The sequence below is a fragment of the Pithys albifrons genome, chromosome 2 (genome assembly GCF_047495875.1).
Source record: "Pithys albifrons albifrons isolate INPA30051 chromosome 2, PitAlb_v1, whole genome shotgun sequence".
Taxonomy (NCBI): Eukaryota; Metazoa; Chordata; class Aves; order Passeriformes; family Thamnophilidae; genus Pithys; species Pithys albifrons.
Genome location: NC_092459.1, coordinates 73,058,811 through 73,130,899, shown reverse-complemented (window position 1 = coordinate 73,130,899; position 72,089 = coordinate 73,058,811). Strand labels below are relative to the sequence as shown.

Sequence of the window (72,089 nt, the reverse complement as noted above, 5' to 3'; positions counted from 1 at the left end):
CTGCCTACCTTGCACAGCACCTATTTGAGAGGTGGAAGGTGAAGAAACACCCTCTTAAAAGAATTTCCTTCAGACAAACTCTTTTTTTTGGTGTGGGCAGACATGAAATGTGTGTAGAAATTACACAGATATTTGTCCTTTCCTCTAGGAAGTGCTATCTCTCAAGTAAAAGAATTACAGTTAAAACTACACACTTCTAAGTGGAGCACAGGGGTTTGAGAATAATTATGATATTGCTGTTAAAGGTGCTTAGCTAAGTGCTTGACATATGTTAAATTTCATGTACATGTGTAGCCCTGTTGAAAACAATAAATTTAGTCAGTCAGTTATTTATTGGTTTATGTGCTTTCCTGAAATGGAATATCAGGTGGGAGGGAAAAAGGGGTAAAAAATGGAGATGTAGTGTAATTAAACTAAGAGAAACTCATCACTCAATGTCTCAAAGTTACTGTAGTCTATCATGTCACTTAATTACTAATTTCATAGCCATGAACATGAAATACTCTTCATATTGGGGCATCTTCACTCCATATATTGTTAACATGCAACTCTGGTGTGGAGTATTGCAGTCATATTGAAGAGTGACTTGGAATTAGAGAGAACAAAAGAAAATGATCCACTACAATGATGAAGGAGGGAGGATGAAATCAGTTGTGCTCCAGAGCTCTGCTCTTGCTTTGAATAATGGACGTATCTGTACACAAGGGCACACAGTACATCTGGTGTTTCTCCCTTCTGTAATTAAGTACTAAAAAATAAAAAGTACTGGAGAAATTTTTAAGCAGATCTTCATGAACAGCAAGAAAGAAAAGTGTAAACTCTACTTCCCAGGCTCTGTGTTTGTTACCATTTCTTCATCTCTGGAACGCAGATGGACTGGAAAGATGTGAGGTCTGAGGCTTGTCTGTAGGGTATGGAGGGTGAAAAAATTTGTGATGATCATGCTCCACAGATATTCTGGAAGAGTTATACCAAAAAAAAAAAAAAAAAGGCATCTTTAACATGGATGCAGGCAGATTTTACAGACAGAGAAGAAGTATGGAATAAAAAGATTCATCAAACTCCCATCTGGTCTTATACACAGGACAAATGTGTTATTGATGATGGCAGCATGCTCCCATTTTGCACTTTATTTAAAGGCAAACTCACAGTAAGGGGGTGAGGAGTTTCCTCAGTGCAGCTTAGAGTGAAAAAACCCAAACAAATCAAAGACAAAAACCAACTTGAATTGTAAAGCAATTCCATTACTTAGACCTATGCGATTTAGGAAATTGGTTTGCCCTCTGAAGATTCTCAGAGATTAGGTTTCTCTTCAAAACCAAGTGCTGACTGCAGGGCAGTTTGCGGAGAAGACACATTCCTTCTGTAGGAAAACTCAGGAGATTTAATATGCAGCCAGAGCTGGACAAAGCAAAAGCAGGTGCTCTTTGCTAGAGGAACAAAGTGGGGGAGATGATGATTTATGTTTAGAAAGGCTAAATGTTTTTTTCCAGACTTAGGAATGTTCTTTTTTATGATTATTATTATTACTTTTAGTAAAAGGTTTCTGAGAGGAAAAAACCTGTGGTTTCAAGAGAATTTTTTCCCCAAGACATATTACAGTTGTGCAAGAAATCTTTATTTTTTTTCTCTCCAAAATTTAGTTCTTATAACTGGAAATACTTGCTTTTTATTTCTTCACTTTACACACTTTGTGACACCATTCGTGTTCCTCCTATTTCTTGTGAGAGACATGAGGGAAGCCACAAGCACTGTCTTGCCGACTTGATCACTTTAACAATGTGTAGTGGCCCTGATCTATAGGGGTCTGTGTGGCCATTGCCGTGAAAACCTGCATCTAATTAGTTTTTTCCCTCAAGCATAAGGACTTTTTTTAAAAATTTTTTCTTATTGTAACAATAAGAAATTCCACAATTTCTTCTATACACATGCATACATACACAAAAATCCTATCCCTCCTGCTCTGCCTCATTTTCAGGCTAGGCTAACAATTTTAAGGAAAATATTTTATAAAAGACTAAGTCATTTATAAAGACAGACACTTGCACTCTGCATTATTGCCACTTAGTATAATCTAGCATAGTTGTGGGGGAGAGTCTTTCATCCCTGTTAAACATTTTATTTATTCTATTGAGTTGTTTCATTTATAGATCCATGTAAAATACAGAAATGCTCTCAGAAAGAATTCCCATTGAAGTTGTTATGTTCTATTCCCTCAGAAGCCACTGAAAAACAGCATGGAAAGAAGAAACTCTCTTCCCCAGCCTCAGAAACTCAATCACTTAATAAAGAAAAACCCTGAACTAATAAGTTACTTTGATCTGTGGTGAAATTTAAGTTGGCATATAATGACCATTCCATTTGCTTGAACAACTGTTTTTGTTCTAGGGGCATTTCCTATTATGACAGTAAAGACTGTGTCTGTCTGTCATACCTAGAACTGGAGAACCTCTGTAAATCCACCTTTCTAGATCTAAGTGGAATGACTGACCTATGTTTTGCCTCTGTCCTTTCCACTGCTACCATGTAATCACTAAAATACCAGACTATGTTCTTCAACTGGTAGAATGCATCTTTTGTAGCACAGTAATGTCACCAGCACTGCACTGAGAGACTCTGCTGATAATTCCTCAAAATAGGATACAATTACTTATTTCACTGTCTTCCACTGAATCCTTTTCTCTATTTTATCACTGTTTGGTATTTGTGGCTTATTTGGATTATACTGTCAGACAGTACAGCAAATGGGCCGTGAGGAGATTGGCTTCTGTTGAGAGTCTGGTCTGTGAAATAATACCATTTTAGCTGAATGTTTATCTGGATGAGATGGTAAGATACAGGGAGGCTTATTCCATTCAGCAAAAATATGACTAGAAAGAATGGCTTTTGTGATTTCCTTTCCATGTCTACATAAATGAAATCTTCCTTTTTTCACATAGCATTTATCAAAATATGGGGCTATAGTACATACCAGCTTGACTCAGGTAGGACATCACTGCCATCCAAAAACGGTTTTACTAGTAGGTCAGAGAAATATTTCTTGAGTAATGCATAGCAAAAGAAATCTCTTTATAGCACTTATTTTGCTAATGGTTTTTTTCCACTTTTAGTGGCTTACTTCTTCTCTCCTCTCTGCGTTTTTTTTATCTCCATCCCCCTAGCCTTTCCCTTTCTGCCTATTTTGCTTTTTTTTCCCCTTTCTGCGGTAAATCATCACTCCAAGGAAACATCACATGCTCTTTGTGCTGAATTCAATCTGAACAGATGACCTCATGGCTTTTGTGCTGGAAATCTTACAATCATATAAACATAAAAATTTCTGTACCCCACCTTACCTTTCAGTCACCTTTTACCGTTGAAGAATTCCAGTCCCAGACTTTCCAGTTGGCTGGGAAGGAAACTACTAGGTCACAACCAGCTGAATCACAGGACTGAAGCAACCAGAACAACTTCCTCAGGAAAGCAGCAGGGAAAATTCTGCTCCTAGTGAAGAATGACCTAGAGTCTGTACCTTTCTCACATCTATAGCCTCCTCATAACCTGGGTCCTTCCTTCTCTCCTGCATATTCCTCTCTCTTTGCAAACTTCTGAAAACTGATACAATTCTCAGCATGTTTCTTTAATTCCTCTTCAAATAACAGCCCCAAACATTTTATTTTGTTTTCCTTTGTTGTGTTTGGAGAAGATAGGATTTAGGTGTAAATCATGTGCAAGGCAATGTGGTAACTACAGATAGAAGAACTAAGAACAAATGAAGGAAGGAAAATAGAGAAAAGTATTGCAATGGTCTTTTCACCAGTGCATAGTCAGGGAAGGTACTCAAGGAGATGTTACTTTCCTAATGTACTTTCCGCAGCTCTGTAAAGCCTTTAAAAATATTCTATGCACAAAACTTGGACAAAGAACTGGAAATACAGAAGTAACTGTATCCAGTATCACAGAAAGCACTACATTTACTCTAGGCCCTGCACCTACAGCATGCTGGTTCATATATCAATAACTGTTGGTTCCTGTTCATATCCCAGAGGGGTCTCAATATTCACTATGCAAGTGCATGCCAGTATCATGGATTCGATTTCATTTCGGTGTCTGACCCAAAAAGAAAGTAAGATGAGTTTTGGACATGTCTAAATCTTCAGTCTTTCAAAAGCCAGGAAACCTTTTGTTAAAGGACAAAACTACCCCTGAATCTGGTCAGGGAATGGAGAAAATCTGCCCTCTGAAGACCATGTTTGTGGGCTAACTCTCAAAATGGGCTCAGCTGGATGTGTAAAATAAATATTTAGATCATCCTAAGTGGAATATGGAGATACAGTGTTGTCTTAATTCAAACTGTGTAGTGCTTTGTAAGAAAGAAATCTATACTCTTTCTGTAATAAACACCAGGTTCATTCCTGTTGCAATCAATCAACACAGCCTTGACACAGTCACTAGGGGAAAGCCAAAATAAGTTGTACTGAAGGTTTTAAATGGGAAGATTTACCTTCCCCTAGCTGTTTGCAAATTCAGTGACTAGAGCAAAAAATGCAAAATATAGCATTTGAATGTGCATCTGTCCCATTTGACATATAAGTCATAGACAGTCTTAGCTGAACTCATCCAGAGCACAAATTGTGCTTTTTCTCTACAGCCTTCAGGTCATCTAGTAGATGGCAGTCACATATCTTGCACTGGCTGTACCAAAGAGTGCCTTTTCATTTGCTAGATTCAAGCAGCACAGGTGGTTGAGGGTTTTTTCCTTTGATTTTTTCTTGGAAAGGGTATCCAGGGTTTAAATATAATCAGTCCCTCCTCAATTGATTTCAAATGTTGAGATTCAAAGTAACATGAATTGAACCACTGAACTGTACTTCACCCACTACAGATTTTCTTTGTAGTCCTATATTTTTTCATCCCCTAAGGCTATGGGATACAGAACTGATGTGATCCTGCACTCCTGGCATAGTAGTGTGCACTGAAGTGAAACATGTTTTATGGGTCATGTAAAGCGGAAGTTCTTATTTCCTTTGGAGACAGTGACATCTGGAAACCCTGTCCCTCATGTTACTGTGAGAAGGATCTCATCTGAGGAGAGCTAAGAAGCTGTGTTCCAACTATGCAGGTCCAAAAGCATTATTTTATTTCATGGCAGGCACACTCCTCTCATTTCAAAAATTTAATTACATCTACCACCATTACATGGAGAACTGAGAAAAGAAAAGGACCAATCAAAAAATATAACTAGTAAGAGAAGGCAAGGAAATAACACACAATCTATGAGGACTCTGTGCTGTTCTGGAAACCATTGAGCCAACCTCAGATGATTTCTTTTGCTAGGTTGGAGTGCTAGAGAGAAGACTTTCTTAAGATAAATCAGGTGCAAAGTAACTTGGCAACTGCAAGGAGCAATTCAGCGAGGGAACAAAAGAACAGAGTCATTACAGTCATCAACTCTCAGAGAGAATAAAAAGTGATGGGAGTTTTATTGTCGTCATGTACAGCATCAATCACTGCATGCCAGTAAAGACTTCTTTGTGCCAAATCCAAAAAGCTAGTCAATGAAAAAATTTGCTTGTACTATGCACTTTCTGCTTCATTGGCCAAAGAACTCCTATATCCTATGGAGAATGCTGCACATCTTTAATTCTTTCCCCAGTCAATTTTTCAGATATGCTTTTTTTTTTCTGTAAAATTGTCAAGATTTTGTCCAAGATATCTGACACAAGCCAACAAACATTTGACTAGATGAGTACTCCCTGCTCAACTTATTCTCCACCACTTTCTTGGACTGGGGAAATAGTCCTAATGGAATATGTAAAAAAGTAGTTTCATATTTCTTGCCTAAAATATTCCAGAAGGCTTTTTGCAAACCATGACAGAGAAGGAAATAGCTGATGGAGATATTTTTCACAGTTGGCTAACCACAATATATAAACATACAGTTATGATAAATACCATTTTTTCTCAATTAAAATATGCATTGCATAACCAGGGGACTGATGTATTCACACTATTTGCAGACTTTTAACTTTCTATGGTTTGCAATTTTTAAATTACATGGACTTGAAAGAGCCATGGGAGTTCTTCAGTGACTGTCTGACTGGTTAGAACTCAGAAACAAATTCATATGTTTTCTTGAAATGTCTTAGAATATCAATTTTCCTTCAAGACACTTCTAAAAAAGCTTGTAGTTAAAATTTTATGATCCTAACTGTATTTTAATGAAAATTCTCTGAACTTCGTTATTATAGAGTTTAGGACACAAAAGCTACTAGTAAGTGTAATACAAACTTCACACTCTGAAAACATGGAAATGCAACTAATGCAACTATTCTCTTCTGTCTCTGCAGAACCCTCTTGCATTGTCTATCTAAGAAAACATGAAGAAGAAAGCATCTAAGAAGCATCTGGAAGAGCTATGAAGAGCTTATTCTACAGGACCTGTATCATGTATCCCTTGTTCATACCACCTAGTGACTTGTTCTGCCTTGTTTATTTGTCAGGAAGCATACCACTATAATCCTAGCTAGTACATCAGCATTAATTTCCCTGGAAAGCATTCCTAAAATAAATCTGGAATCTTTATACAGATTTTCAAACAGCTTGAAATAGTATTTTGCATCCAAAACTATTCATTTTATATGTGTTGGGTTACAGCTACACCATGACATCTTTGTACATTCCAAGCTCTCAGCTTGCCATGCACATACAGACTGTACAAATATTAACCAGGGGAAGTGTTTCATTCTGCACCTGGGATGGGGCAACCCTGGATGTATATATAGGTTGCAGAATGAGAGGCTGGAAAGCAGTGCCGTGGAAAGGGCCCTGGGGTTCCTTGGTCAAAGGCAAGTTGAGTATGAGTCAGCAGTGCCCTGGCAGCCAGGAGGGCCAACCATATCCTGGGATGCATCAGGCACAGAATCACTAGCTGGGAGAGGGAGGGGATTGTGCTCCTCTGCTCTGCACTGGGGTGGCCTCCCCTTGAATATTGTGGGATATTAAGATATTAAGGAGAGTGTCTAAAAGAGAGCAATGAAGATGATGAAGGGCCTTGAAGGGAAGCCGTAGGAGGAGCAGCTGGGGTCACTTGGTCTGTTCAGCCTGGAGAAGAGAAGACTGAGGGCAGACCTCATTGCAGTCTACAGCTTCCTTGTGAGAGGAAGGGGAAAGACAGGCATTGATCTCTTGTCTGTGGTGAATCAAGGGAATGGCCTGAAGTTGTGTCAGGGGAGGTTTAGATTGGATATTAGAAAAAGATTTTTCATGCAGATGGCAATTTGGCACTGGAACAGGCTCTCTAGGGCAGTGGTCACAGCACCAAGACTACCAGGACAGTGTTCTCAGGCACATGATGTGACTTTTGGGGGTGGTCCTGTCCAGGACCACGACCCGGACTTTGACAATCCTTGGCCCTTCCTTATGACCTCCTGTATTTCCATTTTCTCATTTTCTTGGAAGAAAAACCCATGTTGCAGGTAGAAAATAAGCAGAGCACATTTCTGTCATTGTTCAGACCACACAACCCCTGGCTCAGGACCCAGATGTACACACATTCTGTACCATCATACAAGCCCATGTGAAACTTCCCAGAAAACAGCCATTAGGCAGGAGGCAGGAATACCGCAGGTTCTCCAGAAGTGATAAATGTGAAGTTTAGCTTCCCATCACTGTGAGGAACATGTCTCTTTGAGGCTCCCAGCCACTGACTTAGTGCATGCATGGAGCTAATTTTCACCTCAACAGACACTAAGCCTCAAGATTCCTGTGATGCTTCTTTCAGCTCATTTTCCTGGCAGACTTTGAGTTTCTAACTTAAACCTTGAGAAAGTTTTTATGCAAACCCCTTCCCACTATCAGTTTGCCTAAAAGGCCATGGCTGTTATATGCTTAAGACATATCCACAAGGTCTTGGTTCATTTTGAGAAAGGTTGAGACAAGTTTTGAGCCTTAGTTGTACATAGAAAATGAAGGATCAAGTGGGTTTGTGTTCTGTTCCATGGGTACGTGAAGGGGACACTTTGGAATTAATTGCTTAAATAACCTTGAACCTGGGACACTAATGCTACTTTGCAGCCTCGGGAGACCAGCGACTTTCCAAAATGTCAGGGTTATATGTGAATTTTGAAGTATTTGGAATACTCATCTCTGAAACAGCAAACTACTGTCAATCCCAGCTATAACTCAGTCTGTATTCTGGCACTGTTCCTCTTTCATTCTGTGACATTTTTGAGTAAAGAATGATTAAAAACTGCATAGGGACATCACAATTTATTCCATATACTATAATGCTGAGACACTGCATGCTGCTGTCAGCTCCAGAAATACATGTTTTCCTGGCACGACTTCCCAGTTTGATGTATAGTTTAGTGACCTCTTCACACTCCCTGCCAAATGCCGCTGTAATGAGGAGTTACTTATGGCCATTCATTTAAGTTGAGAAGTTCCTTTCATGCCTGTCTCTAGGATACAATTTAGTAGTTGCCACTTGAGATTTCCAAAGTTTCATGTGTGAAAGAACCAACAAAAAAAATCTTATATATTTGTGGTGGGAGAACAATCAGACCTTTCCCCTATAGATTTTACTCTTAGCTGAGCATTTTTATGCAAAATGATTACACAGAACTGACATGAAAATATGTCAGGCATGCAAAATTTTCATGAAAAATATCAACTACATTTTGTGAACAGTTTTTTTATTACTTTGCGAGAAGTATATGACACTTTTCTGAGAGACATAAGTTTTCCTGCAAGACTCCTTTCTACTTTCAGAGGTTTACACAGTAAGGATGACTTTTATTTTCATTTTGCCTGCTCGAGATATGAACTATTGAGAATTATTTTTCACACTTTAAGCTTTAGAAAACTGTATTGATGTCAGTTCAGTTTGTGTCTGTTCATAAAGTCCAAATTAATATTTAAATCAGTACAGGATTCAAGGGATTATTTTGTTAGGTTGTTTGGTTTGTTGTTTTTTGTGGTTTGGTGTTTTTCTTTTGGTTTTTTTTTTTTGTTTGCTTGTTTTGTTTTTTAACCACACTTCCATCTTTTGGACTAGGCAGAGATTTAGAGATAAATGCCTTATTAGGATAATCACTCAACAGATCATGGTCTGACTAGGAAAAGTTCCTTCATCCTCCCTTGCTAGGAACATTCCTACATATAGTCAACTTCTATTTCCTGCTTACATAAATCTTGTCTGTTTGCTGAATGTTTGGTAGTGTAGATAATCTGATTCTTGTGGATTATCCCAAGGCATCCACTAACAACTGCTATATATGTGATAGAAATGACTCAGAGCAGATAACATTTCTGCACTCTGGGTATTTGATTCTTTGTTTATTAGCTTATAAGTTTTTCCCATGCTAATACTGTCAACTAAAATTTTCTGGGTTTCAGGCTGTCACAGAGATAATTTTTTAAGAATTTTCAGAAAAAAAAATTTGGTAAGGTTGTTTCTAAAGTTGGAATAAGCACATCTTACATCTGATATCCTCAACTCAAACCAAAATAAAAGCAATTTAGAAGCAGCTTTGTGTCTTCATTTTTGAAATAAAATTTCAAAATACAATTAAAAGAAAAGTAGCCTGACTTGGAAATGTCAAAAAAGTAGTTTGGGAGTGACTTTGAAGAGCAGATCAGGGGAGTCAGAAGTGAGGGAAAGTAGTGTTGGTCAGGAGATAACAGAAGGAGATTAGATTTGGGAACAAGAAAAGAAAGATAAGGGCTGGAAGGACATTTTGTGATTGGTGTCTCACACAGGAGATAGATAACGGCACTTTCTTAAGAGAAAGACATTGGAGTATAGCAGCAATAGAATTATGTCCAAGAGAGGTACTGACTTGTTAGAGAATTCTTACAGACACCCTCACTGCAGAATTAAACTTTTAAATGCCTGAGTTAATGACTCCCAAGATGAATGTGTGAAACCTGCAGGAAAAGGTAGTACCACCCTTGTCCAGAGGATGCATCATTACTCAGCCACTGCTTTTCCCACTCTTTAGTATCTGCAATTTTTGGCAGAAGTCCACACTGATGATCCAACCTGTGGGAATATGTGGTTTGACATGACGGAATTCCTGGGTGTTTCCATAGGGTCTTGCATCACTTTTTGAACCTCTAAATAATGAGGTGTGGTACAAGAGCTGAAATAATTTATACTTTTTTACCCTACCAGCCTGACAGAGTCAGGGATTTCTTTTGCTCTTACAGAGCTTAGGTCAATGGGAAATTAATTCCCCTTCAGAATCTGAGTCCAGCATTGACTTAAACACACAGATCTGTACTGAATTCAGCACATTCTACTTTCCCTGCTTCTGTGTGACAGGCTCAATGCCTCATTCCTTTACTCTGGGATTTTAAGTACTCATTCTTCTTTGTCTTCTCTGTTAATTTTCAGTATCTGCATTTTTCACATTTCTTTTTTTAGCTATATGTTGAATTGTAAGGGTAGATAAGAATTTGCCAGTCAAAGAATAAATTAGTAACTCAGAAAGACTAAGCAAGAAAGACTCAAAGGACCTTCAAAAGGTTAAATAGGTGGCAACACATAAGGGGAAAAATATGTTCAAGCTTATCAGAACAATGTGTGAACTCTGACAACTCAGTCATTTGCCATTACTGTAACTTTTAAAGTCATGTTTTGTTCATTTTCATCTTTGGTAAGCACTTTGGATCTTGTCAATTTTAGACTTGCTTTTAAGAGGGGAGGAGTGATCCTCTGGAAATGCCTGTGTCTCTCTGCTGACCACAGAAAGACTAGCTAAGAGCTGTATAACCTCCTTCTGAGTTAAGTGAACAAAACAAACTTATATTAGGCCAGCTCTCAACATATCTCAATTGGAATTTTCCTAAATCTCAATTTCCTACTTGACACTTTTTCTTTCTTAGCAAGTATAATCCCATTTGTTTTAAAACTTTCATTTTGGACCTTCTCCTTGTCCCCATGGAAATAAGAGAAAAAAGAAAAAACTCATTATCATCATCAATCAGCAGCATTAGCTATTATTATTATTATTATTATTATTATTATTATTATTATTATTATTATTATTATTATTATTATTATTATTTACTATTTACCCGGATAAGGATGTTCTCTGACATCTTTATAAGTTGTCATGAAGCTGTAGAATGGATCTGAGTCTCAACAGGGAATATTAATGAGATGACACTGTTTCATGATCCTGTGCCATGACCTGCTTACCGCTTTTACAATGTGCAGACGTACACCAAATCTGCTTTCTATCATGAAGACAGATGACTAAATGCAGTTGTGAAATAGATTGCCTATAAAGCAATCCAGTAAAAATCAAAGAAGATCTCGGGCTGGCCTTGTGTTATGAATGTTCTAAAACACATTTCCTTTTGGCTGTCTGTTCAACCTCATACAGACTTCAATAATGCAGAAGTCTGATGACGTTTTAATTATATCTGGGACTGAATTTCTAAGAAAATCAGCATTCTAACCAGGCCAAGTCTCAGAAAAGAGCTTCCATTGTCTTTTTTCCAATGATAATTTAGAAAATTTTCTTTTGTGTTCTTCCATAGATTTGACTTTTAGAGGCCATATGAGTAAGGCACTTGGAAGCTACTGACTTTCCTGGCAGAACTAATTAATACAGATTTATAAGATAAAGTCATACCATGTCTACCAGGAACAGAAGTCACTATTGTATGTTTAAAGGATGACAGACACCCCCTTAACTGAGGTAACAGCAATGATCAATGAGCAACCTATGGCTACACTACTCACATCATTCGCCAGATGTCTCTCAGGATTGTTTGAACTACAGCTCGGTAAGTTTGTTACTGTTTCTCTGTGACATTTTAAAGCTGTCAGTGTACTGATGATCTCATAGGAGTCTTTTAAGAGACAACAGCAGAGACACATACATAACTCAAATTTACATCCTATTCACAGTGAAGTGATGAATACCTCTGAGGAGGAAGCAGGGTGGAAAGACAAGTTCACACTTTAGCATAAAAAAGCAACCCTCTAAGACCCAATTAGGACAGGTGGTGCAAATAGCCTCATCCTCTGGTTAGGTGTCAACCATTATCTCCCTTCAGAAGGTGGCTTAAGACACTAGTAGCACTATTTGGCTGAATATAGCCTACTCCATAGTCCAAATATTCCTACAAGGAACACTAGGCTGGCTAAATAGATTGCACCACTTCAATTTAGAGTGAAAGGCACTCTTTTAGAGGTAGTGTCTAGCTTTACTTTTCAACCCAGGAGACTGAAATAGTAATTCTGAACAAAGGTCAGGCAGTTAGGTTTTCATTAATTACTAAAAACATGATTTCCAACAAAGAACCTCAATCTAATTTTGGCACACAAAATGTAGATGCAATTATTCATGCTTCAACTATTCCACTAATTTACTTCTACTGGAAATGAATCTGTGAAAATTATAACAATAAGAGAGCACTGAAGAATTAATAAAGGACACAAATCAGGACTTGGCTAACCACATGTGATGTGAAAAATAACCAATTTTTAAATATCTATTAACCTCTCACTGAATTTGAAAACCCTAAGTTTATTATTTTGAAAATGGCTCCTCATTCCACATAATGTGGTCTCAAGGGTGCTCATGTGGGTATAACTTAATGAAAGTTATAGCTACAGTTCTTAGTCAAAGAGGTCAATGTAGGGAATACACCTTACTGCATATTTTATGTCTGAAGAGAAATGCATTGCAGTTGTTCAGGAATGTCTCCTTAAGATCAAATCTGAACAGGACTATAGACTATCTATTAACATCTTCTTAACACATAGTAATATCATGCAAACCATAGAGGAAATGGAAATTTTAAACAATATCTAAAGGTCTTTAAGAGGAGCTACTTCAAACAGCCACACTATTTTTCACTTAGTATCCAAAATTCAGTGGCAGGAATGTCACTTTCCCTCCTAAGTTCTATAAAGAATTTGCAAAACAACTCCACATAGAAGCCTACTTCTAATGTATAACAGGATTACATGTCCACACACTTATACTATAGGAACTAGTCACTCTGGTGGGGTGTTGAGCTGCTTAAAAAATAGAGGCTCAGTTACTAGTTGCTTTTGAAGCCAAAGGCATTTTAGTGTGATTTTGGATGTCTGATTCTGAAGAGTTAGTAATGTAGAGAGGTCCTCTAAGGGGTTCTCAATGCAGCCATGTTCAATAATTGTATGTACTTGAAACAAAATACCCACATTGCTGAGGTTTTCAGATTACCTAAAAATTGAAGGTGGCCTCCCTTAAGAACACATCCTTTAATTGAGTGAAATATGAGAACATAGGAAGAAGTGATTCTAATCAAGATTTGTAAAGGGTCATAATGTTATAATTAATTGAACAATTCATCCAGCACTATGATAGGATTATGAAAAAGCACATAAATCTTGGACACACATACATGCACTGACTAGAACAGGGAAAATATTTTTATCTCTTCTTTGACTGGAAAGCTCTATTCATTTCCAGTGTTCATATTTCAAGAATAATTACATTGATTTTGAATACAAGAAAAATAAAAGAAAAAAAAAGGGAAGGAAAAATTTTTAAAAATATAAAGAAGGAATAAAGAGTATTGAAAAATGCAGCATCTGAGATGGAAGAAAAGCCCAGACTCCCAGACTCAGACATGCTCAAAATTCACATCAACAAATAATTTCTGCACCAGGACTCTGAAGGAACTCACACAGGAGGTTCCAAATCCAGAAGCAAGTAATTTGAGTGAATCTGTCTCATCTGGAACAGTTTCATGGGAAATGGGTAAAATTAACATATATTGCAAAAAGAAGGAAGCACACCAGATCTCAGGGAAGCACAATGAATTTAAATACTGAAACAAAGCGCAAATGAAGATAGGGACAAAAACTTGATAAAAACAAGATCTATTTACCAAAGGAAGCTCATGGTACCTTTTGCGCTAAGACAGATCACAAAAAGAAGGAAAATGCAAACTATCTAATTCTGTAAATTCAGTGCTAAATGGAAAATAATTAGTTTAATTTTAGGAAGTGAAGAACTAGGCTTTTGAATGAAGAGTCATCCAGGTTGGCAGGTAAGTAGCTAGCAAACTGTGTTGGCCACAAATTTTTCTGATGCTTGTTATTGAGCTGGTTTCTAGATGGCTTTTGGATAGAGTTTTATAAATATGCAAATGGTTAGACCTGTAAGTGGATTAGAAAAATGAGGAATAACAGTAGTGTTATTTAAATTAAGGGAATCATTGGTTTGTTTGCTATTTTATTTTTGAGAAAAAATGTATTAAATTCAAACTAAAGGCAAATGAAAGGCATTCTGCATTATTTGAACACGTGGTGTTTGATGACAAGATTAACATGTAAAATATATTTAACCAAACCAAAGAGACATAAGTTACATATTTTTATCCAAACTAGGTCTGAATTTCAGCATCTTCAATGTAGCATAACACAAGTAGCTTACAGGGATAATGCAATGAAGGACACATTTTTCACAGTCACACACTTGTGCTAACACAAGTGCATTAACAGAACACCATGCCAACCTCACCAACATGTAGGAGTCCACCACCAGTGACATGCACACAGGCTCATTCCCACCTCTGCAAAAACATTCATGCAATTGCAAAAAAAGCCACAATCATCAGCTCTTTCTCTTTTCCTTCATGTTCTGAACCATACAAATTGTCATGCAAATTTAAGATGCAGTAAGTGGTTAGCCGAGAGAAAAATTAGAAGCTTTATGCTCAGCAGAGCTTTTCTTGAAGTATAACCAGCTTTGTTCTTCTGTGGTTTTGTAGAAGTGAAAATTGTCATAAAATAAACTAAGTAAGTAAATGCAAGAAGATAATGAATACAAATGTCTCTCTTCATTTGACTGAGTATTGGCCTATTCCTGTGCTCCTGTTTCCAACACAAGTAAGTGTTCAAAGAAAGGAAAGTGATTGGGAGAAATGCAGTTAATTGCTGAAAGGTAAGTAAGTAAACAAGTAGAAATACTAATATCAGTAAACCATGCATAGGTTGAATTCTATTGCTGTTGTTCAGCTTATAATTTTTTTATTACCAGAGAACCAGTATAGAAAGAAGAATCAATGTTTTGTAGGAAGGGGAACAAATTGCAGTCTCCTTATAGTCACTGATGTGAAGCCAATTGCTTCTTGAATAGTGCAAAACATTGAACTAAACATAAACGAATAAATTAATTATTAAAAGCAAGAAGTGGCAAGTCTGTGTGTGAAGATGTGTGGTTTTGTTTCTGGTGTATGCTGTAGGAAATATTTTTCCAGCATTTCCTTATATGACTATATAGAATTGAGTAGTCTGTGGTTACCATCAGAGCAAATTTCACTGTGTTCGCTTCCCATGAGTACCAGGGACAATGACAGTGGAACACAGAATGTGACAGCAAAAATTATTTTCTTCACCTTTCAACCATTTCAGTGAAGGGGTTGAAATTATTTAATTCTATATGTATGATGTCTTTCAGAGACATTTCAGAGCAAAATGGATATTTCTAAGAACAAGAACCATAGAAGGCCCCACTTTTAGAATGTATGGCCATGTATTTGTTTGGGAAGTGATGGTTTACTAACTGTGGAGCTGAAATGCTGCCATCTGACTGGCCATTCACAGCTAAGCAAGATGATTTGGATTTTAAATATGCATCAACAATGCAAGTAATAGCTATGTGACCACACCCAAGTAATTAATGTGCTAAGGGAAGCTGTGGTCTGAGTGTGGATGTTCTTATGAGGGGAAAAAGAGGCAAAACACAGAATAAAAAAAATAATATGGGAATTATTTGTTCAGCTTTAATCTTCATAATCGTTATCAGGCTGCAGCTCAATGACACTCTTTCTACCAGTTAGAGACACACAGGCAGCTGTAGAAGTTTCATGAATTGCCTTCTTTCATCTCTTCACTTCATCCTGTGGGACTCATGACTCCATCTGTGGGAGTTTTGAACATATGGAGAGATATCAAACTCCCAGACTGTTCGCTGTGGCCTTTCAATTTTTTTGCAAACCATTTCAATTCTTTTGAGCATGTTTTTTTCTTGGCCTGTTGGAGCATTCATTGTTTCAGTTCCTCTGCCCAGTTGTGCCTCCTGATCTCTTCAAACTCCATGAATCCCATGTTTCAGGGACACACTGTAGCTGGTGAAACCATACCTTGCTGTTGGCCATCCACCCCGCTGTAACTATAGAAAAATGTGGGTCAAAGGGAAGAGTTCAGATGCCCAGACCCTTGCAGGGAGGGGGGAGAAAGCATAGCAGTGACAGCACTGTTGGGCATGGGGCTGCATGTCTACCAAGGAACGGGGCTTCTGTACTATTTGTACCTAAAGTTGCCTCGGGATGGGCCCCCTCAGCAGTCAACAGACACATGCAGCAGTGGGAATAACCCACATGTCACATGGTAGTTGTGCAGCTAAGGCAAGAACACACCATGATTCTGGGGAAACAAAAATTAGGGTCTCATTGCAATAAAAAAATCTTTTTAGACTAAGATAATTCAAACATTTGCTATAACTTGTTAAGCTCTCAGGAAGCATTTGGTATTTCATTTCACCTAATTAAATGAAAACAAATTGGGCCCAACCTTAAAAAGTAGTTTGGCTCTACCTCCTCTTGAATGGAATGGCATCTGATGCCCTGAACAAATTTTAGAATTCAGTTAAAATTTTAGTTGTGTTCACTTGCCCCTCAGCTAAAATTACTGTCAACTTCAGTATGTTTTACTTCTAAACAAAGATTGAATCTCATTCATCAAAAAGCTTTGAGATTTGGGTCGCCTTTGAACATATGTAAATACAACAGATGAAATCCCATTTGACACACAAAAAGCACAGTACTGCAAATAAAATAAAAATTATAATATTGCAGCCTAGATAATAAGGATAGTCTTTACTGCTTAAAAGTCAGTGCTATAGTGACATATTCTTTTATAAGGGAAAATATCAAAACTTCTGTAATAGATTGTGAAACTATGTAAAAAAGTTGTAATAAAAGTAGGTCTCCGGGTAATAAATCTGTTCTGAATCTGGTAAAAGGGTTTTCCTGGAATCCAAAGCAAAAACGTGGGATTTACTGAGCATTTTCTGTGCTCATTTGCATTGCATTTGGTAGGGGAATGTTCCTTTTTGGAGGCTGAAAATACTTGGCAGTCCTAATATGTTCAGCAGCTCACATGTGAGGAAAGAATACAAAAATTCTGTAAAATAGTTAACACCACAGTTAACTGTTTGTAGGTGGATATTTGCTTTGTCATATGTACTGTAAGAACAGGGGAAAATGTTTCCAGATTAAAGTTTCCAGCCATGAGTTAGAAGCCTTGGGTTCCACTTATGGCTGTTTCCGTAAGTTACTGTGTGACACCAGTTAAATCATGTAGCAACTAATTCAGCATAAAACTTAAACATGTACTTAGCTTTGAATTCAAAGTCATCCTGTAGAAATGACTGGACAAGCTCTTGTGTATAGCACTTTGTTGAGTAAAGATGAAGTTTGTAAATGGGTGGTAGCAAGATTTCCCTCTTTTACAAGCTTTTTGTAAAAATACACTGACTTATGCAGACTCCAGCCATTTGTTCTGACAGAATGTGTTAGCATTTGTATCAGGTTATATTTTATACCTGGAAATTACTTTAGGAAGCTTTAAAAGAAAACCCCACTTCTCCCTCTGAATCAAAGAGCAGAAAACTAGATACCTGATTGTGATGTCCAATTTTCTTGGCACCAAAACTCAAACTAAAGCATACATAAAGCTTTGTCAAAACTTTCTCCCCCATCATAGATAAATTCATTCTTCCTTATCTATTCTATTCCAGGACTCAAAATCTGCATTCAGCTGGACTACTTACAACATGTTTTCTGAGGAAACACCCAGATCTCTCCCTTTGTCCCTAGAAGCTCATTCAGAAACTGAATGACTGGGTCACATGCAGATTTCGGTTTTGGATCCTCACTACAGTGAGTTATGAAAATCAAATTTCACCAGCGGAAGAAGAAAATGAAAAAGTCTTCATGGTTGTGGCACAGCATTTCAGAAAGAATTTTTATCAGTATCAGGTGAAAATCTAGGACTGAAGGATAAAACATGAAGGACTCTTCATTATACTTATGCAAATAGATCCATTTCAATTAATGGGAATGCTTTTGTGGGAAAAGGGAAAAATATATAAGAATTTCACACAGAAAAAGTCACAAAAATTGTCTTGGGAAAATCATGAAACTTCAATTTTATCAGAAAAGCAGCAAAATACAATTCTTAGCATGTATAGCATATTCCACTTCTCTGGGATTTCTAATGTAGCAGAGTTCAAGCCTTGCCTGAGGTCAAGCTAAGTCAGAATATTAATGATAACCTTCTCAGCAAAACCACAGAATACTTGGTGGAGATTCGTGAAATCACAGTTCTTTCTGAAATAGTGCCCTACCAGAGTCCTGACATTCCCCAGTGATTTTCAGTAGTGCATGTTACCTTGCATGATGCTCACATGATCAAAAATGGAAGGACCCTAGGGCTGGCAAAGAAGGAAAACAATAGAATGGAAAAGTAAAGGGAGATGCATAAAATAGTGAGAAGTTAAGAACCTCTGCTTGTGCCTGATGTGTCAGTCTGAAGCAAAATGTAATGAAAAAGATGAAACACTACAGATCTTAGTATGAGATCACTGTTACCTCAACTGTGTTCCTGCATGTTTGTAAATCTGACTTTATAAAAATCTAATTGTCATAATTCACTTTCACTTTGCACTGGAAAAGCAGGTAGATTGAGAAACGTGAACGTAATTCCAATGTTTGCATGCATACATTGGCTAGCTGGGGAAAGCAGAGTGCATATTTGTTTCTTTGAGACCTTCCATCAGGAATCTTGGAAAGATGTTTACCTCTTCCAAGGTGGCCAGAGGAAAGTGATCAGTAAGCATTTTCACAGTTGTGGAAAGAAAACCAAATCTGTTTTCTCAAAGGTCATCCCCCTATGTAAACCACTCGGCTTGAAACAATGTTACTGACCCTTCATTCCTGTAATGCCCATAGACATGGAAACAAAGGTTTTTTAGGAGGTAGCTGGTTAAAAGCAGTCACAAAAAAGTCTCTTTATCATCATTTTACCAACTTAAAGTTTCTATTGTGAAAAGGCTTCACATATGAGTATACAAATAATACACCACACTATCTCAGATACCTTAGAATCATAGAATCATAGAATCATAGAATCGATTGGGTTGGAAAAGACCTCCAAGATCATCGAGTCCAACCCTTGGTCCAACTCTAGCTCATTTACTAGATCATGGCACCCAGCGCCACGTCCAATCTGCATTTAAAGATCTCTAGGGATGGTGAATCCACCACCTCTCCGGGCAGCCCATTCCAATGCCTGATTACTCTCTCTGTAAAAAATTTTTTTCTGATATCCAACTTAAATTTCCCCTGGCAGAGCTTAAGCCCATGCCCCCTTGTTCTATTGCTGAGTGCCTGGGAGAAGAGACCAGCCCCCACCTGGCTATAACTTCCCTTCAGGTAGTTATAGACAGTGATGAGGTCACCTCTGAGCCTCCTCTTCTCCAGGCTAAACAACCCCAGCTCCCTCAGCCTCTCCCCATAGGACTTGTGCTCCAGTCCCTTCACCAGCCTTGTTGCTCTTCTCTGGACCCGCTCCAGCATCTCAATATCCTTTCTGAACTGAGGGGCCCAGAACTGAACACAGTACTCAAGGTGTGGCCTCACCAATGCAGAGTACAGGGGAAGGATCACTTCCCTGGTCCTGCTGGCCACGCTATTTTTGATACAGGACAGGATCCCATTGGCCTTCTTGGCCACCTGGGCACACTGTTGACTCATGTTGAGCTTCCTGTCAATTAGTACTCCAAGGTCCTTTTCTGCCTGGCTGCTCTCCAGCCACTCTGTGCCCAGCCTGTAGCGCTGCAGGGGGTTGTTGTGGCCAAAGTGCAGGACCCGGCACTTGGCCTTGTTGAACTTCATCCCATTGGAATCAGCCCATCTCTCAAGTCTATCCAGATCCCTCTGCAGAGCCCTCCTGCCTTCCAGCAGGTCGACACTCCCTCCCAACTTGGTGTCATCAGCAAATTTGCTGATGATGGACTCAATCCCCTCATCTAAATCATCAATAAAGATGTTAAACAGGACTGGACCCAACACAGACCCCTGGGGAACACCACTGGTGACTGGCCGCCAGCTGGATGCAGCTCCGTTCACCAGCACTCTCTGGGCCCGACCCTCCAGCCAGCTCTTAATCCAGGAGAGGCTACACTTGTCTAAGCCATGGGCTACCAGCTTTTTCAGGAGTATATTATGGGAGACGGTATCAAAGGCCTTGCTGAAGTCCAGATAGACCACATCCACAGCCTTCCCCTCATCCACCAGGTGGGTCACCTGATCGTAGAAAGAGATCAGGTTGGTCAGACAGGACCTGCCCCTCCTAAACCCATGCTGGCTGGGTCTAATCCCTTGTCCACCCTGAAGGTGCTGTGTGATTGCACTCAGGATGAACTGCTCCATAACCCTGCCAGGCACGGAGGTCAGGCTGACAGGCCTGTAGTTGCCAGGGTCCTGCTTGCAGCCCTTTTTGTGGATTGGGGTGACATTCGCCAACCTCCAATCATCTGGGACCTCCCCAGAGAGCCAGGACTGTTGGAAGATGATGGAGAGCGGTTTGGCAAGCTCTTCTGCCAGCTCCTTCATCACCCTGGGATGGATCCCATCTGGTCCCATAGACTTGTTAGGATCCAGCTGGCTCAGTAAGTCGGTCACTATTTCCTCCTGGAATACAGGAGGGGTATTCAGCTCCCTCTCCCTGTCTACCAGCTCCAGAGGCCAGTTGTCTTGAGGACCACCTGTCTTACTGGTGAAAACTGAGGCAAAGTAGGTGTTAAGTACCTCAGCCTTCTCCTCATCTTCCTTAACTATATTTCCCTCCAAGTCCAACAGAGAATGGAGGTTTTCCTTGCCCCTCTTTTTGTTATTAATGTATTTATAAAAGGACTTTTTGTTATCCCTAACTGAAATAGCCAAATTTACTTCAAATTCCACTTTTCTTTCCCTAATTTTTTTCCTGCATGACCTAGCTCTATCTGTAAATTCTTCATAAGTAGCCAGCCCTTTTTTCCATAGTCTGTAAACTTTCTTTTTATCCCTGATTTCTTGCAGAATCTCCCTATTTAACCAAGCTGGCCGTCTTCCCCTCCGGCTGGCCTTTCGGCACACTGGGACAGCCTGTTGCTGTGCATTCAAAATCTCCCTCTTAAAACATGTCCATCCCTCCTGGACCCCCTTACCTTTAAGGGTTGTTTCCCAGGGTATGCTCTGAATCAGTTCTTTGAATAGGCCAAAATCTGCTCTCCGAAAGTCCAAGGTAGAGGTTTTAATGGTGACTCTCCTTACATCCCTGAGGACTGAAAATTCTATTATTTCATGGTCGCTATGCCCCAGGCGGCCTCCAACCACTACATCATCTACCAGCCCCTCTCTGTTTGTAAATAGTAGGTCTAGCAGGGCCTTCCCCCTGGTAGGCTCATTTACCAGTTGATGAAGGAAATTGTCCTCTATACACTCCAGGAACCTCCTTGACTGCCTCTTCTCTGCAGTATGAAGCTCCCAGCAGATATCTGGCAGGTTAAAGTCACCCACAAGAACAAGGGCTGGAGATTTTGAGACATCTGCCAGCTGCTTGTAGAATAATTCATCCCCTTCATCATCCTGGTTGGGTGGTCTGTAACAGACACCCACAAGGGTGTCAGCCTTGTTGGCCTTGCCCCTGATTCTGGCCCACAGGCACTCAACCTTGTCACTGCTGACCTCAACTTCAACAGAGTCAAGAGACTCTCTAACATATAAAGCCACCCCTCCACCTCTCCTTCCCTGCCTGTCTTTTCTGAAGAGCTTGTAGCCCCCCATAGCAGCACTCCAGTCATGTGATTCATCCCACCACGTTTCTGTGACAGCAACTATGTCATAGTTTTCCTGCTGCACTATGGCTTCCAGCTCCTCTTGTTTGTTTCCCATACTGCGCGCATTGGTGTACATGCACTTCAGCTGGGCCATTGATTTCATTCTCAACTCAGGCTCTATGCTCTTAGGCCTGTCTCTGGAGAGCCCAGTTGCTGTCCCTTCCCCCTTCAAACCTAGTTTAAAGCCCTCCTAACTAACCCTGCCAACTTATGGGCTACAGTTCTTTTGCCCTCCCTAGATAAATGAAGCCCATCTGCTTTGATGAGACTGGGCAACACGGAGTTCGCGCCATGATCAAAAAACCCAAAATTTTGACGATAGCACCATCCCCTAAGCCACCTGTTGGTAAGCTGGGCTTTCCTAAACCTCTCCTCATTCATCCCAGCTAGCACAGGAACTGAGGCAATTACTACCTGTGCTCCTGTCCCCTGAAGAGATCGGGTCAGTGCCTTGAAATCTTTTTTAATTACTCTGGTACTCCTTTTATTAATGTCATCACTTCCAACCTGGACAACCAACAGTGGGTAATAGTCTGAGGGTTGGATAAGTTTAGGAAGTTTTTTGGTAATATCCCTCACCCTGGCCCCAGGAAGGCAGCAAACTTCCCTGTGGGACGGGTCTGGCCGACATATAGGGCCCTCAGTTCCTCTCAGAAGGGAGTCACCTATTACAACAACCCTTCTCTTTTTTCTCTTACCTGTAGTCGTAACCCGTCCGGTAGGCTGGGGGTAACCAGAAGATCTTGTAGATAGATCCTCCTCCTGACTGTCCTCCAACAGACTGCCCAAGTCCAGGGCCATATACCTGTTTTTTAAGGGCACCCTGGCAGGTGAAAGGGGTCGAGAGGGGGTGTTTTTGCCTCTCTGACCAGGCACCTGTTTCCATTCATCCCCAACCCTATGGTTTGTTCCGTCTGCCTGATGGCAGGAGGGGCTGGGCTTCACCACCTCCTGCTGGGCTTCCTTAGGGGTGGAAAGGGTGTGACTCCACCAGTCAATTTCCCTTTCACTCTCCCTTATGTTTCTGAGCCTATCAACCTCTTCCTTTAGCTCTGCCACCAGACCCAGCAAATCGTTCACCTGCTCACATCGTATGCAGGCACTTCTCATACTGTCCTCTGGTAGTAGGTCCAGGCTCAGACAGTCTATGCAGCCGGAGGCCTGAGTGGCTGCATCCTTTTTAGAGGGTTCAGTCTGTATTGACACACCTCTACTGGTAACAGGAGCAACAGCTTTCATTTTTCTGGGAGGCATGACTGCCTTAAGCTGGGGGGAAAGGTAGAAAGAGACAAAGAAACAAATGAACAGAGGAGAGAAAAAAAAAAAAAAAAAAAAAAAAAAAAAAAAAGCTGCAGAAATACCTAGGCTTCTGCCCTGCCTGTTTGCCCTGCCTGTGCGAACTGCCGTGCAAACTGCCGTGCCACGCCCTCACAGACGTGCCACGCCCCTGTTTGCCCGCTCCTGTTCGCCACGCTCCGGGTCGCTTGCGCTCCCTAGAGATGTTCTTAAAGCCTTCTCACTCTCCTGCTAACGAGCAAGCCCCGCCTCCAACTCCCCTCTGAGTCACCTGCTGATAGCTGAAGGAGCAGCAAACAAAGCCTGCCAGGGAATGAGCCAAGCAGCTCCCTTCCCTCCCTTTAAAGCCTTCTCACTCTCCTGCTAACGAGCAAGCCCCGCCTCCAACTCCCCTCTGAGTCACCTGCTGATAGCTGAAGGAGCAGCAAACAAAGCCTTCTCAGTCTCTTAAACACTTTGCTGCACTCTTCTCCAACTGTAATCCCAGAGCAGCTTCCTGATGAGAGTTGCGACAGTGCAGCTCAAAGTCTTGTGGAAAACACACCATACAGCTACATATATAGATACAAAGATTAAGTCTTAATATAGCAGGGAAATGAGTAAACTCAGTAGAATTTGAGGTTTTGTGAACATCATTAGCTATTTTTTTAAATTCTTGAGGTCTTGCAAAACTGAAAACCAAATGCCTTAGGAAGACAAAAAAGTCCTCTCCCTCTTAGCCTGGCTCAGTCCTCTGGACCCTGTGAGAAAGGGGAAGGCTCCTTGGCTCCTGCTACCCTGCAAAGCCAAGGCCAGCCAAGTTGGAAGGAGCTTCCATGGCAAAAGGAAAGGGAGCAATGCTTGCATTAGCATTTTCTGCTGTAGTGACAGATTGAAACTTTTGAAGTCTTCTGAGTTCCAAAACATCAACAAGTTTTTCTACTGGAATTTCAAATTGTGATAAGGAAAGTTGATGAATTCCTATGCACTCTTTTTTTCCCCCTAAATTTTAATATTTGTGAAATTTGTCCACCTATACAGTTGACAGGTCTCCATTTCTTGGATTCTGAGGGCAAATAAGCCAAATCCTGCCTCTTTATATCAGCTGCAGGATCTTTCCACAGATATTCTGCAACCCCATTTCAGGACTCAGCAGCTGGGATCCTGGTCTCTGAATTCTGAAATGTTCCCACATGTCTGGGCAGGTTCTGTGGACCTATCACAGGTATCCATCCTCCTGCTCCCTGTGGAGCATAGTTCTGGGCGTTGCACTGGCTGCTCCTCAGCACAGTGACCATTCAATTCAAGGGTTGTGACTGGAGTCCTTGCTTTTGGGGATACTTGCCAGTCCTGCAAATGTGAGCAGGATCAGCCTAACAGTGAGGTTTCGAGTGCAGCTTTTATTAGCCTGAAGCAAGGCTCCCTCCATGAAGAGCACGACACAGTAAGATCAGGACACCTTTCTTGGGAACAAAGGGGATGGTGCTTCTTGTGGACAAGACCAGGACAGAGGTGCTGGGCTCACTCGCGAAGCTGCTGACTGACCTCCACTGAGCACTTTATCAAGGGACGGGGAAGGTGACGGGCAAATTTCGCCTTTGGGCTGCTGTACAATTTAAAAATAGAAAGGATAAAACTGATAAGGAGCTGAGCCCTCGAGAAGGCCAGGTTTTGTTGCGGTGTTGGCAGGAACACCGAGCTCATAGCCGACCTGGTGCCGCTGAGCCCCCGGGCGAGGCAGGCGAGGCCAGCGAGGCCGGAGGGATGGAGGATGTGCCTCCTTCTCGCGGGAACCGGGCTCGGGGCGCCCCGACGGCGGGTCCCGGCCGCGCTCCTGTCCGCGCTGCCGGCGCCTGGCGCCGCCTCCCGGGGTCTTCGCCGCACTCCTGGCCCCGCCACCTCGACGGCGCGCTCTGTCCCCCTGCCCGCCCCTCCGCGCCGCTCCGCTGCCTGGGGGAAGGACGCGGCCACCCTGCCCGCCTCCCGCACCGCCCCTGCACCGCCCGCCGAGGGCGGGCCGGGGCCCGCGATGGCCCTGCAGGTAGGCGAGGTGGGGAGGGGGCGGCGGTGGTTATGTCACCGCCGCGGAGGGGCGAGCCGGAGGCGCGCCACGGCGCCGCTGATTGACAGCGGGGCCCGGCCCGCAGCCCATAAAGGCGGCGGCGCGGGGCGCGGGGCTGCGCAGGGATTTGCGACGGCGGTAACCGCGCATCGCATCGCCCTCCACTCCCCACCGGCCTCCCCTCGACAGAGCCCCAGCGCACCATCGGCTCCCCCATGCCAGGTAGGGCGGGGAGACGCCGTGCCCCGCCGCGGAGCCCCCTCGGGGGGCGGCTGTCGCCCGGCGCGGCCGGAGGAGGCGGCGAGGGCTGCTCCGCCCGTCGCCCGATCGGAGCTCGACGTGGGCACCCGCCGGCGCTGCCGCATCCCGCGGGTGTCCGTGGGGCGAGACGAAGCGAGCGGCCGCGGGGCGGGCGGGCCGGAGGCGGAGTGCGGCACCTGCCCCCTGCCTCGCCGGGCACTGCCCGCGGCAGCCCTGCCTGCCGCCGCGCCCCTCGTCCGGACAGGGACCCGCGGGAAACTGCTGGGGGCGGAGGGGAGAGGGGAGTTCTGGCTGCTGGCGGTGGTTGTCTGTGGTACCCTGGGGGTGACAGGTAATAAGAGTTCCCTGTAGGACAAAGAAAATGCAGACAGTAAGAGGTAGCGGCATCCCTGAGTCCTTACAAAAATGTGCGGAGTTGGCAGTGCTGAAGTGATTTGGCCGTACCCAGAGAACTGGATGTCTACACATTCCGGGGAATGCTTCTGCTCCATTCATTGCGAGTGCAGACACATATGGAAATGCAATTATGTGGCTTAAAACTGCATAGTGCTAGACGGCAAAAACGGCATGAGGTTAAAATTCACTTTATCCAACTATGATTGGGTATGGACAATTGTAAGAATGGGTAAAATATCTCTCTCTCAATTTATGTACATATGCACACAGACAAGAAAGAGAGAGCAGTTTTTATGTTGATGCTGAAAAGTACCTCTGTTACTCAGAACCAACATCTAGTGAGATCCCATTAACCCACAAGGATTTTTAGCTGAATACTGTGCTCCAAAGTAAAGATACAGCTAGAAATAGGCTGTATTCTCTGTAGTATCGTGTGATCTCTATGCCTGCTACTGAAATTTTATGGAGAAAATAGTAGTGTATATTTTTCGTATGTCTTTCCTTTTTTATTACTTAGGGCATTTAGATAAAATGGAGCTTTATCATCCATAATTCCTCTTCACTTGATGTCATGTTTTACTTCTGTCACCAAGAATAGCCCCAAAATAACTATCTCAAGAATCAGACAAGATAAAAATTCTGATTTTATATTTATTGTTGCTATTTATGGCATTTCAGGAGGTAAATTAAAATACTTGAATTTGATAAATATTATTTCCCTAATACTTACTTCTTTTTGGGTTATTCATAGGAGTAATGCTGCAGAGGAGAGGGCTGTTGTGGCTTGCTGTCTTGATAACCCTGTGGGCTTCCTCAAATACTCAGGGTAAGTTCTGACGCTTCTTAACTAGATACAGACTAACTCTCAAAGTTAAAAGTTGGTGTAAAATGTTGGCTTTCCTGAGCTATGGTGGGCAAAGTAATCATAAAGGATTTTTTTACAAGTCCCTGGGTTAATTTTGATAGATGTATCTTACCAATGCTAAATGAAGACTCCTCAAAAATATCAAAAAATTGCTATATTTGGAAATTATTGATCAAAATTTATATAATCTCAGAAATAATTGCTGCTGTATTTTCATGTGCAGTGGAAATGTGCAGTGAAAGCAACAGAATCACTGAGTGGGATGAACATTTTAAAAAGACAGCGATAGAGAAATAGACATCTAGAGACCAAATAAAAGTAGAATGCAAATTGGCATCATGCCAGACTCTCATTTACATCTGACTTCTTGGCTGGAATCTTTAAAAAGCAAATCCCTTGCCTTCTGTTGTCATGTAGCCACATAGATTCTTATAATTCGATTTTTATTAGCTTACTGTCAAAATATAGAAATGATGCCTCACCTTCCTTATCCATTCATATCTATTAACAAAATTAATAAATTTCTGCTTGCATCCATGTGTAGGCATATACATGGCTTACAGCATGTGTGTATATATATATATATCTACAAATATGTACTACATAGTGCTATAAAATATAAAGCCACATATTTGATTATATAATCAAAAGTATTTGTTTTGGTACACATGTTTGTGGAAGTAGGAAAGTAGTGGATTTACTCTGCTGGTCCTTTCATCTGTCATATAATTGCAGTTACTAAGTACAGTGTGCAGAGTTGTTTCTTCTAAGACTTTTGGTAGACACATTGTTACACACTGTTAACTTTTTTCAGATGGTGACAAGGAAGAGGAGACTACCTTTGATTTACTTCAAGTCAGTAACATAAACCGAAAGACAATTGGAGCAAAAGTGTTTCGAGGTCCAGACCCCACTACTCCAGCATATCGTTTCATTCGGTTTGACCACATACCTCCGTGTAAACCAGAGAAATTAAAAAAGATTGTCAGACTAATACGGCAGAATGAGGGTTTTATCCTTTCAGCCACCTTGAGACAGGACAGGCAATCTAGAGGCACTATCCTTGCTTTGGAGGGTCCCGGCATCAGTGAGAGGCAGTTTGAGATCATTTCCAATGGCCGGGCCAACACCCTGGACCTTATCTATTGGGTGGATGGCTTCCAGAACGTGATTTCCCTGGAAGACGTGGACCTCGCTGACTCACAATGGAAGAACCTTACCATGCAAATAACAGGGGAGAATTACAACCTCTATGTTGGCTGTGACCTTATTGACAGCTTCATCCTGGAGGAGCCTTTCTACGAGCAGCTGAAAGCAGAGAACAGTAGACTGTATGTGGCAAAAGGATCTGTTCGGGAGAATCATTTCAGGGTAGGTGACCTGCAGAAGCTTAGGTCTCTGGTGAGGTAAGAAGGTAACTGAAAGTAGTTTGAGGAGTTGAAATAGGTGGAGTTTTGTTCTCCTAACGCCTCTTGGATTTGATGGCATCACAGGTTTTCCCAAGCAGACTTTCTTCAGAGTGTGTTTTTATTAGTTGCTGGGTCGGTGTTGTGTGATTTGGGGTTCCTGAAAGCAAAGGATTGGTAAAACAAAGTCCAGGTCCAGGAATAGTGTACAAAACCAATTTTTGGGCTTTCTTATGCAACCATCCTTTTTCTTTTCCAGAAGTAAGGCTCCTACACATATTGCATTTTTGTGGTGATTTGTAGAACTCTTTGGAAATTTCTTGAAGAACTCTTTTTCCATTGAAATGTATCTATTCAAATCATAAGAGCTCATCAATATTTTTATTTTTTTATTTAAAGAAGAAGAAACAAATGAATTTTTAATGGAGCTGAAGCATGTGGTGTTGGTCCATCCCCTAACAGAACATCCTGGTTTGCCATTTGAAATATTTCACTTCAATTTAATTTTTTTTAAAAAAAGAGAAAAAATTGAAAAAATAAATAGAAAAAATGTTTTGATCAGTCTTGTAAATGAGATTTTTTTTTTAATTTTGGAGGAAAACATTTAAAATGAGGCAATTATAAACTTTTTTGTTTTCCTATCAAATAAGTTATCTTCTGACTCGGATGCTAGGCGGCCCAAGAGCTTTAAGGATGACATCTTTTCACTCACAGCTGAAATCAAGTTTGTACTCATGGCTTCAAAAATTTCAGAAAGCCCTTTCTTTCTCATCATCTTGTGCCATCTAGTTTTCAACCAGAGCATGACATGCTGGAGTGATTCCATGAGGTGATCAGTTTTGGCAAGGATATCAGAAGTTCTTGCCCACAGCCTCTCTATTGCTGCCTCCATGACTAAGTTTCTCCATCAGTTGTGCTCCTAGAATTGGCTCTGAAGGTGTACTGTTACACAGGTCACTGAAACTATGTGGTTTTTTAATTAGTTTTTTTTCTTTGACTTCTTTTTTTTAAGTGAAATAGATACCAGGTTTTATAGTGTTGTCTCAGGATAGTGTCAGCACAATTGAGGAAGCAGTGAACTATGGTCCATGAGAATAACTGGATAAGAATGGAAGTGCAATGGTGAAGGAAAGGCTCTGACTTCATGATGAATGTCTTGTAGAACTGCAATCTAAAATCCACTATGAAAATGGATATTTGAGCTCATAGCTGATTATTAACTTTTATTATTCAGAACATGCCTACTTTTGTTGCTTATAGTACTGAAGTTGTATATAGCAAAACTATAAACACTTTCTTTGGTCATGTTTAATGCCTTGTGGATTGTTTTTAATGTATTTACTTATGGCTGGATCCAGTCAGTAGCATGGGATTAAGACAGATCGGTTATCATTTACTCCCAAATTGATCATACTGTTTTTAATTTTTTTAATTATTGTTACAGGGTCTTTTGCAAAATATTCAGTTAATCTTTGATACTTCAATAGAGGATGTTCTGCGTAAAAAAGGATGCCAGAGAAGCCAGTCAAGTAAGGCTTTGTTTATCTTATTGTATTGTTCAGTTGACTCTGAAAATTAAAAATGTCTATGGAGATGTATTATCCTAAAACAGATCCCTTTGAAATTAAAAAGACCATGAGTTGCTTTTTGGAGGTAATAGGAACATATTTTTAGCTCGACATACCATTTCTGTTCTCTAGCCTACTATTTTAGTTTATGTTGCTTAGGTTTACAACTCTGAGCCTCTGTTTTTAGGTTTAAAAAAAAACTTGTTGAGCAAGAAATTAATAGAAATAGATGGGAAAATGCATATGTAGGAAAATATCTACATACTTCCATGAGTTGTCTGAATTCCTTGGCAATAACTTTGTTGGCTCAAAGAGGCTTTGAGTTTGAATCTCAAAGTATTGTTGATCAAAGCAACCTCAGGAAAATAAGAAATAAAAGGAAGAGATGTGGAAGGTATGTATGTGACAGGGTGATGTGTTCTTTTTAGTCTAATTTGTGTTGACCTCACCAGGAGAGAAGCACTCTGTGTGTAGGAGTATATTGGATTCCTCATGAAAGAATTATCAGTGTTTGTCAGGTATGCACTAAGGTTTTGTACTCAAGCTGGTGGGAGGTTCTGTCTATTTTATTTTCCAGTGTCTGTAACTGACAAGAGCACAGTCAAGAATCAGAGCTAACTGTATCTATCAGAGGAATGTAGTGGGTGAGCAAGGCAGTCAGGACTTCAAGGTTTCTTTAAAACTCCTGCCGTCCAAAATGCCATTATTTCTGTTACTTTGCTAAAATGTGACATAGAGCAAATCAATTAAGCCAACTGAGCTTAATTTCTTTCCTTGTTTATGCAAACCCCAGAAATTAATCCATAGCAGGTCTTGAATCCTTCAAAGGGGGAGAGAGTATTGAGATTTTGTAATAAAAAGACTCTAGAAGGTACATAAATGTGTCTGTGTATATGGATATATATACCTGTAGGGGTGTATATGCCTAGAAAAATTAGCTGAGCTCTCTAGTCTGTTTTTAAATGTGGATAAAGAATGTTCATGAAGGATAGAGTTTGACATTTATCAGTGGAAACTGGTAAACATTTATCTTTGACATTTATCAGTGGAAACAAAAATCCCAGAAGTCAAGGTAAAACTTTGAAGGCACATTCAGCAGTCAGAGGCAGAGCAGTCTCAGTCAAGTGGATAGGAACCCTAGGTGTAGATGGATTGCATCAAGAAAACCAACAAAAGTCAGCGTATACAAATTACTTTTCGTTGATTGCCACTAAGGAACATAGTGTGACCACATATATTGAAGTAACACCAAATGGAAATGGGATGTTACTCTACTTCTACTATGAAGAGGAAGCTGATGGGAGCCTAAAGGAATAATTTGAGTTCTGCATGCTGATACATACCTCAGGAGGAATTCCTATACTGTTCAGCTGTTGTAGCTATAACCAACAGATAATATTTTCTTATTGTACTTTTTATCACATCTGTCAACTACAAAATTTTCAGGTCCTATAAATTATACAGATTTGAGGTTTTTGTTTTAGCCTTCCTGTGAAGTGTTAAGCAAATAGTTCAATTCACAGTATTTTTACATTTACTTTGCAACACCAAGAGAACACTATAAGATGGAAATTTCTTGTGCAGCAACAAAAGAGAGCTAATAGCACACTGGCCTGAGGCCATCAAAATTACTCGACAGGATTGTTACATGCATGTCTGATTCTCTTACATTTCCTATCCAGCTTAATTACAGAATCAAGAATGTGTAAGGTTGAAAGGCACCACAGTTGGTCTTCTGGTCCAAACTTCTTGCTCCATCAGGGTCATCCTAGAGCACATGAAATATCTCCAGTGAGGAAGACTCCACAATCTCTGGGCAATCTCTTCCAGTGTGTAGTTACCTGCACGGTAAAGAAGTTCTTATATTCAGATAGAACTTCCTGTGAATCAGTTTCTGCCTATTGCCTCTTGTCCTATTGCTTGGCACCACTGAGAAGAGCCTGGGTCCATCCTCTTGGCACCCTCCCTCGAGATATTTATACACATTGATGAGATCTCTTATCAATCTCTTCACAAGACAACACGCCTAACTCTCTCAGCCTATCCTTGTAAAAGAGATGCTTTAATTATTTTTGTAGCCCTTTCCTGGAACTGCTCCAGGACCTCCATCTCTCTCTCTCTTTTACTGAGGAGCCCAGAACTGGACACAGCACTCCAGGTATGGCCTCACCAGGGCTGAGTACATGGGTAGGATGGTTCTTCTCTGCCCATCTCTCCAGCGTGTTGAGGTCCCTTTAAAGGGCTGCACAGCTCTCTGGGGTATCAACCACTCCTCGCAGCTTTGTGTCATCAGCAGACTTGCTAAGGAGGCACCTGCCTCTTCATCCAAGTAATTGATAAAAGAGTTAAATACTGGGTCCAGTAATGAACCTTGGGGGACACTGCTTGGGACAATAAGCACAGCTGAAAAGCCATTGGTGATGTCTTACTGACCATAAAGTATGTGTTTTCCCATTTTGATGTCCCACCTGTTGAGCTGAGTTACAAGCTCTAAGATGCCATATTTATGTGCGAATGTCCCATAACAGCAAGGCAGATGTTAGCAATGAAGTGCCCTCAGCTTTTAGTACACAAGAAAGGATAGAACTGTGTTTTCCTAATGTATCTTTAGTCCTAATATGAGAATATGAAGTATGGTGAAATAGTAGCTTGGGATTGTTGTTGGGTTGAGGGCAGGAAAGTATGTTGGTATTGTGGTGGCTGCAAATCCTTTAGGCAAATCCTTTATGTATGGCACTGGATAGGAGAGATGACAAAAAACATGCCTAAAAACATCAATAAAATCCCTTCTTGAGCTATATCAACAGAATGGCATTTGCATATGTGAAAGGATGCACATTTTGCTCTTCTGGATTCTCAAAGATAATCATGTGGTCCTTAGGAAATTAGCAGGAAGCCAGCAGCAGAGAACTGATTTCCCAGTGATCCCCAGGCATCTTATTTCAGTCACTGCCAAGTACCAGTAGGAAGTGTGGATTTAGTTCTTCTAACATAGTTTTGGTTTATGTTTCCTGCTGAGATTGCAACTTTATTAATGTCCTCAGAATGTTCCGGTCAAGGCACACTCCATGTTAGCTTGAAAAGTATGAAACTAATGACCTGAGAAGTGCTATGGGAGGATCTGAGAAATCTAGTGTTTCAATGTGGTAGGAAAATTTCATTCTTTCCAGGGAATCAAAAAGCAGCTGAAGTAAAGTGTTATGACACAGAGTTCTGGTCTGCTATGTGGTTTTCTCCCATCCTGTAAATGAAGCTGGACAATTACTTCAACTTTGGAAAACTACGAATAATATTTTGTAGACCTTGGCTAGTGGTAGAGGCTTCATAGCTAATTTAAAAGCAAATCAAGCCAATCATTTCAACTGTGACTGAGAAGCAATCATTTAATGTCGTATTATGGGTTGGAAGGTGGTTCTTTTATTTCTAGCGTTCTAAATGAATGAAGAATACTTTGCTCCTGTTTTCACTTCCTTTTGTATTTAAATATACTCTTTACATTGCATGGTGAAGCATCAAATCTAGGCCTTAAAATTTTTGAAGCATTATCACCTTCTGTGTCTTGTCAACACTGAATTGTATAGAGGTATTTTGAATCATATGTTTTATGGCACACATTCCTGTGCTGATTTTTTTCATTTTAAATTGCTATATCCTTTTCTTGTCTTTTCTGTTTGTTAACTTGAGCCATTCCGACATCACTAAACCTGGTACATAAGTTTTATTGAGAGATAGGGCAGTATGGATTTCTGTTCAGCGGATACCAAATTTGAGTGTACTTGGTGGAGATTTAAATGCTTAACAGAACACAGACTTTTATTTAGTTACCTATGTGTTTTTTATTAATTAAAAATTATGCTTTCTGTGATATTATTTTCCAGAAATTTACTGTAGACAGGAATATCTTTTGAACATGTCTGGTTCTCCCTGTATAATGCATGCAAAGTCCTGTTTCAATTATAATTTGGCTGTTGGAGCCGTGTTTGGAGTGACAAATCAAATATTCTCTCTGATCTTAGTTTGACCTCCATTTCACTTCAGAATTAAACTTTAACATTATTAAACTTAAACATTTTTGTAACAGGTCCCCTGAGCTTAACACCAGGCAGTGCAATATAGAATGGCCCAAAGTCTGGTATAGATTGCATAATGGCCCAAATTTGGGCCAAATCACCATGGAATTTGTGGACACAACAAAGACAATGACTTTCTATAAGAAAGCTTTCTTCTGCCTTTTTCTCTGCATCACGAAAATGAGCTGGGTCATGAAAAAATCTGAAACCTCTCATGTCTCTTGAATAGATAAAATGGGTTTGCTTTTCTGATACTGTTTTCTTTTGTTAGCCTTCTTCATAAATGAATGTGTTGCAGTGCCAACAGTTTTAAAGTGAGGGCCATGTGAGACACAGCTTGGCTCTTAATTTTGAAAAGAGAAAGCCTATAATTGGAACCAGCTGACATCTAATCCCTCTTTTTTATTCATGGGTATAATAAGCATGAAGGTCTGCCAAAATAGATGTGTTTAAACCTTACCCATGGGTGCCAATCTATTTCAGCAGGAATCTATAATCTGTGGGAAAACTTTGTATATGCTGCTCTTCCCTTTCCTTCTTTTGCTATCAGCTGAAGTTAACACCATCAATGAGAGTACTGAAATCCTTCACTTGAGCCCTGCAGTCACAACCGAGTATGTGGGCGAGAAACCAGGAAAGGCTGAGTTCTGTGACCGTTCCTGTGAGGAGCTGGGATCAATGTTCACAGAGCTCACCGGTCTGCGCATTGTGGTGAACAACTTAGCTGATAACCTCCAAAAAGTGGTAGGTACCCATAGAAGTCTGAAGAACTGAAAGAGGTTTGCTGTGCAGTGCTTTTTCCTTCTTTGTTTTACGCCAGAGGCAGATAATAGGGATTTCTGTATTACATATGTATAGCTGTTGGTATACCTGCATGATGTAGAGAAGTCCTGTTTTTGTTGTGACTAGTTATGTAGTTCTTGGATATAATGCTTTGAAGGCTTGGTTTTCACAGACTGGATTTAAAAGGGCACACACCCATGCAGGGGAAATCAATCCGTTCAAAGGTTACTGCAGGTTTGGAAATTGAAAGCTAGCAATCCAAACCTTGCCTGGGTACTGTTAAAACATTGTTACCATGCTTGTAGCATTTATGAATACATCAGTAATTGGCTGCGCAGAGTACCTAAACTGTAAGTAAATGTATGGAATATTAATAGTTGAAGTATGATGCTGACATTTCACTGAAGTCAGCCCTTCTTCTTACTTTGAATCAGTTAATTATTTCTGAAGGGATTTTATTACTATGCCATTTGTCTCAGGACTAAAATCTTCTCACTTAAAACTGAGATGTATTAGAGGTAAGAAATCTGCTAAGAACAGATTTCCCTTAATATTGTGTGACAGTGTTTGTACCATTACTACGAGAATTACTATGCAGTATTGCAATACCTGAGATCCTCTTCTTTAGGTACATAAATATGTAAAAAATTTAGACTTTTTTTAATGGAAGAAATAAATCCAGTAATGTCAGTTTTGTTTAGTTAAACAAGTTTGCTTACGAAGTACACAAATTGGTTTTGTTTACTTCATTTTCTAGTCTGAAGAGAACCAAATTATGTGGGAATTGATTGGGCCTAACAAAACACTGAAGAACCAGTCTGTTTGCTGGCAGGATGGTCGTGTCTTTGCAGATAATGAAAGCTGGATTGTAGATAGCTGCACCAAGTGCACCTGCCAGGTGAGGTTTTGAAAACATTCTTCTCTGTAGAAATGGATAGCAGGTTTAATCCCACTCAGCTGGGTGTTGTCAGGTCATATTTTCTTAGATCTTGGCCTGGAATTACTGATACTTATAAAAAGTAGTCCCTGTGTCCATGACAGAACAAAGAATTTCCACACAATAAACTTCCCCAGATGCCCACCTTCACTTGCCTCTGTATGTGAGCATAAGTCAGTAAGCTGATTTCTTTGCCTGTAGGATTCTAAAATTGTGTGCCATCAAATTACCTGCCCAGCAGTCTCCTGTGCTGATCCATCTTTTGTTGAAGGTGAATGCTGTCCAGTCTGCTCTCACTGTGAGTATTTAACTGAAGAGAAAGACAGCCTTTGGCAGTATTTAAAATCACTGCTAGTGTTTTGGAAAAATCAAAACAAGTAAGAGGTCAAAGCAGGTAAGATCAAATATGAAACTTACATGTAAACAAAGATCAGTTGAAGGAACTTGGCTTCCTGAAGTTACCTTCTGGTTGAGTTGCTCTCTCTTCAGTGATTATATTGCTTGCTTACAATTAAGACAATAACCTCCTTAGATACATTGCACACAAAATGTTAAAAGCATGCTTCTCCCCAGTCTTATTTTCTGAGGCTAGACATTCTGATTTTTGTTGGTTTGCAGTAGCACTGTGCCCTACTGTTTCTTTTCTATACTGCCTGATTAAAACAGACTAACAAGTTAGGATGTCTTCTTATCTCGTGAAGGAGGATGTTTAAGTTTCAAATCAAACATTTTATGTAGTTTGATGTAGTATTTATTGAGTACAAGTTATTTTTCCTCTCTGCTACTGTCATTCTGTTTTATTTCTTCTCTGTCATATATTCTCTTTTTGGTGTAATGCTTTACTTACAAACCTGGACAATGTTCCACATTTGTGACAGCATCATAGACCATGAACTAGACTTTGGAGTGACAATAGTTTTAAGAACTTCACTGATTAATTGACTTCACTGTGGGTTCAGTACATTTCCCTTTGTGCTGGACAAGTCTGTTACAGAAGAAAATGGTTGCTTTAATGTTCTAAATAAAAATGCATTGGAATATACTTGAAGCTTTATTGCCCATTCAGAGCATGGGGCATATTCTTACCATGTGCTCTTGATCATGTTCACTGTTATGTGATGTTCAAAGGTGGTGACACATTAATACTGAGCTGTATTCTGGAGTCAAAGGCAGCTGGGACTAAAATTTTTGGCTCAAGCCATTCTAGAGATAAGATGATCTTCCAAAGATCAATGCCTCATGCAAGTACAGTCCCCACAAGTTCATGAAGATACAGGATTCTTATCTGGACTAATGTCTCAGTATATTAAATCATAATTCCCTAACTTTGTGGCAGCTTAAGAAAGCAAAAGTAGAAAAGGAGAAATCTGTATGATAAAGTGCATATTCTACATAAAAAGGCAAGTGAAAGTCTTCTGAATAGGATTGTAGAGCAACTTGCAAAACTAACCCCTTTTTCTTACCTTTTGCTCTACAGCTGATGACAGTGAGGAAGGCTGGTCACCATGGTCAGACTGGACAAAGTGCTCGGTTACCTGTGGCTCTGGGACTCAGATGCGAGGAAGGTCATGTGATGTCACTAGGAGTGCTTGTACAGGCCCACACATCCAGACAAGGATGTGCAGCTTTAAGAAATGTGACCATCGCAGTAAGTAGTGAGATTTCTCCCTTTTTAAGAGCTTCTTTGAACATCTCTGAGCAAAACCAAGCTTAGTCAGGACAGTGTGTACTTGAACACTCATTTATGCATAGTTAAAGCAGCTATCATTAGATTCTTTATCATCGTCTCCCTTTCAAATACTCCTTTTCCTGATAATTTAATAGGTATGTTCATTCTGGGCTCAACTCTGTTAAGCAAAATGACAGTGAGTGATCCTTTCTTTAACATTATGAACTGGAGTCTCTTGTTTGAATTCAGTTTGGAGTCAACATTTCATTCATAATCATGATGTACAGGGCCTTGTTTAGATCTGCCAGTCATTTGCTATTGTTGGCCCATTCCATGAATTTACTTGTGTTTAGGGATGCAGTAATCATGGAAGACTTCTGCAAAATATCAAACTGCTTTTATATTTAAGGCACTTAGAAGGATCATATTCCAGAAATATAGTTAATACTATTGCAGGTATCTGCTATATCCAGGCTAATATAGTACCTGTCACAGTATCTAGAAGTTGAAGCTGTTCGATGTCCAAATGTGCATTTTGGACAAGTGTTTGTTTCATTGGAATGAGTTTATTTTTCAGATCACATATCTAGCATCAATTGTAGTCATATGTTGGTCACTGAAATTCCTAAGAAAGCTTTACTTGAATACCTGAGCTGACATTCTGGGCTTTGTAAGTGACAGTGGTGGGAAAGAGATTGGACATACATCAGATGTAGTGAGAGGTTTATCAGAAGGTTAATTTCACCAGTGAGTTTATGTTAGTGTTGCAGGTGTGCTGTTTCATTGAGTTTTACTCTTTTCTCTGACAGTACGTCAAGATGGTGGCTGGAGTCACTGGTCTCCTTGGTCTTCCTGTTCAGTTACCTGTGGAGTAGGGAATATCACCCGCATCCGCCTCTGCAATTCTCCTATTCCCCAGATGGGTGGGAAAAACTGTGTAGGAAATGGGCGTGAAACAGAGAAGTGTGAGAAGGTCCCATGCCCAGGTATGTCTGTGATCTTGAATCAAAAATGATCCAATAATATTCCAGCTCAATTTCTTTATTCAGATTTAAATTACAGTGAATTTCTGTGATGGAAAATGTAACTCTATTGTATGAGTGAAATAACACAAAAGGGTCCTTTGAAAATGAAGACAACAATGCAGTCATAGATTTTGTAGGCATTCCAAGTTATAATTTGGCTTTAAATAGGAGACATTTTCATTTTAACATTTTGTCTCTTCATATGAAAAAGTAAACACTTTCTGTCTAAAAGGACGGTGTCACTGTGTTAAGAATAGACATAAAGTCTCCCAAGTCAGATTTCTTTGAAAGTATACATGCATATTTTGCACATACTCGTCACATTTTATTGTTATTATAATTCTTTCTTACTCATCTACACTTTTAAACCTTTTTAGAAACCCTTCATTCGACTCACGTTCACTTTCATATAATTTTTCCTCACTTTTTACTCTTTGTATATCTGTCTTCATTCCCTCCTTTTTTCAGTCTTTCCTTTCTACTTACAAGATATAAGCTTGAAACTGATGTCAGGCTTCTAACCCAATAGTACTTAAATAGCTAAGAACACTTCATCTATTTTTGGATCTGTCTATGCAGTGATGTTAGTGAAAGTTTACTTAAGATTTATTATTATTATAGGATACTCACCGTTGTCTTTGGCTTTTTTTCTTTCAGTAAAAAGCAGAAACACAATTCAGTTCAAAGATGTTTGTATTTCAGGAAAATTCAGAATTGATGACAACAGGATCAGTAGAATTCTACCAACATAAAGCATGCAGAAGAATAATTTAAATAAATTATTTATACTAAGTCAAGCAGTACTATTGAAGATACACTGAAGAATGTATTACAAAACAAGAATAATGGTTGCAACCTTATTGAGCGCAAACCTTAATGTTGCCATAAAAGAAAGCCATAGAGCTCATGTTTGGCTTGGCAGAAGTTTGTATCCTGTGGTTACACCTTGCTTTCTGTACAAAGTGAAAGCTTAGTAGGGAGCTTTGAAGGCACTTCACTGGTTCTAATCAACTTAAATAAAAAAACACCACTCCAGTGGGCATGGCATGCTGTCTTGAATTACTGGTCACAAAGTGCCTATAAAGCAGTTTGGTATTTTTCATTTGTTTGTTTGTTTCAGAAATATTGCTATCTCAGTGCAACGCTCTGCCAGCATCTTTTATGTACATAGTGAGAAACCATCTCCAGGCAGGGATCTGAAGAAAGGGTTTTTGTCATTGGCATCAAATGTTGTTCCCAGTATATTGCCTGTGATGCTTTCTATTCTGCATCTCGTAGTGAATGGCCAGTGGGGTCCTTGGTCTCCGTGGTCTGCCTGCACTGTTACCTGTGGAGGAGGAATTCGTGAGAGGTCTCGTCTCTGTAACAGTCCAGAGCCACAGTATGGAGGAAAGCCATGTGTGGGAGATACCAAGCAACATGATATGTGCAATAAGAAGGATTGCCCAATTGGTTGGTATTTTGTCATCCTTTATTCAGTCTGAGTAATTATTAATGCTGTTATTTCTTTATGAAGTAATTATAAATTGACAGTACAGAAATCTCCTAATTATACTTTTGTTTCAATAAAGGACATTTAATGATTTTTTTATGTGTATTCTTGATACTGGCTTCTCCTGGACAAGTATGCATTTCTGAAATAGGGATTCAGTATGCTGTAATGTATTCAGCTGGATGTAGCAATCTGTAGTCATTTCATGGTAAATCAATAGTATGTCAAATGCACTTAAATAACCCTAATTCTAAGGATTTTTATAAGAGTCTGTTGCATCAGACTCTTAAGCTAGTGAAGAGAGAATGCCTGTTTCTTAAATGAAGTTTTACATGCGTTTTATGCTCCTTACTTAATTTAGACTTTTGTGTGTCTTTGCCAGACGGGTGTTTGTCAAATCCTTGCTTTCCTGGAGCAGAATGTAACAGTTACCCAGATGGGTCTTGGTCATGTGGGCCATGCCCAGCAGGATACCTTGGCAATGGTACCCTCTGCGAGGATCTTGATGAGGTATGTACTTTGTTTCCATTAACATCAGGAAATCACCATGAAATTTTAATTATTTGGGAATTGCACAGCCATCTCTTTCTTTCCTTACTTGCAGTGTATAGCTGTCTCAGATGTTTGCTTTAAAGTGAATCAAGTCCATCGCTGTGTTAACACAAATCCAGGCTTCCACTGCTTGCCATGTCCTCCACGCTATAAAGGAAGTCAGCCCTATGGAGTAGGGCTGGAAGTTGCCAAGACAGAGAAGCAAGTAAGTGATGTTGAATCGAATTTGATGGCTTTGAAACTGAGTAATTCTTATCTGAAAATATCTGTGAATGACAGCATACGATAAACCTGGGTACCAGACAAAAATAACCTGAATCAGATAACTGATGTTCCAGAGTAGTTTTGATTTGAGTAACAAAACACTGAATTTGGGGTTGGCTTTTTTGAGGATTCTGATTTCTCTAGGCGTCTGCACAGTTGCACCAAGTGAGCCTAAAATACCAGGAGCAAACATTTCCCTGCTTTGCATTCCTTTCTCTGAGGTGTGTATACCTATTCTGGAGATTGGAAAATGAAGAATTAGGACTGTCTTCATAAATATAACATTGTTCATGTTGGTGTCATCAGACGTATGTCTGAAGTTCACTCCCTAAATTCCATTGGACCAAAACCTGTCAGTGGTGGAAGAAAGCAGGAAGTGGAAGTGGCATTGAAGACTACAGCTAGATAGAACAAAGCCATTGAAACAGATGTGATGGGATGCCTTCTCTTTTTTGCCATTAAATCAATCTGTGGATAGTTCAGTGTGTCAAGTCTACATGTGAAAAATCTTTGTAAGATTCTCAGATACTGTCAATGAAAATAAGCAAAGTGATAAGAAAGAGGTAACAAAAACTTGAAGCGAACATGAGAATTCCTTGGGATCTCTCTTATTTAAGAAAAGAATCTTTACATACTCTCAGGCAGAACAATAAAAGAAAGAGGTGAGTAAAGTCTAATTGCTATTGCAGTTAGTTTCTGGGGATTAGTGACATCTGGAAGCAGGTGAATAGAGTTCTGAACGTGTTAAATCACTTTAATTGCTTTTTTAATATTATCCAATTTTCCCTGTGTTTTCTGTTTTGTGTTTTGTTTTTTTGTTTGTTTGGGGTTTTTTGTTTGATTGTTTGGGTTTTTTTTTTTTGGGGGGGGGAGTTGTTTGTTTGGGTTTTTTTTAATTATTTTCATTGTGCACATTTGCTGGACTTGTGAGCTGACAGAGAAATATCACTTACTAACTGTAATTAACACAAAGGTCTGTCTTCAGATCTCTAAATAACTGGCCTGATTTTGACAAAGTTGAGGCTCGCACAGCTGACTGTGAATATCAGGCTTCAGTGAATATGCTCTGTCTTTCATAGGTCTGTGAACCTGAGAATCCATGCAAGGACAAGACACACAGCTGCCATAAGTCTGCAGAGTGCATCTATCTGGGCCATTTCAGTGATCCAATGTACAAATGTGAATGTAGGACAGGTTATGCTGGTGATGGACGCATCTGTGGGGAAGATTCGGATTTGGATGGGTGGCCTAATAATAACTTGGTCTGTGCTGCTAATGCAACATACCATTGTGTGAAGGTAAGTAAAAAAGGATAAAAATGCTATGTGATAGCAAGACTTCCTTTTTCCTAAATAGTTGTGAGTAATGCTTTTAATTCATGAAGCTGATGGTTGCTTTAATTGAGTTTTAACTGTTACAACATGCTCATTTTCTAGGAGATGCTGTGAAATGTTTATTCACTTAATCCAGTAAGATCTGGTATGGGGTTCTCAAAATTAAATCCAGAATCCTCTGCTTTGGATTTCTTTGTACTCAGAATATGCGAAAGATTGGGATGCTTGTGGTAGGGTTAGGACACTGAGTGGTAGCTGCCTAAAGAACGGGTGTGGAGCACAGCTAGTGAGAATCAAACAGGAATCTCTGGGCCCAGGTTGGTGTGAAATCCCACCTGCAAGGCTTCATAACAAGACACTGACAGCCCAAGGCACAGTAAGGGCTACACTTCTAAATTTCTTGAATCCTTTTAAAAGAGTTAAGCAGACCACACTCTGTGAAAACTGGACTCAGAGCATGAGGTAATTTTTGAAGATAGAACCCTAAGAGAGGAATGAATATGAATTATTAGACAAAGAAGTTCTCCTTACTGCAAATGCTCGGGGAGAGAGGATTGGAGATTCAACCTCTTTCACCCTTCAGAGATGTGAAGTCCCAACTCTCACCCTCCTCAAGGGAATGACCTGCCTGCCACCACTGGCTCTAAACTGGGCAGGGGACTTGGCCAATCTTGCTGTGCAGCTGTATCATTGGAGTAAAACGTGAAACATTACTGCACCAAGGACAAAATAAGCATCAGGGAGCCTCAAAATTGGTGACATGTAGGTTTAGCAGTGTGTGCCCACCATGGTATGTTCCCTGGTTCCTCCTCCCTGTTAAAGTGATCTACCTCTAAATCCTCACAAAGTTTTAGCACAAGAACTTTTGCTTTAAAAATGAGGAAATGAATGCAAAAATGACTGAGCCCTAGACCACTACAGTGGTTAAAGCAAATACAGGTCAAGAGACTAGGGAAGTTTGAAATCAGGCTGTTTGAGAGAATAAGTCACTCGTGTAATTCACTTTAAGCTGTGAATCTGGGCTTTATCAGCTGAAGAGTTTTCAGATATGAATGGAAATTTGAGTCCCAGATGCTCATCTTCCTCACTGCAGCTGATGTCTGTTCATTGTGGATTCAGCCAATTCAGCTATTGCAGTTCATATATCCTTTTTTCGGTTCCTGTCATCAGAACCTGCAACATGTGGACCTATGATGTAACACAGAGGATTAGTTCTTATTAAACCAAACATGTTGAACCCATTTAAAAAGACTGCTTCCAAAGGTTGATTCAGGTTTTCTATATTGTATGTGTTGATCTCATAGACACAAGTACTTCATTTAAGGGGACCCCTCCACCCCACCATAAAAACCTCTTAAAAATACCACATATTTTCAGGTCCTTATATATCCTTAAATATAAGGATATATAAATACGCTGCTTGAGGATTTTGATTTTTAAAAAGCTTTCCTTGAGCTGATAATTGTTGAAAATTAACTTACTGTCTTGATTAATTTCTTTGATTGTTTCAAAAAGTTTTTTGTATCACTGGTAGCCAGTGTTGAACAGGACAGTCAAGACTGAAATTTTTACAGGTATTTCAGTTATTTGTTAAGAAATTCTGGATTTTGTTATTTGTCATAAATTTTCCAGTTCTTCTTTTTTTTTTTTTTTTTTAAATTATCTATTCTGTTAGAACCACTGAGATTGAAAACAGGGCTAGGAATCTTACTATAATATTCTTTTCTTAGTGTATGTATTACGAAAAAGATATTTTTTTAATTTATTGACAGATTCAATTTTGGGCTGAGGTAGATCTGTAATGTGAGTAAGAATGAGAATAACAGTGTGTTTTAGTAGATGCATTTATTCACAGCAAGTGGTAGAATTGCAATCCACTTTAACTTATTTTACTAATTTTTTACAAAAATGCAGATTAGAAGTTGGGCAAGCTATTTTGCTTCTTATTTTTTTCAGTGTAACCTAAGACTTGCTTGTTTAAATAGTCATTCTTTACAAAGCTGATACAAAATAAAGAGATACTTTTGCCTTTTAGTTTCAAAGCCATAGGAGTGCAAAGTTACTGTTTCACAGAACAGTATGAAGACACTTCTTTAAAACCTTTTCTTACAGTGTTCCCCTTCATTAGTCCATACTACTTCATTCCAGGAACCTTCCATATGAACAACTAGTTCTGACGACCTTCTCCTGGCTTGTATCTTTATTTTTCTGGCAACCAAACCTGCACGTTTTTTATGTAATCTTCAAACATCCTTCATGGATTATCTATAAAAAGTTGATGTAAGAGTGCATGACTCTGTGTGTGGTGTGTTTGTTCTCTGCTAGTTCATCTAAAATTTACTGGAAACATCATTTTAATAGAACTGAGAAATAGAATAATTTGCAGATGCATTTCACTTACTTTACAATATGAAAACAACAAATGAACTACTATCTTTGGCAGCAAACAAACAAGTACTTTAAAAAGTATTTGTGACTAATTGCTCTTGTTTTATAGTCTCTGGTGTACTCTTCTGTCCAGGCAAGTGATTCTGACATAATGTAAACATAATGTATTGATTATTTATTTTGGCCAGGATAACTGCCCCCTTCTGCCTAACTCTGGCCAAGAAGACTTTGATAAAGATGGTAAAGGAGATGCCTGTGATGAGGATGATGACAATGATGGTGTTGAAGATGACAAAGTAAGATTTGTGTCTGTCTGTAGTATTTTTGACCTAAACATCTGGTTTTAAGGAAAATGATTACAATAAATGCAAACTTTATTCTTCAGAGCTTTAGCTGAGTTATTCTGCACTACTTTCCCTGAAGGATATGTAGGGCAGAATAAAGCCGTGTTCAGTCAAAGGAAAGGAGCACTGTGCAGAGCAAAGCAGCCTTGGGGAACATTTTATAAACTTCTTCAATTTTATTATCATGTACAATAGAACACAATGAACAAAAAAGTCAGTCCTTGTTTAAATGGAAAAATCAAATTATTCAATATGAAACTGAAAACACTGATACTAGTTTATTCCAAAAGTTATAAAAACAGTTCTAGTTGGTTTTTTTTGTTTTCCAAAAATTATAAATTGCAGTTGAAGTTGGACTGATTTTGCAACACGTTCTGATATTTTATATTAAATATACATGTAGCAGTGATGCATCTTTTTAAAATATCTGAGTACAGATCCAGTTTAAAATGCCTGTTGCTCTCCTTGTGAGATATGGAGAACAATTCACATGTTGTGTACAAAAATCACAAAACTAGACAGTGAGCCAGACTGTCCAGATGCCATCCTGTTACCACCAAGATCTTCAGTGTGGGTACAGCTTGTCTATTGCAAAAATAATGGATTGATATTTTGATTTTTGACCTCTGTTCAAGATGAACAGTAAGAGTTACCACTTCGTAGTATGATCTCATGAGTTATGGTTTATATTATGAAATCTTCTTTCTTCTTACTAGGACAATTGCCCTCTTCTGTTCAACCCTCGTCAGTTTGATTACGACAAGGATGAAGTTGGTGACCGCTGTGATAATTGCCCTTATGTGCACAACCCTGCTCAGATTGACACAGACAATAATGGGGAGGGTGACTCATGTGCTGTGGATATTGACGGAGATGGTATGCTTTCAGTTTTGAGAAATAAGGGCTGTTCCACAAGCGCACTTTGCTTATGTCCAGTAAGATCGGCTACCTGCTTTTATACATGGAATAAAATTGGGTCTAGTAGCTTAAAAACACAGGAGAAGAAGGACTAGACTTAGGTGTATCTGTGCGGTGAGGTATATTTTCCCATATAGTCCCAGTATGACTACAGTGGATATTATTGAAGAATAAATCACAGCAAGTCTTTTATCAATGTAATTTTAAAAAACAAAATCTTTCCTTCAGCTGTGTTCCAAAGTAATCAGGGTCTAATATAACACTTCTGTTGACTTTCTGTTTTCATTTGAGGGAGGAAAAAGAACATCAGAACATTCATGTGGTTAAGACAATATCCATAGGAAAGTAATCTGCTTTTCTGTGAATGTATGCAAAGCTCACTGTAATAAAAATACACATTTTGTGTGTCTTAAAATATTATTAAAGGTGTTTATTTCCTCTACCAGTACATGCCTATATGACCCTGATTTGATCAGAATTAAGAAGGGGGAAAACCACTTAAATTTCTCTCAAAAATCATATCCCTGCAGCATTTCAAATGTATGAGAAACCAGAAATACTATAAGTTGAGGAAATCTAGTTTTGTGTTTTCTCCAGTAATGTTTTAAACTTTTGGATGCCTATCTGAGTTCAGCTTCTGAACAATTTAAAGTTCTCCCATCCTACAATCTATGGCTGTATGTGTTGGATGCTACATCATTTTAATTTCTTCAATTTTTTGTGTTTGGGTTTTTTTTTCCTCATAGACATTTTTAATGAACGGGATAATTGTCCTTACGTCTATAACACAGACCAGAGTGATACAGATGGTGATGGAGTTGGTGATCAGTGTGATAACTGTCCATTAATGCATAATCCAGACCAGGTAAATGATGATAACAGTTTCCTTAACGGTAACATCAGAACAAGGGCAGAGAAAAGGGCATAGGAATTTCTATCAGTCCCTTTTTACTGGACAGCTGAAGAGATGGATTTATATTGCTTACTTTCACCTCTCAGGTTGTGAGATCTCTTTTTTTATCAGATGAAAGGGAAGCAGAGTGATGATGCCTTAATCAATCTGCAAGGCTTTGGTGAGCTGTTTTCTTCCCTGGTGGCAAGTCAATACAGCTTCAGGGCTGCATTTGATATGCCGGAGTGTTTTGGTCCATGTGCAGATCAGTAACATCACATACTCAAAAGCAATCAGGAAATGTGCTGCCCATACTGTCACTCCCCTGTCATCACCAGAATGACAGCTCTTATCTACTGATAGAAGAATAAGTAGCCATATTAGTTTGATATTATGTTTGTGCTTAGAGCACGGTTGTCATTGTAGTATCACTTGTCTCTACAGAAGTCCTTGAAAAGAAGTGTTGAGCAGTTAAGTACCAGGCTGTACTTTTGTGTTTAATAAAAATAATAAAATTACTCTTTAATTTCTTTTTTTTGGGGTAGACTGATGCAGACAATGACCTTGTTGGTGACCAGTGTGACAATAATGAGGACATAGATGAAGATGGCCACCAGAACAATCAGGATAACTGCCCTTATATCCCCAATGCTAACCAGGCTGACCATGATCAAGATGGTAAAGGAGATGCCTGTGATCCTGATGATGACAATGATGGTGTCCCAGATGACAGGGACAACTGTCGCCTCAGATACAACCCTGAGCAGGAGGACTCAGATGGTAAGAAGGTCATATGTTCTCAGCATTCAGTTTTGGTCTTGAAATATTAATATCTGAGGAAAAGAAAGACTTCAGATCAAACTGAACTCCTTTTGCTATTTGAGATACCGTGGACTTTGATGGAACTGAATTGGCCAGTTTGGTCAAGGGTTAAATCATTAGGAGACATCTTAGATAGGAGATCAAATATACACAAATTCTGGAAGAATACTTTTGACAGAGTCATGTTAATTTTTAACAAAAAATTTTTAGCAAAAAATGCTCCTGCAGAGCTTTTCTCAAATTCCTTCTTAGGTCTCTTTAAGTATCGCTTGATGGATGTACATGGCACAGTTAACAAAATGGATACGTAATTGTTCTTTTTTCCAGTTCTGTGGTAAGATATTGCTGGTCACTCTCAAATAGTCCTTCTCTATTCTTGACATTATTTAAATAATTAGTGACAGTTTCACTATCATAAATTTAATTTAGAAAATGTTTATTGTCCTATCCTTTGAAAAATACCAAATATTTGCAAGTAATGGCCCTTGCAATAAATATAGGTGAGCAATTTTTGTTCCAAGTTAAACAAGTTGCTGGAGTGTTTCAATGGTTCTGCTGTTGACATTGAAAGCAGAATTTAATGTCTACACAATATGGTTTTACGCACATTTAGAAAGATAAAATGTTGACTTCTGACTGATTTCCTTGTAAAACAACTGCTGGCAGTAGAAAGTTTCTCATTGGTAGTCAGTAGTAGTTTTTAAATAATTTAATCTTTCAGTCCCGTAATATATATCTGGAATATCTTTGTACTAGCCAGTCTCTGGAATAGCGCCTTAATTTAGCAAATCCAGAATAAGGCTGACACCAAGCTGAGATAGTTATAGTCATCTGACTACATTTATGTATCAATTAACGATTCACAAAGAGCATATATTTAATCAGTTTAGCCAGCTCATCACTGTCCTTAGCAGCAGGTCCAATAAATTTTGAAAAAGGGATAAATAAAGTCAAAAATTGTTCCCACACTCTTGAAGATGTGAGCATATAAAGATGAGGCCATGGAGAGAGCTGCTGGATGTGACTGGGTAAACAAATCCTGTATAACTTTCCTTGACAGGGCATCAATGTTGTCAGCAGCAGTTCACTACCAAATGAACATCAGCTGAACTTTTAGTGAATGATTAGATTCTCCTGTGAATTACCTCTTTAATTTGGCAAAGGAAACAAAATAGGAAATTCGTTCCCTTTTCTTGAGTAAGTGCTAAGATAAACAGGTGGAGAAGCACACAGCTGGTCAGGATTTGGAGTTCTCCATGGCAGATATCCAGGGTGGAAAATGGAACCAGTTTATCACGTATCTGAACTGTAGAAAGTCTTTGAGATATTAGATGCTTCATCTTTCTCTTACAACCCTTTTCTTTTTGGCTCTTACCCAAAACTCATTCTGCTTTCTCTCTGAAAGCACCGTACTTGGGTAATGCTGTGTTAGTTAGTCACAGTAATGTAGATTTTAATTTTTCTCTGAAATATCTAGTAGTAGATCAATATGTAATGAGCTGGATCATTGCTATTTCCCATTGTGTTAATTCCCATGTTCTTTGAGCAGTCATAAATGCTTAGCTACATGAGGATAGAAACAAAATTACCTAACAGTCCTGTTTTTACCTTATGACCCAATGTAATATCTGGTGGTTTCTGTTCTAAAAGTTGGAGCCATTTGTGAACTTGTTTCTGTCCTTGTCTAGCTAAGTTTTTCTAACTTATTTTCCAGTCCTTGTGCTATGCATGCCGTGAAATAACAGTGGCATTGACAATGAGTTTTTATTATGGATGCCTCTTTTCAATACCTGCTATTTGAGGCAAGTCACATCTCCTGGTTCCCATCAATAGTATGGGTAAATTAAGACACAAAATAATTTTTAGTTTTCTAAAAATATTGAGTGTAATAAAAGTGTTGAGCATAAGCACAACTGTAGATGATCTGTATGAATGTATTTTTTGGTTCTCTAAAACATTTCTAGCGAATCATAAAACATAATTTTTTCATTCCTCTGTGGTTAGTCCTGCTGGATACAGTGCTGCATTCTTTTCTTATACATTTTTCTGAAGCACTGCATTTTTTATAAGTCAAATTGCTCTACCTGCAAGTGAAAGGGCGACGAAGCACATATGCATATTTTACTGCAACACTCTCCCCACTTTCCTGTGACACTTCTGCAATCTGAAGCATCTTAGATGGATTGTTGCAGAAAGAATCTTGAGACAGTGATAAAAGATCTGGAAAAAAATTCATATGATCAACAATATATAATGATTTAGTAATATGTGGGAAGATAAAGATTTTAATGCTCTTGCTTGAATTAATTCCCACAGCACATATTAAAATGTGGTGTTGTATTCACATCTGGGACAAATCAAACTGAAAATGTAATACGAGCATTAGTGAATTATATCAACATAGCAAACTTCCAGCTTTTCCCACCCTAATTCCAAAGTGGTGCATAGAGCGGGGCTGGATAAATTGCTAACAATTGCATTTGCTTATTCACATTGCTTATAGGTGATGGCAGAGGTGATATTTGCAAAGATGACTTTGACAATGACAATGTTCCAGATATTTATGATGTATGCCCTGAAAACAATGCCATCAGTGAAACTGATTTCAGAAAGTTCCAGATGGTCCCCCTGGACCCCAAGGGGACAGCTCAGATTGATCCCAACTGGGTTATTCGCCACCAAGGCAAGGAACTGGTGCAGACTGCCAACTCTGATCCTGGAATAGCTGTAGGTGAGTATCAGATGTCAGTCATCATCTTTGGAAAAGTAACCAGTGGTCCTGTGATAGGGAAAGAGAAAAAGAGGAAAAAAAAAAAGTAGATAAATGCACTTTTTTGGTGCTGTGAACTTTGGACTAACACGAGGACAGAGTATATGCCCAAAGTAAAAACAGCTCAATGCTATTTGTATTTTTTGTCTATTGATGCCATTGTTGACTGTAACATTCATAAAATACACAGTTAAAATATGTACAGAAGTGTGGTGCTTGCTGTCTTCACTGCTCCTCATAACCGAGGTATTTATCTCCAGAAATCTCTATGTGATAGGCAGATAAGTGTAATTAACACCTCTTCTACAGGTAAGAAAACTGAGACTTTTTACAGCTTCTGCCAAAATTCAGGAGGTAGCTGGGATTCTTGAGTGTAGACAACTGGACCCAGCATTATAACTCAATAGTTTATCTCTTGTACTTTCCCAGGCTATGATGAGTTCAGCTCCGTTGACTTCAGTGGGACATTCTATGTTAACACAGACCGCGATGATGACTATGCCGGCTTTGTGTTTGGTTACCAGTCCAGCAGTAGGTTTTATGTTCTGATGTGGAAACAAGTCACTCAGACCTACTGGGAGGACAAACCCACCAGGGCATATGGCTATTCTGGTGTGTCACTCAAAGTAGTAAATTCAACAACTGGTACTGGTGAACACTTACGAAATGCTCTTTGGCACACAGGAAACACCCCTGGACAGGTAAGAGATTTAAAACCTCATTCCAACAGTGCATAAATATTTTAAAAATAAGGGAGATGTCTCAAAAAGAATGTCCTTTCTCACCTCAATTTTTTGCAGATACTTATCATCTTTTTTTCAATTCCTGTGTTAGTAGTGTCAATAATAACATTTGCATTGTGTTTGAAAGAAAACTACATGTATAAAAGGGAAGATGAGATGATCAAAAGGAAAGGAGTGACAGGTCTCAGTTACCCACAAATCCTTTGTTACTTCTGTATTGGCACTTGCTTTTTTGGTGTTCCACCTTGGTTGAATTATATGTGATTTAGAGTACAGTAACCAGTGACAGAAAAAGAGGAAAGAATTTAAAACCAAGAGAGAAAAACTTCTGCTGTTCCAAATTCTATTCAACTATGGAAGAAACTTGTGCCTTTTGGAAAGTAAATCAGTGGAAGTTCACATATGAATAGGAATTGATTGTGGAGCATGACTGTGTGTGAGTCAAAGGCAGTAACATCTGTGCAGGCTGCAGTCCCTCTCCCTCACTGAAGGCACTGGTACAAATAGAAAAAACATAAAATCTTTCAGCATGGGTGTGTATGTGCAAACATGAAGGACTTCATAAAGGAAGTCAGGTTCGATTCTATAATGGTTTTCAGTGACTCTTAGCTATGAAACTGCAGATGAATAACTGACCAACACATTAGGACAGAAATTTCCCTTACTCTCATCCTATAAAAGAAGCCTTCTGATCATGCCATCAAATGTTAAACTCTATTTTCAGTTTCATGCTTTGCAGAAAATAAGCTTTGGCTGCATGTACAATTACTGCAGTGGATGTACAGTTACTGGAGCACAGTCTGTTTCTAATAAGGCATTTGTATTCTTACTGTAGGTGCGTACTTTATGGCATGATCCCAAGAACATTGGCTGGAAAGATTATACGGCTTACAGGTGGCATTTGATTCACAGGCCTAAAACAGGATTAATAAAGTAAGAAATATTTCTTCACTTCTATATTTTCTGGTAGCAAAACTTTTGTCTCTTGATAAAAAAAGCTACGTTACCAGTTTCTTTGCTAGTTCTGATAATTATGATACTTGTGAGAGTTTTTTCCAATATTTAAGGGACATTTTGTTATCTTCTGAATAAGTTATTTTCCTTTTCAGATGTATTTAATTTATTCTGGATTGTTCAGTATTTGCATCAGCTAAATACTCTTAAATTAAAAAGAAAAATGCTTTCTCAATAGTTTTTCTGTAAGGAAACCAAAAATTCCTGAGCAAAAGTCAAAGCAAGATTAGAATTTGGGATTGCTCTTCAGCCACTGGAATTTCAGTGAATGAAATTAATTAGAAACATCAGCATTACCACAGGGAAGTAGGCCAACAGCCTGTCTGCTTCAGCATCCTGTCTCCCATAGAGACTTATACAAGACATTGCAGAAGTGACATGAGCACATCTGTAATGCACACAACAAGGAGCTATGGCATATGACTTTCCTTAGAGCTCAGCTGTTTATTTGATGTTCCAAAGATTGAGCATTAACTGTCCGTGTCAGTTTTGTCTTCTACTAACTACTGGAACTGTAAAGAACATTTTTCCTGGGGCAGAATCAGACCTTCCTTCTAAAGGTTTGTTTTGTGCTTATGAGCAGGGAATTTTAATTTATCTGTGAAAGACAAAGAATACGCAAATTTGGATAGACTGTAACCTGTTTACTGGAAAGAGAAGAGTTTCTTTAGGCATCAAAGTATTGCAGTGCAAAGCATTGACTGATATAGGTCAAAAGGAAACAATTTTTTTCATTCATGTTACTGTTACCTGTAACTTCCTTTGCAGAATCTATGTAGTATGAGACAAATCATGATTCAAATGGTATCTCATTAAATTAATCTAGCATGACAAATTCTATGGTCCAGGTCGCTAAATTCCTTCATTCTTTAGGGTGTTGTTATAGAAAATAAATTAATTATTTCCCTAATGTAGTCATGAAACAATTTAATTTGAACAGAAATATCAATTTCATATGAACACTGTTAGAGCTATGTAATTAGTTTTTTTGGTGGGATGAATATTAAACTCTTACCAAATGCTTTGGGTTCTTGATATTTTGAGAAGTATATTGAATAGGGTTACATGAACATGAAAACCTGTCATTGTTTTTACCATCCATTAAATACTGATTTCAGGGAGCAGTTTCATACTTGTCTTTGTGTACCTTTCAGGAAATAAAACACTTCAAGGTAGAGCAAGTACTGGGCACACATTTCAGCCTAAGCAGAAATCTGCCCCTAACCCCTGAGTTACAGGAAGTTGCTCAAATGTTTTCTTCCTCATGTGAAGCCATCTTGCTTTGTATAACTAATGTACTGTGGACTGAAGCAGGACCATAATCGCTCTATCCAGAGACTGCTCTAATCAACAGACTACAGATTGCCTTCTCATTTGCCCTAATAGACTGAGAGCCTAAGAACCTTGAATGTCTCAAGGTCTCCCATGAGAAGTGGAGAATCCAAGTTCAAGGAAATGCAGTCTCTTTGACAGGGAAGAGTGAAGAGATGCCTTTTAGAGGTCTTTTGTCTCCAGGGTGAATGTCTGAAATGCTAATAAAAACCCCAAAACAAAACAGAAAAGAAACTCCCCAAAACCTCCAAGTTCTGCTTTTCCAATTTATTATTAGTCTAGCTATTTGTGTCCAAATCCTTCCAGCTTTCATTAAGCTCTTAAAATGTCTGAAATTGAGATTCAGCATGCCTCCAGTTAATGTTTTGTTTGACTCTTAAGAGGATGCTTCTTCCAATTTCTGATGTTGGCCCTTGCAACTAAAGATAAATAAATCAGCTGTTCACACATGCGTAAAGACGTCTTTGCACAGTGATGTGACAAGCTCGTGTGCTAACCTCTGAGTTCACAGGGACAGGGGCTTATCAGTGAATGCTAGTACATGACATAGTTCATTCCAGGAGACATGACTGTTCTGAATAAAGAGCTGGGAAATATTTTTCAGATGGTGTGCACAAAATTACTTATGGAACAGCCCCACTGTTTGTGATAAATGTGGTATGGCTGCCAGCCAGGGGGGCTGAGATGAGAAGTGATCCGTACAATGAAGCTGGGTTTTCTGTTGCCTTGTTAAAGTTAATTCTGCTTCAGTTCTTAGGGACTATTGCCAGTTCTTACACTGGACACTGCATTATCCTCTTTGTCTAATTTTTAATTATGTTCTTCTTTACAGAGTTTTAGTTTATGAAGGGAAACAAGTCATGGTGGATTCTGGACCGATCTATGATACAACCTTTGCTGGTGGACGGTTAGGTCTTTTTGTCTTCTCTCAAGAGATGGTCTATTTCTCTGACCTCAAATATGAATGCAGAGGTTAGTTACAGAAAATGTCTGGAAAATGCTGAAGCCCTTAACTTGTGGAGCAAACACAAAATGTGGAAATGAAAAGTATCCTCTAGCTACTGACAGCAATCTTTAATACCATAGCATGGCATAAACTTTGATTTGTTGAAATTACATGAATGCCCCTTGCTCCTATAGTAATCTCAATTTGCATAATAAAACCCAGGTGTTTAATTCTATCCACCTGGAAAAAATGAGGTAGAAATCCCTGAGAGAGATAGGTGTTTAGAATTCTGTCTGTGTATCCACTGTCCTCTGCAGGCTATTTCAGTGTGTCCTTCAGGCAAAGAGCTACTTCTGCATCACCTTTCTTTCAAGAGGTAAAACAGAGAGAACAGATATCTTTAATAAGCATGTCTGTCTATAGACCCTTGTCTTAAATGTTTTAAAATACAGAAAATACTTTTCCCAGTTTTCTTATATATGATTTTTTATATACATTTAGATACATAGCTGCACATACACATGTGAATGTCTGTCTCTATATATAGACATATATGTATTTTATATAAACCTCATCCCATATGTGGGAAAATGCAAAACAGAAAGCACTGTGCTGCATCTCTATAGCATACCATGGTGGAGCTCTGTTCTTGTGTGATTGGCTTACTAACACAAAAGACCCCAACCACAATATCTTTTTTCACCATTTTTTTCAGATGCGTGAGCAATGGTTGCTGCATTACCAGCAAAGTACTGTAGATGCTATGCAACCTAGACACCTCAGTACATCCTCGTACTCCCAGTTTCTCTTTTGTGTACCTCCTGCCCACTGTCCTTGTGCTCCACTCACCAGATACCTCCCTGCTGCCAGGAGTGTTTCAGCCGTCCCTCCACCCAAGTGCCTTCTCACAGCCAGAACTAATGAAACTTAAACGTGAACGTCTGACCCACCAACGAAGCAAAAGGAGATTGATACATAAGAACACTTTTGTAGAGTGAAAACTTAGCTAAACTTGTTTGTTTCTTTATGTGTCTTTTTTAAAGAATGATGTCTACATATAAAAATGTAATTACTTAATGTATTTATGTATATGGAGAAAAAGTGGGAGGGTGATAATTATCAGTCATTGTGTTTAAGTGAGGAAAAATGTGTTTGAATTTTTTGGGTATATGGTTGACACTTTCTTGTTCTTAGCAGGACTGCACATAAAGCCTTTGGATCTAATTTTAGCAAAGTAATGGACAGCCAGACCAACAGTGAGAATTACTTTGGATATTAAAGAACAATTATAAACATGTCTTCATTCAAAAAGTTCCTTAGCTGATGAAGATGCTCTTATCAACACCCGTTAAAATTGCAGTTGGTAGAATTGTCAAATTTATAACGTAAAGCATTCTCTAGTATAGGCTTAATTGAGGCCAAACAGATCTGAACTAGAAACTCTGATGTGAACGGGAAGAGTGATTAATTAAACATCCAAAGCTGTCACTATTGTCTGACTTTCAAAACCTTATTTCCAGTTGTTCTGTTTTCATCATATTCTGCATTGCCTTGTAATAAAAAACGTACCATGACCATGTGGAGCAAAATCAGCCTGAACCACCTTTCCACCTCAGCTGCAAAAAAGCACTTTGACATCCTGATGTGGGTTTTTGAAAAGGTGGCAATGCCACTATTACTTAACTTGGTAACATGAATTTAAGGTTCCATTTATAAATATTTTGTTAGTATTTATTATGATTATCACACTGAGCTACCTTCTCTGATAATTTATTTTAAAGCATGTCATATAATGCATCAGTAATACATTCACAAATAATGATATTTTAAAGCTATTTTTGAAAGCATATCACAATATGTAGATATTGTCAAAGCATGGCCTACATTTAAGTATAGTTTCATGGGTTATAGTCATGTATACTTTAAAGTTAAATGAATAATAAGGAATTTACAAATGGAACCTTAATATATATCCAGTTACCCTAATTTAAATATTTTGTATTGTTACCTATGTCTGCTGTATATAGAACTTAAATAATGATGAAGGGATACCAGTTTATTCTGAACAGATACAACAGTTACTCAGATATACAATAGTATAGTCATGTTTAACATTTTTGTTTGGTTTTGTTTAAGTTGTATGAACTTTGTTCACAAAAAGAACACACACTGGTGTCATTTTTTTCATAGATAGGTTAACTAATGGAAGCATACAGTAACTCTGCTGCCTTCTAGGGCACAGTGAGCTAAATGTAGAATCAACTTTTTCTCCCTTGAAATAGAGTTTGTTCCTACATTAATTAGAAAGGAATCAACATTTGCTGTTTTTATTGCACATTTTATAGTATTCATATTATCAAATTCTATATATTTTTTTTATTTTCAGTTTAGTGTTGGGTAGTTTGGGTTTTTTCCCAAATCCTCTTCATGAACTTTTAAAATATTTCAGTTTCTTTTGGTGTTTCAAGTGACATCCCCAAGTTCCAAGCAGAAGGTAGGGCGACTTTGTTAAATGTAATGAGTAATGGCTGTGTAGGGTTTTTTGTTTTTTCAGAGAGAGACATCAGTGTGGGGATGAAGATGTTAATATTTGGACTGTATCATAATTTTCCTATTCTATGTAAATTATTTATGATTTTTTAAATTTTTTTTCTTGCAAGTATGTGTGAGAGAGTGAGAGTGATGAAATTTCATTTTGTTTTGCCAAAGATTGTAAATAATTATTTATTTGTTTACATGGACGGAACTTTATCATTTAACGTCCTGATTCATTTAGTCAGATCCTCATTTTTATATATATATATATAAAGAAATTAATAATAGGAAATAAACTGTAAAAAGGTTTTATAAACCAAAATCTCTTTACCTTTTTTATAGTTAAAATGTTTCTTAAAATATTCCATTCTCCACAGCCCTCAGTTAAGCCTCTTGCCTTGCTGTAAACCAGTTCATTTCTAGCAAACCAGCAAATAAGATTGCTTTGTTAAAAATCACAGAGGGTCTTCCAAGGCTGTAAACAGGTTTCTCACTATCTCTGACAAGACATCCTTCCCCATGAAGTATTTATTTGGCAAACTGTCACAAATTTTATTTTTAGCATTGTGACTGAGAGATTTTGTTCCTGCTTCTTTGTACTGTGTCTTGGCCAATGTGTTTGAACAAATACACCTCATTTTGTAATTGCTGCATCTGAGAGTCCCATCTGAGTCACTGGGATTCATTGGTGTGAGTGGAGATTGCCTTCCTGCTGGAGATTTTCAGGAACCAGTAAATCATCATGAACCAAACAGAATAAAATATAAGAAAAAATTCTCAGCATGAGAGATCTTTCCTATGAGTATAAACTGCTTGCAGGGAAGGGAATTTGAATGTGATTGGGAAAAGTAAGAATGCCCAGCATCTCAAAATGCAAATTTGGAGGTATGGATACAAGTTCCAAGTTTTCTTGGACTTACAAATATTCCAGCCATTTGATTTCCTTGGCTTTTGGTTCCCATGTGAGTACTTGGAACATTACACAAGAAAGCCATTCAGTGCAAGTTTTTTTGTGTCTTTTAAACCAATACAAATGCTCATTCTTGTTCAGAGCTGCAAAGTCATCAGTGATTGACATTGTTTAGGTGTTAGAGTGATCAAGAACTTGTTATCCACTTAACAGTTTTTGAAAAAACTCTTGTATGGGTCTGCAAGAGAATTTTGAGCATGAGCACTTAGTTAGGAATTTAAGGGAAAAAAAATCTCTTGCTGGCAATGAAACGAAACCCTGAAAAACTAAACACAGGGAAATAAAATGAGGGGAAATGTGTAAAAATGTAACAGCAACACTTCAGGGTTACAGGGTCTCAGAAAAACAGGGAGGAAAGGGCCAAAAAAGCAAATATGCTATGAATGAGCAGGTTCACTGTAGTAATGGCATCCTCTGACCTATGTCAGTGGTTCTAGCTGCTTTTTTAAGCCTTTTGAAGATACATGGGAGTAATTGTGTAATCTGGGAAAAAAATATGTATTTAAAATCCTTACAGCACCTGCACTTTTGGTTCCCAGAGAGATATGGGTATGGAAGAAGAAGGTCTGAAGTCCTTGAGGAGAGGCTGTGTTTTCTCACAAGGGGAAACTGAATAGGGCAGGTGTGGGTTCTGCCACTGACTCATGAGTGATATTAGGCAGAATTTTTTTCATTTTTTTCCATTTCCCTGTGCATCATGCTCCCATCTCCTAAAGGTCAGTGATAAATTTCCTCCCCTTTAAAATACTTATGATATGTTTTATGTATCTTACTGTTTCTGGGCCAGCCAAAAAATAGGAATTCCTGAAGTTCCCCTGAAATTAACTTCTGATGAAACTTCTTGAGCACTTTTAAAACATGGGTGTTTTGGGTAAGCTTTGGATAAATCACTGATTTCTGAAAACTTAAGCTGAACTCACAGCATTTAAGGATATGTCCATTGTAAAAGTAATGCATTTGCCATGGTTTCTTCCAGAAAGGAAGGAAAAATTCTATCCAGGGACTATACCTGTGATTTCACACATCAGGCAGCCCAAATATTAGCATCATGAGTGCTAACGTCTGTGTCTACTCCTTGCTAGCTACACAGAGGGGCAGGAGTTGAGCATTCTATCGCAGTCAGTGGTCAAACCCTCATCTTGGTCATCTCAGTGCGAGTTTTGCTATGAAACTGAGTGATAGCTGGATGAGATTCAGGATTTGGCTTGTGCTGCAGACTTCCACAGAGGAAGGGCTCTAAAGATTGCATGGGAACATCTGCTCTCTAAAGCCATTTGAAGAAAATATGCAACTATGTAATCAATTGGCACGGCATTGTTTCCATTGTGGAGAAGACCACCCTTGTATATCAGGAAGGAGGACTTTGAAGAAAAAGAAACCTGGGGTTGATTAAAGCAAAGGTTCTTCTAATCCATTATCCTGCTTCTCGAAAGCTGCCAGTACCAAATTCGCAAGAGGAAGGTGTCAAATGTTTAGTATTAAAAATCATACATTAGCACTCCCAGAAGGGAAACATCATTCTAAGCCCCAGGCTGTTAATGGGTGGTTTCTGCCTTTGTGCCTGCGTGGCCTTTTTTTTGCACTATTATAACTGCAAATATTCTTGTTATTCATATAAATATCTCAGATATTTAATCCCACTTCTCCACCTATTAAGAGCTCTGGAGATTATACTATACACAGTAAAAAATGTCCTTTATCAATTTTGGTTCTGTTACTGTTTAATTTAATTGACAGGCTTTATTTCTCGCAGACTTTGGGAAGGAGTGTCATATATATTTCATCATAAAACTGTGTGTTTGAAAAAACGATATTCTACTTTGCTTTTACTGCTTGTGTGCATTTGTCTATAATGGGTTCATGTGGTACATCAAAGGTTAGAAAGGTTAGTTGCTATGTCTCTGCAATTGTCTTCTGGTACAGGCCATGTTTATGGCCCTCTCCAAGTCTCTCATTCTATCTCTTGTGCAGATGTGTCATATGATCACATAAACATAGAAAAATCTACATATTTTGCAAAAGTGAAGTGTCATTCTATGCTTGACTTGTTTTTAATGCCTTCCCTAGCCAGCTGCTACTGGCCACAGTTGGAATCAGGCAGATGAGTTGGACAGATCTATTACAACCTTTTCTCCTGCCAGTTGTTGATCATTACTTGTTCTTGATATTTTCAGAGCCAAATGGGAATGTTTAGTATTGCTCCTTTAGAAGCAAGCGAATCATCACAGTCTACAACTTCCTTGTGAGTGGAAGAGGAAAGACAGGCACTGATTTCTTCTCTGTGGTGACCAGTAACAGGAAATGGTCTGAAGTTGTGTCAGGGGAGGTTTAGGTCATTTGTTAGAAAGAGATTCTTCTCCCAGAGGGTGATTGGACACTGGGACAGGCTCTCACAGCACCAAGCCTGGCAGAGTTCAAGAGGTGTTTGAATGATACTCTCAGACACATGGTATGACTCTTGAGGATGGTCCTGTGTTGGGCCACGAGTGTGACAATAATTCTTGTGGGTCCCTTACAACTGTACATATTCTGTGACTGAATTTCTTTTGAGACACCTGCTAACATTCCTGGACTCTTTTCAGCACTTCTAAATGCACCAGGCTCTGGAAGCTGGAGGGCTGCATGGCAAATCACACTTCAAATCTTAGGAACAGATGTAATAAGGTAATTTGTAATTTACAAATTGCTTTTAGTCGTTGAGCTTACATCTTCATTCAGTAACTTCTAGCAGATATAGTTTTGACTATTTGTAAGCTGATTTTCTCTCTTTAAATAATGTTGTCATAAAAGAAAACAAGGGAGAGGAGTGCAAGCTCAGGCACTGTCAGCAGCTGCAATAGAGAATTTTTGACCATTGCTTTTTTATACATGTGAAGAAAATGAAACCTAATGTTTGCAGTTTCATGCAAGACAGGTTTATCTCATGTACACTTCTGATTGATCATTAATTTAGTTTTCTTCCTGGAGTTGCTCTGCTGCCTTCTTGCAAGTAGCAACAACCTCCAGTAGGAGGACATTGTTAGGATATTCCTTGCTGGTGAGAGTGGAGTACATTAGAGCTGTAGTGTGGAGCCCAAGAAAATTAGTCTGTGCTGATTTATGAAGATTCAGTTGCAGTGTCTAGAATTTTGCAGTCAGAAAAAAAGGACCACCCAGCTGGTTGTGGATGTAGTTCAGTGGATTTTCCTGTATGCACTAGCTCAGCCTGGGTGCTGAAGAAATGGGGACAGTGTCTCAAGCTGAAATCAGTGACACTTGGAAGGTCATTGGCTTTCTCAAGTGAGATTAAGTTCCAAAGATACTGAATATCACTGTTCTAAAGGACAGCAGTTCTCCATTTAAAGGAAAACATTCTAATGTTTGTGAAGGAGTAGAAAGAAAAACAGAACATTGTTAAATGCTCAGGTTAAGATTTGCATAAGTTTCAGAGAAATGAAATATACATAACAGCAAAATGACAAGAGACCACATTCTTTTTTGGTTCTTTTTTTCTTCTTGGAAATTCTTTGTAAGTCATTAAAAGGAAGACAGAGATACAGAGTCACTTTCAGATTTTTCATTAAAATATCAATATAAAGCTCCCACTTATTTGAGAAGGAAGCATGCTCAGTTGTACACAGAGGGGACTGAAGTGATTATTATTTATATAGTTCCAAATCCATCCATAGGTTTTAATTTTTTGCTCTCAGTTGAAGATTTTATAGCTTTCTTGGTTTATTCAACAGTATTAAAATGGTCAGCAATGATTAATTACTTAATTGAGTCAGCTCACTTGATGTCTCCACCAAAGACTGGTGTCTGAGCTTGAAACAGACCTTAAATCTGTATTATTCATTAAATGGGAAGAAATTAAGTCATTCAGTCTTATAGATAAGAAGATTGCCCAACCTTGCATAGAATATGTATTGTCCATCACTGGGCAATCAAGAAACCTATTGTTCTTCATGTCTAGCATCAGCAATCCTTGTGGTGTGAGAAGATAATATCCTCCCACTCTTTAAACATGAGGGAAAGGGAAGTTGTGGTTGAACAGAAATGAAGCAGAGGGCTTCTGAGCACTTGGTAAATGTCTTTATCACAAGACTATCCATTTTAAAACAAACATGCACAAATCATTATGACAGCAATATGAAAAAAAATCAGCTCCTGTTATTTCCTGTTTGGAATTTCCTCTAACAATAATTTAATCTCCCTTTAAGAGTAATTAAGAAAGGTAATCATATTTGAGTGCTTCCATATTCCATTGTTTGCCTCTGAAAATTCTAATTATTCATCCAAATATGGGGCATTATGCTGGAGGGTAGATCAAAAAACACTCTTCTGCTAACTTGTATTTGACTGGTCGAGACCTATACAGCGAAAGGTCCAGACTTTCAAACATATGTGCAGTTTTGAGTACAGAAAATGTTTCAGAACTAATGCCTACTTTAACAAATGACTCCAGTATTTAATATATTATCTGAATTTATTAATAAGACAAATAATACATGTAGAATATTTTCAAAAGGAGAGAAATATTTACCATATTACATTTGAAAATGTGTGAATAATATCCACTTTTTTACATCGATTGAAGTGTCTTTCATGTAGAATCTTTTCAGTTCTTAAGATTGTTTTTATGTGTTTCCATCTATGGTAATTTTTTGTGAATAAAAATGAGAAGCATATTTTTGTTCTTGCAATCATTCTTGACTGCATGGAAGAGCTGAAGTTGGTTAAGCTTTTACTGAAATCACATGCCCTGGGAAGGAAGGTTCTATCTAGAACCATTTCACTTTTCGACAGAGGGGAAGAACTGTTCTCTTCCAGTTCTCTTCCAGAAGGCATTGGGGTTAGGATTGACTGTCTTCTGGTGAGAGAGATAGTACAACTGGGTTACTGAAATCAGAACTTGCCATCTCTGTCACAAGTCCATTTGACCTATTGTGACAGCCAAAGAAATAATCAAGGTAAGAAATCCTGCATGCAGCTTTTCTGGGTGCATTCATCTGCAGAGGAGTGGGGGAATATGTGTTAAATCCATGAATACTGAGGTTTGAAGATCACCTCCATGGCTGCTGTTGCCTGTACTAAAAATATTTCCCCGTAGCCTTATCCCAATGCATCTGTGTACAATCTAGTTCCAGATGTAACACCTGAATACTGCACTTAAGATTTTTTTTTCTTAATGATGCATATAGACTAAAATTAACCAGTCTTACTTATTTCTGCATTATTCATGCCAGTGTTGCTTTTTTTTATTCTACAAACTGGGGTTTAATAACACTCCTGTATGACCCAGAACATGAAATAATAATTAGAAAGTGTTTGTAAAAAATCTCTGGCGCAAAACATTGGAGTGTTGTAACACTGGAAAGATCATTGTTTGTGCATTTTCATTCCTTCCCAGAATGAATTCATAATGTGATGACTGCTATTTCTCAAGAAGTGTGCATTGTTTAGCTCCGTAATTACATACATACTTTTTTCCTGTATTTTTTCTCACAAGAGAGCATGAAATATTGTGATTTAACACTGAAGTTGGTAAATCACAACCTATTTCATATCAGCTATTACTTCATATCAACTTAGGTCATGCTCAATTTCCAAAACAGAGTGGAGCCGCTGTAGATTTTAAAGTACTTTCAGAAATAAAAGATGTCTTGGAAAACTATTCCAGTCATTTCTATAGATTCAAAAGAAATGAATGCTGCGTTTTCTCATTTTTGAAAAGCTTAACACTGAAAGGTGACTTGGAAAACCTTTCTACAGTGGTGTCAAAACAATTCAAGATACAGAACTGGTATTTCTCAAGAAGAAAGCTTAATTTTCACAAGCAACTCTAAGCATTTCACTGTGATTCATAAGTAAAGTAAGAAATAGAAGTATCTGAGACATCTTTGCCTTTTCTACTCCTTATTCAGTACTCTGTGTAGGTATGTTCATGTAGGATAAGACAATATGGTAATTTTGCCTTATTAAGACTACCAGTTTTCATATAAAAGTCATAATTTCAAGGTATCTAAATCATCTTTTAGCAAAAAGACTGACACTTTTTATATTGCAAGTATTTTGCATCTGAAGTGTAAAATAAAACTGAAGCTATGAAAAGAGTTATTAATTCAAAAAGAAACAATCTCACAGCATTTTAATTTCTTGCTATAAATCTATTTTTCTATCTCATCACCTGGACTTTTGGCACATTTATGCTCTGCACTGTGAAGTCCCTCTCATAGAAGGAGTTGTCTCATTTCTCCCAGGCATAACCTATAGAAAAGGTAGAAAATTCTCCCCTTTTTACCTTTCACAGCGCTCAAAAGTGCATAGCAATGCCAAGGTGGCAGGAGTCACTCTCCTACCATCACAGACCAGCAGGTACTGAGAAGAAAACCAGAGTAAAATGAAGACAAATATGCTGATGAGAGGAATCTGTACAGCTATTTCCCAGGTCCAACAACAGCAAAGCGCAGTTCCTGATGGGGGTTTTGGGGATTTCTAATTTTTCTTCAGGTTGAATATTAATTTCCTGAAGAGTATTAAGCCAAGGGGATTTTTTAAAAAACTTGTCTAGTACATAACTGTGAATGCCAAATGTATCTGTCACGCGATTTATCTAAAGTTTGTTTTTGTTCTCTTCCATTGATGATACTTTACTTCAGGGAGCACATTGCAAAAAACAGTCCTTCTTTTCATACTAAATGAAACACATTTTTCATACTGTAAGGAGAACTATTTAATTGTCAAAGAGAGGTCTTTTTCTTATTTAGAAAGTGTTGGGGAGCCTCATGATTGACAGAGATACTGCCATGGGAGGAAGGGTAAAATGTGACCCTTGTGATGAGACAGAGATATTGTGTGGTGAGGAGGAGAGGGAAGTGCATCTGAATTTATGTGGTTCACCTGGGAGGCACAAAACCTTTGGAAACTCTATTGATAAAGTCTATTAATATAGGCTTTCTTTTGGTTACTGGGTAAAGTATATTAATTTTTCTCAACCTAGGTCAGTCACAAAACACTTGTACCTGTATCAGTTTTTCAGTACACTTTCATATAGACAAACTTGTTGTAGACAGATGCAAAGTAAGTGCTCATGAGCATGGGGCTTTGCATGCAAATCACAATGAAAAATGCACTTCTTTCACAATTTCTGTTACAAAAACATAGGTGCTAACTCAAAATAGTCATATACAAAAATATCAGTACTAAACTTAAAAGCTCAGTGACAGATGGAGACATATTGTGATGATTTCTGCTGCAAATGGGCCTCCACTTTTTTACAGTATCTAGACCAATATCACTTTACTGAAGCTATGGAAAAGCCAGCAGAAATCTGTCAGATGGAGACATGTAACATTCCAGATGTGGCTTAGAGGAATGAGTGCAGGGGAAGCAGCAACAATAAAATCACACAAAATTTTATAGGGACTGACAAACCACACAAAGGTGGTGGATAGGGGAAGAAAAATACTCTGCTCAAGTCATAATCAGTACTTGGAGAAATGCAGGGTCTAGTCTGCAGAGACTATAAACCACTATCCGAACCACCTAAGGTGCATGGCAGGAAACCCTGGGAAACTCCTGTGCTATGTGCATGAGAAGGCAGCTGCTAGGCTTTCTTCATTGCTGTGTACTTTTTATTAAATAATTACAAAACCAAAGATCCAAATTCTTGCCTTACTTGTGCAAAAGCAGGCTGAAGAGTGATGTATGCATAAAATACAGAAGTTATATTCCTCAGGCTTGAGTTTAGGAGGGATGGCATTTTTTACTTACATTCCTTTTGCTTGGGAGATTTTTCTCTTTTTCTGTATTCTTTATATTTTCAGAAGAGATTGAAGGCCGCTGATCCATGTTGATACCTAAGAAATACCAAAGGTTCTTAAAGATGGAAACAGAAATAACTTGAGATTGTTAATGGTGAGTTGAGGGCAACTGTTAAATTACATTTCCTAAAGGAATACTGGTCAAAAGGATTAGCCATTCCATTTGGCCTTTGTGTCATAATACCTCATTTGCAGATATAGCTATAAGAAAAGATCTATTTCCAGATGTGTGAGACAGAGGACATTATGGTAAATAAGTGAGGAAAAAATTAAAAGGGCAAGAAAACCAACCACCAAACCCAACCAGAAATGGTATTTAACCATCTGAATAGATATCTACTCCTGGCTTAATTTTTATACTTTCTTTTCAATTAGTGAAGAAAAACACGCTCTCTTAGAATAAAATTTTAATTTCAATTTAGATGTATAAAATAGGAAAAGTAAAGCTGAAAAATTCAAGTCCAGACAAAAGAGCAATGCATTTATAAAACTGTTCTTCAGGATGCAGAAGGAAATCATCGCTCCTGTTGTGATCCACTCATAAGTGAATATAACATGTTATTTTATATTTTTCTGGTATGGACTTTAAGAGAGAACATTTCTTTTACACACTCCTGGCGGGGTATAACAAAAATCATTCCGTAAAGGTTTTTCAAGGTGCACTTAGTTTTATCCAGGTGAATGAGAGCAAGTGTTTGACTGTGCTCATTCAGAAGGATTCATTGCCTGTGTTTACTGGACCGACTTCATCAAAGGTGATCTTTGCTTTACTCACATCCCTGCACTTGGGCATTTGAATAGAATGACTCACTAATGACCTATTTCTGACCTTAAGCCAAAAGACTCTCACCAGACAGAAGGACCCAAATGACTGTGATTATGGACTGTAGCAGCTGCATTGACTTGACACTGCTAATTTTAGAGATATTAACAATATTTGAATAGATACAAGTAATTTCCTAAAATTTAAGTAATGCTGCTGTGATATATAGGTCATTACTTGGATATGAGAAAGCTCATCACTACATCAAAAATCAATTTTGAGCAACTGTTCCAGCTGGCTCTGCTTGGAGTAGGGGGGTTGGGCTAGACACTTTCCAGCTGTCCATTCCCACCTCAGCCACCTCAGTGATTTTATAGAAAAAGATGGAAAAATAAAGGAGTTCTTACATAGACTGCTAGAAGCACTGCTAGAAGCACTGCATTCAGGTGCTTCATTGTTAATGGCAAAGATTCAACAGCAAATTAGACTGAGGAAGAAAATTTGTAAGTAGCTTGGGATTTCAGTGTTGAACTTGCATCTGACTTTAAAACAGGAGTATGTGTGAGGCTGTACTGTTATCTTATTTTTAACCTGTATTTAGTACTGCATGCAGACCATCAAGTTACATAGATCCTGAAAGGAAGACAAGGTCCTGACTATTCTATTAAGATAGACACAGGAAGTCAGTGTAGCTCTGTTTAGACCAGTAGATGTCTAGAGCTGGCACTGGATTTAACCATTATCAAAACTACCTGATTGGTCCCAAGATACGTGGTGTCCATGAGAAAATCAGATGGTTGAAGAGCATTGTGAAGATGCTTCTTCCCAAGAACTTCCACATTTTATTTCACTGACTGCAAATCATTTGCCTTGTCTGTAGTTTAAATAAGAAAAGTATAAAATATAAAAAAATAAACTCAAACAGCCAAAAGAGGTAAACCATTGAGGATACAGACCATGATTTGTATCAATTTTACAGTGAAAAATTAACTGGAGTTTTTACTAATCCTAGTTTCTCAAAGAAATGAAGCTGGCTCAACCATGCTGTCCATCTATCTTCTGCTAGTAAATGACTAGCAGGTGTTTTAAGCTCATTGGCCAGTTTTAATTGACTTGACAGAGCTGAATTTGTCAGACATATCAAAGTTTATTAAGTATCTATGATTTTTTGAGCCAACAAGATTGATTAAGATTTCTCTTCCATGTAGATTATATTTTTACTAGTAAGTCACAAAAAGACTGAAATCTTTTCTAGTAATTAGTGGGATCACTAATCTCTTTCTCTTTTATGTCTTAGGAGTGTAAAGCTCATGAAGCAAAATTCACCAAAAAGACACAAATGGATTGGAAGCATGTCACTAGTTCCAGTGTCTATGGAGTTGCCTGTGACCCTGGCAATACTTGGAGAACCTCAAGTGGCCTGTTTACATGGATCTAAAACAAACAAACAAAAAACAGGTGTCATTGTAATTTTTTCTTTTTTTTTCTGTATCAGTACTGAAAGCTCTAGTAAAACTTCACAGATAACTTTCTAGGTACTATGCAAGTGCAGTTTAAGATACCTTTTGTTGTTCTGGAAAATCTGTTAAGTGGTCTACATAGATTAAAGGTACAAATGTGCAATCCTGTGTGGAAGTCATGAGTGGAAGAAAGGGCAGATGGAAGAGTAGAGTGATACACAGGTAAGGGGATGTCCCCAGATTTCCTCAGGAGGTCATCAAGAACTGAGAACAAAACAGTTTTCAAAAATGCCAGGTTTTGTTCTTTCTCATTAGCATCTAATGTGAAGTCTTAGTCAGGTCTGACAAGGCAAGAGGAATTAGTTTAGTTTGTCTTCTAGTAGGTAAGATCTTTTAGACTAATTGTCTTCCATGTTGTTGGACAGAGACGTTGCTCTCTATGGTAAAATAGATAAAAGTAACAGATATGCATCTAAGAAAGATTTAGGGGGAAAAAAATCATGCCATTCAAGAACCTGCTACTTATATTTCAACAAAAATATTTTGTATTAGTAAAAGAGTCTGGTAGTTCCTTGGTAGATTTTCTAAGGTCTTTCATGCCACTTTTGCTCTTTAAAACCTCTTAGATGATCATCATATTTTTATCTTCCTTCTTGACATACAGAGGAAAACATGTCCACCCCATTCCAACCAAGGAATCAACCAACCAAAAATATACAGAATTGCATAATTATTAGCTCATTTTTGCATCCCCGGAACCTTTAGATACTTTGATCAACTCAACTTTGGCTCATTGCTTGACAAAGCATTCTAATCCATAACTAAGAAAACTAATCCTGTCTAACTCTGTGTCTATTCCAGTATTAACATACATATAAACTTAGATAATTTAATTGGATTACAGGCTTTTTTGTCCCAGATTAGCACTTATTCTTCCTGAATGGCCTAGATGAATTTTTCCACTTCTGACTGGTACATGAATTGCCGAAGCACACAGTGGTTCTTCATTCATCTCATTCTACTAAAGGAAATAAGCACAATGGAGGTGAGCATATTTCCTAGTTTCTCATTAGATATACCTCTATTAATATGCCCTTGACTGAACTTTTACTGTAATTATAGTTGACAGTGAAATAATACCCTGGATTTGTGACTCCTAATATACTGTCTGTGATTTTTCCTGCTACAAGGAAAGGGAACTTAGAAATATGGTTTTATGAAATCTAACCACTGATGGAATAGTGAAATAAAGGTTTTTTGCAAAATAGTTTTAATATTGGAGAAGACATGAACGTAGTGGGGAGTTTTGAAGATGAGATCTCAAATGTTGAGGAACACACAAAATGCAAAAGTCAAGAAGCAAAAGATCATGCAGGTGGTAGTGTGGTAAGCGCACCACAGGAGAAAAAGTGGATCAGAGCCAAGTGGAGTGTAAGAGGAATTAGACAGAACATTCATACAGTGAGGGCAAAAATCTTGAACTGTACATTGTGCAGAAATCAAAGAAAGATTCGTTTAAATTGAAATTTAGAATACCAGAATAAAAACTGAAGATAAAGCAATGGATAGTAGGGATTTTTAGCAAGTTTGGGGTTGGGGTTTTTTGCTGCGAAAACCTCTCTAAGGCACAGACCTCAACCCTTTTTATATTATATCAAATCATTGCTGGAGAATAGGAAAGATCTGTGGTCCAGATCCATGCTTCCTCATCAAGGCAGGGCAACCTCTATCTCACTCGCTCCTGGCAGATGATTTTCTTGGCCTGTTCTTCAGAGTAGGAATTTCACAACTGCTCTAAATATTCTACTTAACCACAGCTATAGACAGAAGAATTCCTCTAATTCATAAAATATTTCTAGCTGTTCTTTGAACCTATTACTTCTTGTCCTATCCACAGTGAACACAGACAACACTGCGCTGCCAAATTCTGTGACAACATTTTATGTATTTGAAGACATATTTTTTCCAAATCCTTTCCTCCCAAGCAACCCAATATAAATCTATTCTCATATGTAATACATTATAGGGCCCAAAATACTTGTCTTGTTTTTCACTGGACTGTTTTCAGGTGTCCTGTATTTTTAACATGCATGGGAACCAAATCTGATGACAAGCAGAGCAGAAGGATTCCATTGTGTGTCTTGCAAAACCATGCTCCAGTTTATAAATATCCAGTATGAAGTTTTTATTTTTTCAAAAATTTAGTTTCTGATTGCCTCTCATATAAAGTGCTTTTCTCTACAGTGCTGCCTAAATTTTGTGCAACCTACTTTCTCTTTGGACAGTTGGCAGCTTTTCCACTTGTCTGCATCATATTGTCCTCTGTTACAGGTGTACTGAAGGAATGGTCAGCCCATTTGAGAGCAAGAGTGACTTGTTCTTTCAAAATCTGGATGTCCTTTGCCTCTGTGATCCTACTCAGTGCTGTGAATTCCAATCTGGACCAGCATGGATGTAGTTTAAAGAAGCAAAAGTATATAGTGCTGATGCCCTTTCTCTTAATGACCTTAACAAAGTCATTGATCTCTGTAAGCGATGCTAGTAGTTATTCCAGTCTCCCCATGGGTAATTAGGTAAGGGCATGGCTATACATGCTGACTAGGTCCCTTTCATGTCCTGAAGTCTGTAATTCTGTATGCAGATGCCAGTTGGCATGTTTGAATAAACCAATTAGATTTCTTTAACAAAAGTTGATTGAAGAGACTGCCTTCATCAAAGTTGCATGTTCACTTACCATTGTCCTAAAAACACACACCCTTTGAAAGAGATATTTCCTTCATGATAAAAATTATGAGGGTGAGCAGAGCTTCCTATACCAGGAGATGTGAGTATGAATCCTGAAAACACAGAACTGCAGAGGAATTGCTGCTCTAAACTGTGGGATTTCAGATGGGGTTAGTTGGACTGAATAGAGGAGGGTGCTGAAAAATAACATAATAATAAAAAATTAATTTAAAAAGCAACTTTAAATACTTATTGCAGTTTCTGAAGTCCTTCATGGTGAAAATTGCTTTCTTGAAGCAAGAAGTAATTGTCTTAAAAGTTGGGCATGGTTTCAATCTAGCAATCCCAGTGTGGAACAGCTTATCCCAAAAAAGGAATCTCATTTGATTTCTGACTGCAAACTAAATCTGATTAAAGAACTTTCAGGGAACAGCTACCCAATTAGCACTGTTAAACTAAAACTACTGCATCTACTGACTATAGTATGGGTGATTATTCTAGGAGAACATGAATGCTGAGATAAAACTGCTATTATACCTGAACCGCCCTTTACAGTTTGGCATCACAGGAGGTGGACATATGAGAAATAGGAATGTCCCCAGCAGATCCTCCTGGCCATAGGTTTCAAATTTCAGCCCCATACTGTGTGCTCATACCAAGAGTAGAGTAACATATGGACAAACACTCAAAGTGGAAATAAATGTTTCAGCAGCCGCACTTCATAACAGTAGTGAGAATCAGAACCTCATGTTTGCAACTCTTCATCACTTCTGTGTGGGAATATCTGAAAGCCTTAATTGTCCATGGACCTAATCACGAGGTGATGATCACTGCCAACAAACTGCTCAGAGCACTCAGCTCCCACTGCAGTCAGACTGGGGAGACGAGGATATTCGGTACTTCACAACGGCAACAGCATCTTCCTGCCTCTCCAAACACATGCTGTTTTTTGAAGTTCACAACTGAAAACAATTTTTGTTACTAAACAAACACCAGCAGCTCAGCTGGAGTCCTAGCTGCACTCAGGGTGACAGCCTCAAATCCCCAACACCACTTTGAAGAGATCTGTTCCTGACTCTGGAGAAGAAATGACATTTGATGAGTGACTTGTGGAAGGCAATCCCTTCCCCCATCCTCCTGTGCCCTTCACATCTCCTTGAACTGCATATCCTACAGCCAGTGTTCAAGGGAAGCCAGTTCCAGTGATGTCAACAGGCCTCCTCCAAGCAGACTACATGTCATCAAAGAGCTGTTCCTTGGAGGAAACCTGGAGCAGTGCCCAGAGTGAGTACAGGCTGCCAGCCTCAGAGAAACATTTCTGTTCTTGAGCCGGGTCAAGGGGCATTGGCGGCCCAGTGATTCATCAAATCATTCAGGCACTAAGGACCAATTCCAGCAAAAGAATCCAAAGTAAACACTATGATTCTGAGAAGGATAAATGGCACAAGAAGCCAAAGAAGTCCTTGAAGAAATGCTGTGGTAATATTTCACTAGACCACCTATTGCCACAGTTAAACAGCTCCATTATGTACAAGTGTTAAGGTGATGAGGTTTTCAAAAATAAGGAAGCCCTGCAGGGAGGATGGGGTGTGTTCTCACTTAAAATGCAGACTGAAAAAGAGCTTCAGAAATCCTGCTCCTGAAGCTCATAAAGTAAATAATGAGACAGTTTTGCCTCTAAGAATGCTTTAAGATCGTTGTTCTTTCTAAATGCATATTGGTATCAGTGAGTTTGTGTTCTTTCTAATATACAGCAAATGCTTACTGAG

General features: G+C 38.8%; 1 protein-coding gene across 2 annotated transcripts; it reads left to right on the top strand.

Moving 5' to 3' along the window:
* Positions 1 to 25,324: 25,324 nt before the first annotated feature.
* THBS2 (thrombospondin 2) lies at positions 25,325 to 57,673 on the top strand. Of its 2 annotated transcripts, none has more exons than XM_071549477.1 (22): positions 25,325 to 25,497; positions 26,684 to 26,758; positions 27,612 to 28,168; positions 29,648 to 29,732; positions 34,392 to 34,585; positions 35,382 to 35,522; positions 35,763 to 35,859; positions 37,039 to 37,209; positions 38,040 to 38,216; positions 39,534 to 39,707; positions 40,130 to 40,257; positions 40,352 to 40,504; positions 41,643 to 41,861; positions 44,474 to 44,581; positions 45,346 to 45,505; positions 46,294 to 46,412; positions 46,985 to 47,219; positions 49,765 to 49,992; positions 50,461 to 50,732; positions 51,610 to 51,707; positions 53,953 to 54,092; positions 54,782 to 57,673. In XM_071549477.1, the coding sequence occupies exons 1-22, from the start codon at positions 25,491 to 25,493 to the stop codon at positions 54,787 to 54,789; spliced, it is 3,546 nt and encodes a 1,181-aa protein (XP_071405578.1). In that variant the 5' UTR covers positions 25,325 to 25,490; the 3' UTR covers positions 54,790 to 57,673. The 2 variants fall into 2 exon arrangements, with proteins under 2 accessions (XP_071405578.1, XP_071405579.1); XM_071549478.1 differs by lacking the exon at positions 25,325 to 25,497 and adding an exon at positions 25,841 to 25,867.
* The last annotated feature ends 14,416 nt before the right edge of the window (positions 57,674 to 72,089 follow it).

Coding starts and splice junctions, on each gene's coding strand:
- THBS2 (XM_071549477.1), top strand. Junction 35,523..35,762: donor GCACCAAGTGCACCTGCCAG/GTGAGGTTTTGA, acceptor CTTTGCCTGTAG/GATTCTAAAATTGTGTGCCA. Junction 47,220..49,764: donor TGAGCAGGAGGACTCAGATG/GTAAGAAGGTCA, acceptor CATTGCTTATAG/GTGATGGCAGAGGTGATATT.